This window comes from Rattus norvegicus, chromosome 11 (genome assembly GCF_021556685.1).
Source record: "Rattus norvegicus strain SHRSP/BbbUtx chromosome 11, alternate assembly SHRSP_T2T, whole genome shotgun sequence".
Taxonomy (NCBI): domain Eukaryota; kingdom Metazoa; phylum Chordata; class Mammalia; order Rodentia; family Muridae; genus Rattus; species Rattus norvegicus.
Window position 1 is genome coordinate 87,557,532 of NC_141544.1, and position 72,089 is coordinate 87,629,620.

At 38.4% G+C, this 72,089-nt stretch overlaps 1 protein-coding gene across 1 annotated transcript; it reads left to right on the forward strand.

Moving 5' to 3' along the window:
- The first annotated feature begins 11,954 nt into the window (after nucleotides 1-11,954).
- Gmnc (geminin coiled-coil domain containing) lies at nucleotides 11,955-22,881 on the forward strand. The gene is given in 5 exon segments (NM_001432508.1): nucleotides 11,955-12,363; nucleotides 14,413-14,587; nucleotides 16,209-16,297; nucleotides 17,195-17,311; nucleotides 19,299-22,881. Coding segments are annotated over 5 exon segments (1,008 nt in total). The 5' UTR covers nucleotides 11,955-12,360; the 3' UTR covers nucleotides 19,923-22,881.
- Nucleotides 22,882-72,089: the final 49,208 nt, after the last annotated feature.

The following is a 72,089-nucleotide window of genomic DNA, read 5'->3' on the forward strand; positions in this document are numbered from 1 at the left end:
TAAGGTTAAATGCTATTAATACATCCAGCTTAATTAGTTTTTGATAAATTTTATTACAAATTTAGTGTTATGATAAACATTTTAATTTAACTTACATTTTAATTTCTGAATGATTATGATATGAATTCCAAGTTGAAGAGGGGTAAGTATTTGTTAATTAACATGCAGGTATTTTTATTAACACCATTTTTCAAAAATGACACTAACTTACTCTGTGTGCTCTGTACATTTCTTGATGTTCGCTTTGATCTTAATTTGATTAGTCCTGTGAGCAATGGAATCTCATTTGAATCTGTGATATGGGAAAGCATTGTTCAGAATAGTAATCTACAAGTGAACTTACTAAACTATCCCATCAAGTGTCAGTATACAAATACATCCCAAATTGTGCCCAAGGTAAATCTACTTTATTTTAAAAAATGCCAGCTTCATTTCCCATTATCTGCACAATTTGCACAAAAACTATTTTCCTCTGTGATTATTTTGCTCATCATGTAGGGATGTGAAGGTTGAATTAGATACTATGCGTAATTCTAGACTATTATTAGCTATATTCTACAGATAACCTAGACTATTGATAATTAATAATTGGCAAGCACATAAAATGTACTAAATAATATTAATATTATTTTAGAGGATTATCTGTAGAGATATGTCTTCAGTTTGAATACTAAAAGTAAATAAATAACAGACGGTATGCTGCATGTCAAGTTAACAAGATGATGAATTCTGACTTTTTCAAAAAAGGAAAAATCATAGAAAGGATAAACATGCTACATAAATGTTTAACATGAAATGGACAATGAGGGCAATGAGGAGAAGCAGGGACCAAGGACAGCTTACGACAGTGGAGCTAATGCTGCTGACAGTTTGCCTGTGAACACGTGCCGTTACATCAGCCAAAATCCCGGAAAGGACACCACAAACAGTGTACCTAAATCTGAACCATGGGTCTCCGCTCTCGTAATGTACCAATTTTAACTGGACATTTTAACACATTTATCCCCATTATCGCATGTTGGTTAATGGAGGGAACTGAAGGATGAAAAATTTGCTCATAAAAATTCCAGAATTCCCATTCAACTTTCCTTTAATGTTGAAAAAAGTAAAATAGCACTTACTAATTTCGAAAGTGATGCATTTCTCTGTGGTCCCCACCGTCCATTGATGTAATTTTGTCAGCCATTTAATGTGATAGATTTGCATTAGTTTTTTTAATATGTTAATTGCTACTATGTTACCTGTAGCTTAAAGTATCAACACTTTATAATTTGCTGCTTTAAAGTATATATGTATATATAAATATGATTGTAATAATCTCAAAAAGAATGACAGTTATGTTATTCTCTTGAACTATAAATAATGTCTAACTACAAAGAAAATACAGGCATTGTTTTTTATTTAAGGAAAAGATACATGTTTAAGAAACATACATGTTAAGAAAGATACATGTTCATTTAAGAAAGATACATGTTCATGGATATAAAAATGATTATAATTTTATAAAACAGACACAATTATAAAAAAAGTATAAACTCAAGCCTAAAGTACAATGCCAGATAGTAAACACTCCTAAATTGTAACATTGAGTGAATCATAATCTTCCAAAAGATTTAGGGTCTTTAATTTAATTTGAAAAAATATTTATCTGTGTGCAATTTCTAAGAATCAGAATAAAGAGAAAGCAATGAATACCTAAAAGCAAATGGCATGTAAACCAATCACAGAGGAGATGCAATACTGATGAGCACGGGCAGACCTCGGGGTAGCGAGAATGGTCTGGAAGATAAAGTAGGTTGCTGTCCTTTCATAAATGTGCATTTGTGAAGAGACACGGCCACAGACCTGTGTATAAGAAGCTTTAGTAGATGAGGACAGAGTGGAAACTGCTTACTAATACATAGGCAACTTGATAAAAATGCAATTACAGTAAGAACTTTGCATGTGTTTCATTTGGTCCTTGAGCAAAATAATCATCTCATGAAGAGGAACCCAGCTATCACCATAACATTCATTTTTTTTTTGGTTCTTTTTTTTCGGAGCTGGGGACCGAACCCAGGGCCTTGCGCTTCCTAGGCAAGGGCTCTACCGCTGAGCTAAATCCCCAACCCCCCATAACATTCATGATGTATATTATATGTTAGTATATATATAAAGACACGAGTATAAGTGCTGCTTACAACTGAGGAAAAACACAAAAGACCAATAAATCAGCAGAGCTTTGAAAAACCATGCTTGATGTGAAGATGGCCTCGAAATTCCAATCAAGGACAAAAGAAAGAAAGTAACATCCACAAGCACGAGAAAGAAGCACCAAACGGAGGGCAAAGACAGAAACAGAATGCGTGTTTGTGATGCGTGATTCCTGTCACGGACTTTTGGAAAACAAATGGAGGGTTTTCAGCAAATTATATCATCTCTTCAGTTGAAGTTTATCAGAAAATATGAAATACACACTTTGAAATACAGAGAGATAGGGTTTGCTATCCAGCATCTGAAGAATGGGTGCTTGTGATGCACTGAAGAGATGGGGAAATAGCAGATGATCAAAACCCTGCAGTCAGAAATACCAGAGAGGCAACTGATACAAGACAGAAGCCATTCCTAAGCACGTCAGGTGGAAGAGTGAAGAAAAACTAGACAAACAGTTGGGGGTACACAAATTAAGGAGCACTTAGGGTTACACATCACAGAGGTTTGATGTCAGTTTATCTAAGGTTGGACCTTCGATTGGGAAGCCTGCTGTGGCTGTAAGATTTCAGTGATGGCTGAGAAAGTGAAGGCACCGGGATAAAGAGACAAATTAACAGTAAGGTGGGAAAGAATCGCACTTCTTCCTGCTAGTGAGATGATTCTAGCTAGTTGAAGGGAATCTTTAAACATCAAGTACAGTTCATTTTGGAGTTTTCATTAAAAATATAAGATGCACTTTTAAGACATTAGTAAATTTGTTTGATTGTTTATTGAAATAGAGTCTCATTATGTAGCATTGATGACCTAGGTTTTACTTAGTAAACTGACCTACATTCTTCTTTTCTTTATTCTTTCTTTTCCTCAATTTTTATTATTTTAATTATGTACATTCCAGTTGTTGCCTCCAATCTTGGTCCCTCCCTCCCACAATCCTTCATCCCATTCCTCCTCCTCCTCCTCCTCCTTGTCTCTGAGAGAGGGTGCTCTCCCCTACCAACCCCAGCAGGCCTCCCCAATCCCTGAGCCCTCAAGTCCTTAGAGAATTAAGCACAACTTCTCCCACTAAGGCCTGATCAGGCAGTTCTCTGCTATATTTGTGCCAGAGGCCTCGGACTGGCCTGCGTATGCTCCTGGTGTCTGGGAGCTCCCTGGGGGTTGTGTTAGTTGAGAATGCTGGCCTTCCTATAGGGTTGCTCTCCCCTTTGGCTTCATCAATCCTTCTCCTAATTCAACTATGGGTCCCTGACTTCAGTCCAATGGTTGAATGTTAATATCTGCTTCTGTCTCAATCAGCTGCTGTTAGGGTCTCTCAGAGGGCAGCCATGCCAGGTTGTGCCTACCTCTGCCTGCTAAATCTTTGCATTCTATTTCCCTCCCTCCCTCCCTCCCTCCCTCCCTCCCTCCCTCCCTCCCTCCCTCCCTCCCTTCCTCCCTCCCTTCCTCCCTTTTTCCTTCCTTTCTGCCTACTTTGTATTTGAAATAGGTCTCAAACTCACTCCAGAGCTAAGGATGACTTTAACTCCTCAACCTCTGGTTGTACCCCTGGGGATTGGGATGAGAAGCATGTATATTGTTTATAGAAACAAAGGCACGAGAGAAATCTAAACATATCCATTAAGAGAGAAAAAGTGAATGCATTATGTAATCTCTCTCCAATGTAACAGTTTAGAAATGTATTGGGTTATAACAAATTTGAAAGACTGCATTAAAATTGTTTCAGTTTCCTTGATTCCCACAAGATATTATTGAAAAGTGTGTAAATAAATATTTATAATACCTTAATTTTTTTGTAAAGTACTGGGTAAGTCTTATATTTTATATGTACGTGTACTATATACACATTTGCTTTTGGACATTAAATTTTATGGACATGGATAGATTACCTTGGTCACTTTGGCTAGTTCTGAAATCAGGGAAACGGTGTGCTGAGGTTAACTATGGGATTTACGCTGAGATCGGAGGCTGCCAACTGGAGCAACAGCCCCAGGTAGCCTCTCCATGCCTTTGGGTTTCTTCCTCAGGAGACAAGTTCAATATTTTTGCATACTGGCAACCATTTATTTTTCCTATGTGCATGTTCATGTCTCCTGCATATTTTTGTCATAATTATAGAATTCTTTATTTATAGATGTTAGTTTATTATTTGTTTTCCCCTTAAGAATATAGTGTTTTCTATATACTATTGATTTTATACCAAATGAAACAATATGAGAATTCCCACTATAATTTAATCCAGAATATTAGATAAATGTTTCTTATGGTGCTGAGAATTATCAAAGAAAGATATTACAATCACATTTTAAGGGTCTAAATTATTGTAAAGTAAAGAATGAAATGTCCTCAGGCTTTGGATTTAAAATGGGTACATGCTAGACACTGGGAGACTCTTGCTGTCTCTACGCATTGCTTCCCAGCATTGTTGAACAACCAGGCTGGACAGGAGCTTGCAATAACACATTTAAGGCATTACTATATTAACTGAGGCATTACTGAGAATGTACTTACATACAATTTAACATAATGAACATAGAATTGTTTCCCAGGACTAGCAATCCACACTGTAGACAGTCTAATTCATTGAAAACATTTCTATTATTCCAGCTTTTTAAATGTTATCAAGGGCAAGAGATATGACTCTGCAAGTAATGTATTTGCTGTGTGAGCACACGCGGACCAAGTCTCCCTTAACACTCACATCAAAGCTGCTCAGTGGCCTCCCTGTAATCCCAGTGCATGGCAGGCAGATAAGGAATGATTCAGGGAAGCTGGCTAGAGAGACTGGTCAAATACAGCAGGCTTGGGTATGAGAGCCGGTCTCAATTCAGGAGAGTGAGAAATGAAGCTATCCAGTGTCAAACTCGTACAACTGTACCACTCACACAAAATACCCTCCCCCCAAATGATGATGTGCTCTTCATATTGACATGTGAGCAAAGTCATAAACCAATTGCGTTTAGATTGTTTCTTATTGGTTGGTTTCCTTTGTCTTTACCAGCTTGAAGAGTGTGAATGGTTCTTGATACTTTATTGTGTGTGTCCAAATGTCAAATGGACATATTATTTTCCTCGTGATTTGATTTCGGATGAAGCATTCGATCACTTCATGGCATACAGTAGTACTTACAGCATTCCTCTCTTGACCTATATCACTGATATCTAATATAGATGCAGAAATACGAGTTGCCTTTAGTATCATATATATATATATATATATATATATATAAATGCAGATCAGACCTCTTAATATGCATGGCTGAGGAAGGTAACTGTATTCATATTGTCCTGCGTAACCTGGGTCCAGAAAGACACTCCTTGGGAACAGGCTTCTCTCTAACTTCTTCCCAGAAGTAGAAATTTACTGGTGTACAAACACTGATGTCAGGAAAGGGGAGAAATATTGCTTTCATTTTTTCAGAATCAACAGTTAAACATGTCTAGACTGATTATTGTCTTTTACTGAAAATGTGTAAGTTCAAAATCAGGGCTCATGTTCTCACATCTGAGTGTTCTATTTATCTCCAAGTATTCTGAGCTTTACTGACTGTTCAAGTTATTAATAAATACAAATATGTAAGCAAATGTACACCTAGATGTGTATTCATGAGTACTAGAGAATCCATAGAATGAATGTTTTCACATGATATATTTTATGAAGAAAAAAACATTTTAAGTGCTAAAACTATTCTCTCTCTCTCTCTCTCTCTCTCTCTCTCTCTCTCTCTCTCTCTCTCTCTGATTTTTCAAGAAAGGGTTTCTCTCTTTAAACCTGGATATTCTTGAATCTCTGTGTAGCCCAGGCTGGCCTTGAACTCACAGAGATCCACCTTCCTGTGCATCCCTAGTGCTGAGGTACAAGCTGTGCACCACTATCCCATCGCCTTGCTCTTGCTGCTCTCTTACCCAGATACAAAGCCATTAAAATGTGTATGTCTGTCCAAAGAACCACTGAGGGGAATAAACATACACACATACACAAACACAAGCACACACATGCAAACAAAAACAGCAACACACACGTACACAGACACACATGCAAACAAAGGCAGAGAGAAGAATGGGAAATGGATGATGGGAAGGAGGTAGGAAAAGGGGGAGGGAGGGAAGAAAAGAGGGAGAGAGAGAGAGAGAGAGAGAGAGAGAGAGAGAGAGAGAGAGAGAGAGAGAGAGAGACTGGGATTCTGCACTGTTCTCATTTGTCATTTGCAGTACCCACCTCCATTCAAAGTTTACCAGAGTTGAGTAATGTTACTTTCACAGCAGCAAACACTAGGTATATTATCTTAGACACTTTTAAAGTACATAAGTGCTTCTATTGGTACTAATTAGTATTAGTTTTCATTTTCTAAAAAATGAAATGTCGAAAATAAATTTGACTAGAAACAAATTTGATTGACTTCAATTTCTTTGATGTGGTTGTAACTAAGTTGAATTAATGTGTTATTAAGAAGTAAGGGGATTCTTTTCAGTTTTTGTATACATTTTGTGATATAATTAACATTTTTTTAGTTTCTCATGTAAGGCTGGTATGGTATGAGTCCTGTTGTCTTGACAGAAATAGGCTTTCTGATTTCTATATTTTCAATAAATGTAAATGCTGCAGGCACAGCCAATTTCCCTTCCAAGCTTAATGTTGCACTGGGTTTCTGCCATCTAGTCTGCCGAGCATCCCTGATAGGAAGTCTTGACCAATGTGGGCACGGGAATCTAGTTGGTAAAATATTGATTTTTCATGGGGCAGAATTGCATTTCATATCTAACTGAGACAAGCATACCCCTGACATACATGAATCATCCCAACTATCTTAATCCTTTTTCAGCGCGCTGAGATCAAGTGTGTGGAATAAAGCTCTATTGGCTTATTGACTTGTTTATGTATTTTGTTACCACTGCTGTGCATGGAGTCTGGGGCCTCACAATATAGTCAAGCACTGAATCCCAGAACTTCCCCTTAACCCTGACTCCTCTTTGCTTGGGTTAAAACGCTTCCTCTCCAATGTTTGTGTTAATGTGAGGTACGTTTCCATTTTTCTTAAATGTTCTTCCATAGTCCTATTGACATTTTCTTATTTCACTTTAGAGAGATAGCTCTTCAGAGAGTGGAGCTCCCACCAATGCTCACATAGTAAGTGGCAGAGAGGTAAGGTATTGATTGCCCAGATCCCATTTGGGGCCTGAAGGGAGTAGGGACTCCCACTTCTATCGACTGCCAGGAGAAGCTGCTTCAGCCTACCTAGACTCACATCCTATGTTGAAACGTTAAATTATGACAAAAGTCAGAGAGCAAGGCTACCAGAAACAAAAGAGCACCCCCGAATAATGAATACAGGCCTGTGTCCATTTCCAAGCAATCTCACACATGCACACTAGATGATATTGGAAAGATATGCTCTTATAAAAATAATCTTCTGATTTTTCAATATCTGAATGCTATGTCATTTGCCTTAACAAAAATCCATCAAGTACAACTGAGTAATCAACAATCATTTATGAGACAATAAATAATGGTTGATATAAAGCTATTAAAGAAATTCTGGATGACATGAACACACACACATACACCCACACACATACACACAGACACACACACGCACACACATACACACACAGAAACACACATACTTTTGACACAAAAGCATTCTTTTTGATTTTGTTACACATGACATATTTCACTCGACCTCAGCAAGGCATTTCTTGTTTCTAGCTAATAACCACTATGCTCTTCTCAATTGTGTTTATTTCTGTTCTCAGAATTAAAAGTTGACTGTTTTTCATGCATCCTGTTTCCATAGAAACAATTTTTAATTACTTTAAAATATATAATATATATCACAACCACAAGAATTCTCCAATGACATCAGGTGGCAAGGAAGAGGTAAGTCTCCGTCCATACTACAATGCTGATTTCCACATCTGCTTTTGGATCAGTAAAGTTAAAACTGTATCTCATAAGCCGAATGGGTCATGCCTCTTCAGATACACTAAAGAATAGCAAATGTTAGCTCTTACAATACAAAACTGTCGCATGGAAATTTTTCCACATGTAACATTCTACCTGCAGGAAAAAGGAGAAACATGATCCTTTTATTACTTGGAGACTCAGCTGTCTGTGCTATGGGAAGGAGCTGTGTTTACAAAGAAAAATGATTCTTCTTTATTATATATGGTAGCTACTGAATCCACTAATGGGCAAATAGAAGAAAGCATTCTCCAGGGGTGAAATGAAAGACCATTCCATATGCCCATCTATTTATACCCTTACCCCACCTCTGATCACACTCTACCTTTCGCTGTCTGTAGACTTGGTTCTTGTGCAGGTCAAATTACCTCCCGTTTTGTTATATTTTTACCCTGATTCATCAACTGAACTGTTATTAGCCTCCTCTTCAACACCACCTCTTCTAACACGATACGAAGGCAGCTTTTAACTGATCTCATTGCTTACTTAAGAAGAGTATTTGCATGGGTTTATATGGGACACCAAGAACCATGAGCTTTTATATCATACACGCAGATGTACCTACCAAAGGACTCACATTATTGTTTATTCTCTTCAGTGTTTGTTCTTGTCTTGTTTTTAATATAGAAGTAGTTAAACTCAGGTTTCAGCAATGAATCTTAACAAAATAACAGGCATAGCCAGAGCTCAAGGATTTGAAGTGTTGCCACTGTAGATTTTCTGCTTTTATTTTTGTTTTTTGTTTTTAAATTTCTTATCTTTGGCTTCTGGATTTTGTTTTTGTTTTTGTTTTGTTCTGCTCTGTTTTGTTTTAGGGGTCCTTTTTTCCCTTTGCTTTTTCAAGACAGGGTTTCTCTTTGTGACAGCCCTGCTTATCCTGAATTTCCTTTGTTGACCAGACTGGTCTCTAATTTAGAAACCTGCCTACTTCTGCCTCCCAAGTACTAGGGTTAAGTGTGTGGACGACCACACCCACCTCCACTGTGTTTTAACTTCACCAAGAGTTTATGATCTGATTTATGATCTGATTTGCACTCAACTGAGAATAGCTCTCCAGTGTTCTTGGATTCTATATTACCATGTGCTCGCCCATGTGTACTGTGCTAAAGTAGTTGTTTCCAAAGCATTTATATTCTAAAAATACATTAAAGAATTTTAAGACTTACATCTAACCCTCAAGAAAAAAATACCCAGTTTGCACATCCAGCATGCCCTTCAGAAAATTTAGTAGACCCTGCAGAGCAATAGACATTTATACGTCTTCAAAGCCAGAAGTCTCCCTGTGAGTAATAGTAAAAATGTTACTAGTATTTAATCAGCAAATAGGAAAATTATTGAGCATTAGCAGATATGATTCATATTTGAACTCTCTTGTAGGCATTTTTCTTCTAATCCATCAAATGGATTACTAGAATCGAGAGACCTTGATATAGCAACCTACAGGTTTATTCAGGATTAGGAATCCACAAATATTTTAATGCAAAGCCAATGGCCATTTCTTTTCTTTTTATCATGCTATATTTGCTCACTTACCTGCCTTGTGTCATTCATTGCGAAGGCTTACACTTCTCACACTTCTCATCTGTAACAACTTCCCAAAGCAAGTCTACTCAGTCCTCCCGTCTCTGCCTCTGCTGCTCATTATGAAACTACCAGGCTTTGTTAAAGAGCTTAGGTGTTTGCAGGACTAATGCATGAACAACGCTTTGACTGGAACAAGACCGCTCATTCACAAGATCTAAATGAATTTGGTACTTTGTCCTTTGTACTGTCAGAGCAGAGTGGGAACTGCTTTCTCTTAGAACACATTGGAATGGGCTGGCATTGAGTGATCCAGTTCATCAATTTCCCGTGCAGTGATCTTCACGTGTAGTCTTGTTCATTAAAATTTACAAATAAATATTATCAGAGCAGGAGAAAGAATACCACTGAGTCTGACACATTCTCAACTCCCTCCTCTATACCTTTCTTGATCGTGGGGGTACTGAGCCATTTAGTCACCTCATAGTTTTTCTAAATTCTATTATAGACAGAGGAAGAGAACAAAGAAATGTTAATTTCTTCTCTAAAGAACAAAATATTTAATCTGAACTCAAACTCTGGTTCTCAGTTTCTGTGTCACGTCCATATCAGTTTGCCAGGGCTACCTAGCAGTCATGCTATAGTAGGTCAAGCCTGGCTCTCAGAGAGGTTGGAAGTGCAACATCGAGGTTTCTGCTGGGCACATGTTTTTTCCTGAGCTTTCCCTTCTTGAACCCCAAACAGATGTCTGTAAACTCTGTCCTGCTATGACATTTTGTTTGAGTGCCATCCCAGGTCCCTGGTGTGTCTACCTTCTGATAATACCACCAGGCATAAGGTCTACTCTTATGAACACATTTAAACTTTGTTCTTGAAGTAACCTTTCTCTAAATCTAGTTAACACTGGCACCAGAGCCTCAACCTATGAATTTGAAAGAAGTGCAAATTGGTATCGTAACTGTGCCAATTACGCACACATCTGTGTGTAGCGCGTTGAATGCAATGTTCTTGCGATAGGTAGAATGAAGTTTGGTCGGCTTAGCCTGAAGTCCAAAACCCAAGACTGACACTCACATATTGTGCTAACAGTGTTCACTTTCTTACCCCCAGGGCTTCCCTTTTACACTGAGAGTCCACATGGCTTCTATGTTGACTGTCCACCTCTTTAGCGTTTTTCTAAATTAGCATTTATTCATTGTACAAAATATCGGGCTTCCTAATCGTGCATGTACAGAATGTACTTTGCTAATATTTACACCCATTACTCTCTCTTGTCCCTTCCACACTCTGGTCCTTACACACACACACACACACACACACACACACACACACACATACTCATATACATGCACTTTAAATAGAGACTCTTTTCATAAAAAAGAATATACAAGGTATTTGTTATGGCTCTGGCTTATTTCACTTAGCATTATGGTATCTAAGACTAGCATTTTTTTTATACAAAGGACATAATGTCATTCTTTATAGCTAAATAAGGCTCCCTGGTTTATATATTTTCCTCATGTGTATATTATCTGTTGCTGAGCACTGTCCACTCCTTGGTTCTGTGACTTGAACAGCAACAGACAGTGTTGTGCAGATGCCTGTCAGGGTGCCTTCGAGACCTCTAGGGATATTCCCAGGCTTGTTGGAGCTGGACCCTAGTCATCCACTACTTTACGTCCATTTAAATGGTCAGCACAAGTGAGAGTTGCCTACTGGGGTTTGCCTAAAGGAGGCATTGCTTCTCTGTCATCCCTAGATTGAACATTGTAGAGATACATATAAGGATAAAATAAAAGATAGGGAAATAAAATATGCTATGAAGTATTGACAGACATTATTTTTCTTAATATTAATATTTTTTGTTTTATATAATTGTGCCGTGCATCAGCCCAACTGAGCGAAAACCACTTTAGATTCCTAACTATAAACTCTAATTCACTGTTTGAACAAATTTTATTCAGTACTTTTGCAGGCCATGGTTCATGATAGATGTCTTGGAAAATATATATTCCAGACTTTATACATTTTCCCCTTACATTTAAGCCTTGCAAGAACTGGGTTCTTGCATTAAATATGAAAAAAATAAAATAAAATCTAGTGGCTGCTATTAAGTTACCATCACTTGTTATCCTGTGACCAGGGAATGCACAGAGCGCCACTCACACCAGGGCCCCTTGGATGGGCTTTAGTGCTGTGCAGAGACCAAGGTTTGGCCTTCAGATGCCTCCGGGGGCTGGCTGGCCGCCCTGCCCGGCCCCGCCCTGCCGGCTGCTGGGCGCGTGGCGCAGAGCGAGCAGGGCAGCCAAGACCCCATCGCCGGCTGCCACCGCGCCAGGTAGACTCTGTAGACTCAGCTCACACAGGCACAGGCTTTGACCGGGCGGGCGTGCCTTGGATGCTGCCTCCGCGCCCGCAAGGAGACGCGCAGATCTCACGTCCCAGTGCGGGTGTCTCGGGAGTGGCCGTGGCTTAGGTTGGGCGGCTCCCTAGGCACGCACGTCACCTTGTTTGACAGCCTCCTACTAAATCAGAGAGCAGCGCCGGCCAGGAGCCTCGCGCGCGTCACTGGCAGCTCCGGCGGATTAGAACTCGCCTCCTCGCTCCTCCCTGCAGTCCCGTTTAAAGTTAAGGCTGGCTTTAAGAGAAAGTTGAGTGAGCCTAGTATCTTCAGCGCTTTCTTCTGCGACATGGTAAGTGAGGAGCTGGCCTTAACTGGTCTGCTGCCAGGACCTGGGGGCCCTGGAAGACAGTAAACTGCATTTCAAATATACTCCTCTTTGGGAGATGCCTTTGTACTTTCCAATTAAAATAGGCACCCCTTTTATTCTCTGTTCCCGTTCTTTGCACATTTGCCTCCCTACCCCACCCATTTGCCCTCACCCCGCACAGACTTTCTTTCCCCCCCACCTGTTCCTCCAGCTGATGCCCACATTTGCAAACACTTAGATTGGAACTGCTTAGGAGCCTTTGGGGTTTGTTTTCCTCTCGGGTGTCAATTGCATAATAGCTTAGCTCTGATTCCAATAATAACCTCCGAAAAGAGTCTACAAACATACTTTTAGAAAGAAAAAAAGAACACAGCACTTGATAAACCTTTGGCTGCATTTCTTTAGGCAACGGCTGCCCAAGCTGTACTCTAAAAGTTCACTCGCTGGGAGCAGAGCCCAAGTGTTAGTCTAGAGACTCAATGATAACTTAGTTTTATTTTCTTACTCCTCCTCTTCTTCTTCCTCCTTTCCTTCCTCCTCCTCTTCCTCACCCCTCCTCCTCTCCCTCCTTTCCTCTCCCTCCTTTCTGCTTTCTCTTCTGGTATCTTTATTTATGTTATGTCTAAGAAAGTCTTCAAGGCAGCAACAGACTGACAGTGTTCAAAAAGTTTGTTCAAACCTGTCCTCTGTTGCCACAGATATCTTTTACCTGATTAAACATTGACACATAATTAAGAGTGGGCTGTTGGACAACTTAGGGCAGCCTGCCTGCCCTGCATGGACATTTGGAAAGACCATATCTGAGGTTTGAGGAGTGAGTGGGGCGGGGCAGGAAGGTGTTCAGTGAATCAGAACACAGTGCAGAAAGCATGCCAGGAAGCTACTGGTGGCAAGAGAACTTGGAAAGGGTACCAAGCTTTAGTGATGGTGGAAACTAGAGCACACTGCCTTTATTCTCAACTTTTGACATGGAGCGACAGTAGGACCCAGTGACTGTAGCTGAGGGGAAAATGTATGTAATCACCTCTGTATACATAGATACCTATATATGTATGTCCATCCACGTATCTGTCATCCAACCATCATGTTGAGGTTTGCTTTGTTGCTACGTATTGTGATGCTAAATTCCGTACCAGAACGTCTAGCTCTATGAGTAAATTACAAGCTTTTGTTGTGCAAACTTCGTCCTTAATTTAAAGCTATTGGTTAAATAAAACTGGCCAATTACTAGAAGGATTTGAGTTACCTGGTTGGGACTGGAGAGGCTAGAGGAGAGAGGAGAGCTGAGGAGGAGAAGGAAAAAGAACAGGAGGAGAGGAGGAAGCCATGGTGAGGGGAGATGAGCCATGAGCATGTGGCCAGGAGAAACAGCAAGTATCTGGGGTACACTGCTGGGGAGGTAGCCAGGTCAGCAGTTAGAAAATTACATTAGGTGCTCCCCCCACCTCAGTGATTGTCAAAGCCAAATAAAATAACCACAGTCTGAGTCTCATTCATTTGTTAGCTAGATGGGGATAAGCTTAAATTGGGCTTCCTATGGTATAAGGCACATACCTGGTTCAGATTCCCAGTCTAGGAAGTTAGTTGCTATGATACCATGCAGAAGTGTTCTCTCTCTCAACACATTGCAGTCTGTGATCCTTATCTCCCAAGGCTATTAGAAACACAATCAAGATGTTTCCTACAGAGTTACAAATAGTTCTTCTATTTTTGAATCTTCTTTTTATTTAATTTCTGGGTAGCTTATGGGTTGAACTGAGTACGTATAGTAGGAAATAATCTTCTGATGTTTACTCGCCAGGTCCATCCAATGCTACTTACTCTGGGAAAAGGCCTTAGGAAAGTACTGGGTAATTCAGAGATCCTACTCCCTTTTTCTTGTAATTGTAACCACAACATGTATTGTTGGACCTGTAGTTATCACCTTCATTGTTTGCTTCACCGCTTATCATTTCTCTGTTTCTCCCACTCTCTCCCTCTCCCACCTGCCGTCATGCCATCCCCACATCCCCACCATGCTGAATTTTACAGAACACCATTCTGCCTTGCCAAGATCAGTATTTTGTAGGAGGCCAGAGTTCTAATTGCCCGTATTCCACTGCCACGTCAGAATCTGGTGTTGACGTTTCCAAGGAGACTTGGGTCTCTTTCTGGGCTGCTGGTCTCCTGGACAACTCTGAGCTCCAACAGGCACCACATGTGTTGGGTAAGTTGACTCTTGTGCTTCCCTGTGAGAATGGGCCTCTTCGCAATCCCCATGATAGGGCTGAACTGCTACAGAAAAAGAGATATTGTAGGGAATTCGAGTAAGCCCCCAAACTCCTGCATTTTATGGGATAAATCTGGTTGTTCTGTACTCATCAACTAGGAAAAATGAAAGTCTTCCCTCTTCTGTGTTAGATAACTTGTTATTCCCTACATTGTGTAATTCTTAGGGGTTTCCAACTCATGGATTAACTTTGGGTCTATAACAAAGTTTCATAAACAGCACATATTTGGAGTCAAGGTATCAGGTGGAGCATTTATTTAGTAATTTGGTGAGATCCTTAGGACCTTGAGGGAAAATCAAGAATGAGTAACAATGTTTATTTCATAGCACAGATTCTGAGAACAGTACTACGTACATAGAAACAACCGTTTCCCTTTCACATGTGCACTTCAACTTTAGAATGATGTCCGATGTTGATGGAAATTATACAGAGTACATTGGGCTGGCGCTTATGCATATTAAAGGGATTTCTATATTAATGTGTGGTTTCTGTAAAACTCTCAGGCACTACCAAATCAAAGACCCATGCATTTACTCCGTCCCAAAGTATTTTGGAAACTGAAATGTTTAGGACAAGATGCTGAAGCAAAAACAAACACATAAGGCACGGAAGAAGTTGTTCAGTCTGGTCTTTTTATTTATAAGCAAAAGCAGAAGTAGAATGTCTCAGGATGTGAACCCAAGTTTTATTTTTATTTTCTTGCTCACCATTGTGATTTAATACTAAACGTTTCAGCAATATTATGCTAAAACCAGCCCATGTCACAACTGAGATTGTGCGAGAAACAGTTTTGATTGCTGGGTATAGTTGCTGTAAATTATGAAAAACATAAACCTTTTTGAAAAAATTTAAAATATACAGATATGAACACTTGAAATAGATCATGTATAATTTGGTAGGGAAATCTCCATGAAATTGTTCAGAGAAACAAGAAGCATATCACTGACGTAACTGGCAGTAAGAGCTGGGAATTTGGCTAGGCCATGGAGGACTTCTGCACCATATACAAGGTCCTTGTTTAAGTGTCTAGCATTAATTAATAAATAAGCAGATGCTGGAAAATGTTATCATACCATAGCATAAAATTCTCAACAAATTCTGCCCTTTCACAGGTCACAAGTAGGCAGAGTGAAGTTGAAAGGCAGCTTTACAATGTAGGATTTGATCACAGAATTAAATATCATCAAATGCTAAAACTCAGAAAATATCATAAACACGAGAAAGGATTGGTAGAACCACAATATTGTGCCTAGTGGAAAGCAGGGTCAGTCAATATTCCTATGAGGTACTGAGAGGGAAGACGTAGCCTGTATTCCCTTAGCCAGCAAGCATGTACATCCCACTCTAGGAGCTGAGCTCTCTTGAGAGGGCATCTTTTTGGTCACTTTTGCAGGCAGTCCATAAATATTTCCTCACTTCTTTCTTCCGACATCTTCGAAACGTGTCTTTTCCTGTGTAAGAGAGAAGTAATTAAGTCTATTAAACACTCAAACTCATTCATCGAGTTTTCAATCACACAGTCCTGCATGTGTTCATTCGTTTTCTGTTTTCACATAGAATCGCCCAGTGGCTTCAGTTTCCCTGTTCCTGACTCGTGTTCATGGGAAGAGACTGAGCTCTCATCCCAGCTCTACAGAAATAAACAGGTATGGATAAGTATCCAGAATATTGACACTATCCAACTCCATAAATCCCATTCTTTCCTGAGTCCCCCCCCCCTTTTTTTCATATTGATTTTTAGTTTTATATCATTTCTACTTTTAAAAAAATCACAGTGGCTCAGTGTTGTGTGTCCAAAGAGATAATGGTTAGATGAACAAACTCACAGAAACAGTGGCTCCAAGAAAGCCAGTGACTGACCTCTCAATTCACCATTTTTTTTTAATATTATCTGTGGAATATTTCAGCAGCCCTACTCTCTGGGCTGCTGCCAAGAGCAAAGAAGGAATACAGTAATGTTTCCAACCATAAACATAGCTCATCTTTGAGAGGAGGGATGATGATAAACGTTTTCACTCCAAAGATCACTCCTTCTCCAGGTTTCATTTGTGACTCTTCCTGAGGAGCAGTCTTATTTATTGCACACACAGACAAACCAGTCTGGTGCTGGTGTGTGTGGGGGGGAAGCAAGGTCACAACACCTCTCTCTCTCTCTCTCTCTCTCTCTCTCTCTCTCTCTCTCTCATAAACGTGCAAGGAAGGAGTCCAGTCAAACCTTCTTACTATCCTTCCTATGTTTAAACAGTTCCGTGTGGCTCACTTTCCTCCATACCCACCTAATTCCCTGTGGTTACAGTTTTGAGAGTCATCTGATCTCTCTAAATACTTTGCAATGAATGGAATATTCGGTGCACAAAACTGAACAATCAGGTGGTAGGGAGTGTGGATTTAATTTAGGACTCGGAGGAGTAGGGTTCTTTGAAACTATGTTCATAAAACAAACAAGAACAATCAAGTTTAAGAAGGTTGGGGAGCAGTGAATTATTATTAGGTTACAAAACCAACACCTGGGAGCACCCTTCACCTTTTTGTGCTTCCTGCAGCTCCAGGATACTCTACTACAGAAGGAGGAAGAACTTGCTAGGCTACATGAAGAGAATAATCACCTCAGACAATACCTGAATTCCACTTTGGTTAAACGTCTGGAAGAGAAGGCCAAGGTATGTAATTATCTGTCTTACAAGTTCAAGACAGTGAGTTGACAAGGGAATCATCACGTAATACCCCATGACTAAACACACGACGTTTACTTGAACAAGGTGCCTACATGGAACTTAATAGGATCGTTATCTAGCCTTCATGATATATATGGCTTCAACAGGATTTTTATATATACCATCTCCCAGAAGTTTCTAGTTTCAATTTTTAACTAGATATCATCAAGGAAGTTGTTTCAGGATACAAGTTAGAGGAATTGATGACCCTGGTGTTATTAAATGTGGAATATTGGAGTAGAAATCAAGTGAAAAAAATGTCAATAGTTCAAAGTATGTGTTAGATGTTAGCTAAAGTTCTTCCTTAGGGCCTGTCTTAGTTAGGGTTTTATTGCTATGAAGGGACACGATGACCATGGCAACTTTTATAAGGCAAAGCATTTAACTGGAGTTGCCTTTTACAGTTCAGAGATTTAGGACATCTCCATCTGCATCCCAAGTCAGCAGGAAGAGATTGCCACACACATCCTCCGACGAAGCTACCCCTACTTCTACAGGGCCACACTTCCTAATAGTGCCACTCTCTATAGGCCAACCGTTTAAATTCCTGCGGAGTCTCAGGGGCCATTATTATTCAACCCACTACAGGGCCTTTGTTATCTTAATTTGTAAATGGATGGGCAAAGAGCCCTGGTGGTGGGGGGCGAGGGTGGGCAGGGTGCGGGTTGTAGAGACAGTTAAGTAAGTAAAGCATTTTCAGGCATCTTTGAAGAACTGAATTTAGACCCTGGAGAGTTCCCATTAGAAGTTTTGGTATTCGTCTGCATTCCCGGGAGATTACAGGGAAATTGAGGAGACCCTTGAATCCCACTGGCCAGCCATCCTGGAAGATCTGTGAGGGACTCTGCATAAAAATATAATGTGAAGAGTGATAGAGAATGACACCTACCCAACTCAGCCTCAGGCCTACACACAGGCACACACACACACACACACACACACACACACACACACATACCCTTCCCCCGCCCACCTGTGTCCCCACTGGTGATGAGGGATACACCAGCATTCTATCTTTCTTCCCATTTTTCTTGGACTTCTAAGTGAACTACTTTAACTCAAGGATACATATCTCACCTTTAAGCATTTTTGTTTTTCCTTCTTTTATTTCACATTTCAGTTCGCATTTGCCCTCACTCTCATTAATGTATCGATCATCAGTGATCTCATTTATAGACAAACTATGACATTAATCTAAATTTGATGCTACCACCTGTCTTTTCAGTTCAAAGAGTCACTAAATTTGATTTCTTTGCAATCTATTTAGCTTTGACTAAAACACATTTTTACAGTTGCTACTCTGAAATCCTAACATTGGTTATTAATCCATAAAAAGTATTTTATAAATTTATTAAAGTGATATTATCTTTAACCCTTTTGATATCAGGTCTCTAAATTTAGAATAATGAAACACATCACATAGGATTATTTTGAAAGTTAATATAATAAAAGTAAGAGGTGGTTTATAGTGTTTAAATCTGTGGTTCTGTCTAGATTCAGATGAATGAGATTTAAATCTAGGCTAAGGAGTACTCAGTCAATCACTCTTATGACTATGTCTTACTTTATTTATTAATCACTTTGATAGCATCTGCATCCAACGAGGAAAAACATATAATCAATGGTTTATAAATGATGGTCCTATTTTATTTACTTATAAATAAGTTTTATAAGTGACACCTACTATTAACATCAGCTTTTCCTTCTCTTAGTTGAAATCTTACAGATATCTGCTTCCTTCAACTTTTAAAAACCGAGTAAAGAATGTGAATTAAAGTAGCAATTTATTAAGAATATTTATGCAACAAACAGTAGCTAATTGATTAGTTTTACTTATGCGGAAATCCATAAGACATTCAGCCCTTTTCCCTAAGTAATCGGGAGAACAGTAAGTATCTGCAGGAGGTATAGTTTTCCAATATTGCTTTTCCAGAAATTGCTGTCATCGGATGAGTTTTCCAAAGTGTTTGGAAAACTCAGGAAAGAGAAGAGGAAACCCAAAGAACACAGACACCCCCCTACTGAGATTCCCCAGTCCAAAACTGCCAAGAGAAACCTCTCCACGGAGTTTACTAACTGTGAACAACAACCTGGGCCCCATGTGGACCCCTGGGTTCTTCAAACCCTTGGGTTGAAAGACCTCAACACCATTGATGACACCCTACCAGCTAACTACAGTGCCACCGCTGTCGCCTCTCATCTCAGAACAGTTCCCAGTACATCCTCCCAGTTTGTACACGATGAAGTTGGCTATGCTAATGTCCCCAGAGACCTACACCTTGACTATGTACATCAGAGAACGCATGCCTCACATACAACCTCCACTCACCAGGATGATTGTTTCAGTTTTCCTAGGCTTTCTAATCCTCCAGTAAGGGTGCAAACTCTTCCTTACCACACTGCAGATGTGTCACCCAACAAGACAGAGGTGGCCTTTTCCACTTCTTTGAGCCCTCACTGCAATGTGAAAACGCATTCTTTCCACCAGGGACAAGCCTTTGTGTGTCGAGATGAGGAGGGAGGTTGGAAGTTTACCTGGGTCCCTAAGCAGACCTAGTGACTCCCTTCTTCTATCACAGACTACTGCCAGGATCTCCATCTACGAAGACCTCTTGCATAAGGACTTGACCACTGAGAACACAGCAGCCCTTGCCTGCCTCTTGCCACTGCCAATATTCCTTTAGGTTACACATGTAAACTTGTAGCGTATGGTTGTTCATAAACCACACTAATGGGTCTGCTCTTCCTTTACTCATATTTGACCCATTTACATGTTCATACCTGCTGTTGGCCTTCTCTCATTGTCTGGTGCCTGGGAATATATTTTCTAATTACCGGTGCATTTTTGTTTTTCTGTTTTTGTTTTTTAAGACAAAACTGTTCTTTTCCAATTATGGCCAGTTTAACAGTATATCATATTCAGTCAAAGTGTAAACCTGGCTTCCATTCATCCTCTGCTTGTCTTTATTTCTGAAGGCTACATTTAGAGTGAGTCCCAATTCTCTTTCACATACTTGCCACTGGATGTTTACAGATGGGGGTACTGCCCTTTGGCACTACTGAAGACACAGGGTGGATGTGAGTAACATCATATCCATGGAAGATCAAACAATTAAATGTACCATAGTGAGTGTCTCTTAAACAAAGCTAACCTCACTGATAAGCAATACCAATGACAGATTACAGCAGTCAAAAGAACTGCATCTGCTTTAAAGTGTCACGTGGTATATTAATCTCTATTGGCAGCTAACATTGTTTCTTTGAGCAATACGGTACAAACTTCTTTGAGGGACTTTAATTTTTTTTTTTTTTAAAAAAAGCAAGGTTTCCCAAACTATACAGAGCCTGACAACTGTTTCACTGGAACAGTAAGTTGATGTTGTCTTACCCTTGTTCACCCTTCATTCAGCAATTCCACCAAAATATTTATGGAATACGTAGTATCTGTGTTGGACAAGGTACAGTGACATATGTCCCAAGATCAACAACAGCGCCCCAGTTAACCTTGCAAAAGCTATTTGATTTGTGTGAAGGTTTGACTTTTCTGACTCTAGATTACAGGCAGAAGACTAGGAAACCACTAACATTCTGAATGTTTGTGTGGGTTCCATCAGCTTCAGTCCAAAATAACATCCCAGCCTATTCCCTTTAATTTTGGTAAGTGATGCAGGCATTGCATAGGGTTTATATACAATCAAAACAAGAAAAATGATGATAAGCAATCTATTTGTAGCATCACCAATTCTGTTCTCATATATTTTTCAGCATCAGCCAGTTTTGTGTGTTAGTGAGCCTGGTAGAGAATCATTTGCATCTACCAATAGATACGAATTAATTCTCAGACTGTGCATAGGTTGAATGCAAATCCTAACAGCAAGGATTCATCCTTTTCTAGATTAAAGAAATGTTCCCACGTGTTTGTTTCCTTTCCACCCTGTTCTTGTCAGAATTAATCATACATCATGGACATTCACCTGTACTGTCTGCACACAGTTCATTACTATTTCTTTCTCCATCATCCTCCTCATCCTGTCACTTCACAGAAAGCACGTCTGAAATGTCTACTGACTGTAATTTTTTTGTTAGAAAGATGTGCCTTTGGTTTTTGGTCTTTGTTCTCTGTTTTAGTTTGATCATAAAATTCAAAGAATCTGTGTTATAATTTCTATCGCTAATCAGTTTTGTTTACTGGTACTCACTGGGGTGTTTTCATAACTTATGGAGCGATAGAACTTTTAAAAGCTTCCTTTTCAAAAGAGTTCCTTTTACATTTTAGTATCCACATCCCTGGTGGGTAATGTCAATCTCATTTTAGAATAACAAAGTGAACATTAGAATAGATTGTGTGTTACTCTGCTAGGAATTGTGTAAATAACACAATTACTTTGAAAGTCGAATACACAGAAAATCAAATTGGCAAACAAATATTTATGTTACGTTGTTTAAGCACTGTATTGTGTGATGTATGCCATGAAGAAATACTCAAGTTCAGCACAGTATTTTGGGACACAAAGAACAGCCACATACACATCACAGCTTTGAGATCATTTCACATCAACTTTGTCTCAGCCTAATGTATAGAAGTTACATCCCATTGATAACTTGTTTAGATGTATAATATAAAAGGTGGTAACAGAAGGATTACCACATAGTTTTTGCAATTATATCTTGAAATTTCTCATATTTATTTGAGTTACATATAGACTCTCATTTTGTTGATGTGTAAGAAATTCCAAATTTCATTATGTGAGTACATGTTCTGACTTTTATGGGTTGATCTTTCCTCTCCAGCCATCCACTTAATATTTTACAAGGTAAAGTGACAAATGAAAAACCCTGTCTTTTGCTGAATGGGATGGGCACTTTCACATGGTAGAAATGATTTCCAAAAATAGATATCGCTCCTTCTAGGTTGTAACCATAATCTTCTCTATTTGCACTAATTTTGTAACATGTTTATAGCTGGATTAGTATCGTTGGGACTTAGGGTTACTGATTGTTTCCTTTTTCCAGGTATATAAGTGAGACTTTTGAATAATCTGTGGCCTAAAAGGGATCAAATGCCTAATCAGTGCAACTGTCTTAAACCTACCTTCACAGGAGAATTTGAATCTAATGTTGATTTTAATCATATTAATAATATTATATTAATTATTCAAAATTTTATATAATGTATTTTGATGACTAATATCTCCAACCCCTCCCAGATCCACCTTCTCTACCCTTACAAACCCAATATCTCTGCTTTGACTTATTTATGAATCAACCTGATAGGTTTAGTTCTTATAATATACATTTATGGCATACCTATGTTTTTAAATATGTTTAAATCTTCATTTTCTTAGATGGACATAGACATTTGGTTTTAATTCTTACAAAAATATCTATAAATGTCAAGAACAGTTTACTTCTTGGAGTGTAAATGCTAAGATTTATTTTTGATTGGAACTATTTCTAAGTATATAAGTCAACTTTGTAATCAATCTATGACCAATAAATTACATAACTTATTTTATTGCCCTTTGACTCTTATTTTGGAAATGATTTGCAGTGAGTGGAACAGTGTTCTAAGAAAGAGAATTTTGAACCTATTTCTGCTATATATTTTGCATCATAAAATAGGTTTTCCTTTCCAAATCAGTTTTTTAAAAGCACAATTATTAACAAGGGGGAAACTGCTTACCTGATATGACGTATGACAGGCTTTGATGACGATATTAGGATACAACATATTAGCTGCAAATGGGAAGCATCACTTGAACATGTTTCATCAAAGGCAAGGAAACTGCTGGCTCTCAAGGAGGGCCATCTGCTCCCGTGGGAGCTAATCCATGTCCAAGGTTTGGTCACGGCAATCTTTCCTGAGAGAGGCTATGCTTGGGAGCAGATTCTTAAATGGAAATAAAGAGGTGCTTGCACAAACAAACACGAAAGAACACAGGCTGTGACAAGTTCTGTGAATGTAAAAGGCAAGCTTCATCTCATAAAACACTTTTCTGATCTTCTCACCTATAATTGTCCCAAATGATAGAAGGAAGGTGGGCTTGGCCAAGTGGAATAATCAGCTGACTAGAATTACTGCACACAGAAACTGAGCAGTGTCCCAAGCTTGTGATCTATTCTAGACCATCATTCACAAGGAAAGTATTAATATTTATCTGGCAGGAATACACAGAGATTTTTTCAGTGTCAGGATTTTATTTTATTTTTGTAGCATCATTTGATTTTGGGGGGGGGTTGTCTTGGAGAAAACTGACTGAATTTCTCTCTGAATGAAACTTAAACAAGAATATAATGAATGCAGCAGAACAGTAAATACTTCGATTATGGTGGGTGCTTGTTAGGGGAATAGCAGGATATAAATGACATGAAGGGAAAATGGGATAAACAGACTCCCTGAACAATATAGACAACTGCTGCTTTTCCTTTTGGTTGATGGAGAGAATCTTTTGATGAAGAGGCCATGCACTTCTGATACAGAACTCAAGGATCCATGCTGACCTAACCTGAAAGCCTTTCTTGGGAACTAGCTTTCATTGGAGTGAAGGTGCGTGCAAGCTTCCCAGGCAGGAATGCAACTACTAGTCCTACCCAGCTGTAACACCGATGAACCCCAACAATGGCCTCACAGCACCATATTCCCAAGTGCAACAACATAACGTTATACCTTGGTGGTAGCCATCAGGTCTCTCGTTGGACTAAGAACTGCTCAACAAAAGGGAAACCATGCCTGTTATTGGAAACTTTTTCAACTTTCAGGGGCTAGTGATGTCATGGATCTGAAGGAGAACCTTCTAGCACTAATTAACTGATCCATAACTCAAACAACTCCTAACTAGATTCTAAATATTTATTTTTATACCTACAGATTGTTGCACCTCTTTCCCTTCATCAAAGAAGCTTCTCTTGCAGCAGAGATGAACATTACATTGGCAATTACATTACACTGGACAAAGTACAAAGAAAAGCTGATCATGGGTTGTTCTGAAGCAATGGCTATAACCATAACATGACTCCTACACTTTAGTGTCAAGGAACATCAAGAAAAAAGGGATGGAAGCAAATGGCAGGGAAACTACACTCATTATACTTCAGTACTTTCATTTTCTAAATGGGACTTCAACAATAAGAGCGATGATAGACCTGCTTTATAGAAAGAGGTAAATCTCTTAGAGTCCTGTCCCCAGAAAAAGAATTACAGGAAGCAGATGGATAATGAGAAAGAGGGAAATTTAGCTTTTTCAGGGTTGAACCCCATAATTGCTTTTCTAATACCAAGTGGTCAGTCCTAAAATTATATACATATAAACAACACCAAGCAGGCTATATTTACGTAGCTATGCACTTGTACCTATATATGATAATAACAATTAAAGAAAAGGACATATATTGGAGAAAGGGCAGGGCTTAGGGAGCACATGGAAGAGGTGCAACTGGAAAGGGAAATGGGCAAAATCATCCAAATATCTATATGAGAACTATTAGGAAACTTAGGTCCAGTTTTCTGGTCAATCACGAAAACTAACTGAAGCCCTATAATAAATATATAATGCTTATTTTATGGGAGTCCAATGAATATATGGCACCATGGCTATAGAAGAATATACGAGGCCTTTGATACAAAGGCTCTCAAAGCAGGCAGCTCTCTTAGTCCTTTATCTTCCTGTTACCACTGGTCTAGTTGGAGACTCAAAATTTCATCATGTACAACAGAGATCTTTTTCAAATTTCACAAGTTTAATATGAGGATGAAATGGTAGCAAACTATCAAGAAGGGACTAACCCTTGAAAATAGTAATGGGCCTCTTCCCAAAGAAGGGCAGAGATGTTAAAGGGAAAATTAATTTATTTCCCAATGACATCTGTTCATGTGAAAACCTAAAGCAGAAATGTACAAGTATTTCACATGAAAGTCTACTGGATAATGGGCAAGGGGTCGCTAAATAAAGTGCTTTCCAAGAAAACAAGGGAAGTAAAAGGAACTAAATCCCAGGATCCATTTAAAACAGCAGATGGACTAGCTAGACTGGATGAAATTTGAGGTCTCTGGGTTCAGGAAGAAATCTTGCCCAAATAAGTAAAGTAGAGAAAAGTTCAAGAAGAAACCTCTCATATCATCTGGTCTCTGCATCTACATAACACTTGTCTGGCATACATGTAAATATCTATGCAAATAAGGTACCACACCTGCACACGCATAAGACACAAAAGGCTTTCAGAAAGGTATTGGTTTTCTTTGAGGTATTGGTGTTATTTATTCTCTTTTGTGTGTGACCATTTTACTTAATCATGGAAGGCTATTAAGATAGTGGTTGAAGACACATACAATGAAGAATCCATACATCCGTAGACCCCAGGTGCTTTCTGTCCTCTCTCTTTGGAAATGGACGATCAAATATTCTTTTACAGGGAAATAATAGCTGTATTTGGCTTTGACATTCGTCTTTATGCCAGGTTGATAATTTGAAATATAAAGGGATGGATGTCCCGCTGGGTTGAGCCTCAGTATCTCAGGTTGTGGAGGGAGTGGTCCCTCAAGATCCGCCTTTGCAGGGAATCTGACAGCCGGAGCCTCAGATTAATGAGGATGCTGGGAGAAGTCAAAACCCCTCCTTACATTCAGGCAAAAGGCCAAAACACACCCTCCATTCATGTCAGCCTCTTGGGATTTGTTACCTTATAGAGTCCGTAGAATCCCCCTTCCCCCATCCCTGCGAGCAGGGTGTGGCTCCAGGTGGAATCTGGAAGTGTCGCCTGCACAGGTGCTCCCCTGGGCCCAACTGCCTGGCACCACACAGCCTCCATCGGGAGTAGGAACACCATCTTGCCAAAGACTGCCTTTTCTCCTTTGGTGTGTAAGAATCATGACTAACCCACTTGGCCCTCTTACTGTGCTTACCAAACATTTGTATCAACGTTTTAGTCAACAGACTTTTGAAATGATAGAGGCCTAGAGGCCGAATCAAGTTTGTTAGCAACAGTGGGGACAAAATGGTCTAGGATTCTAAACTAGCCCACTGAGGGACTCAAGAAGCACTCTTTTGCAGTGCATTAGTACACAGACTGATTAATATCAGCAGCAATTACAAGGGTATGTTTATGTCAGCAAATCAAAGCACAATATGCTCAAATATCCCTTCCTTTTACAGCCGTGAGAGTGTGAACAAAGAAAGGATTTTACTGTTAAAACTATGTGGCTACTGGGAAGAGAGGGCCAGGAGAATGAACAGAAATCGGGGGGTTGCAGGAACAACACTGAGACAGATGGACAGAGGGACACCTCTCCCTTCTCAGAGGTGAAGGTGGAGGGGGAGGGACCATGTTAGAAGGAGGACTGGTAGAAGAGAGGAGCTGTAAAGTCGGGAATGGATGTAAAGTGAATAAATGCAGTAATTAATAGAAAAAGAACGTGGCTCTTCTGCTCGAAGCATCCTTAGTAATAAACTCTTCTTCTCCATGTCAATGTTTTGATCTAGGAGTGGTGATACATTTTTTAAAAGGATGATGTATAGCTTCCAAGTCTACTTTTATACCCAATACACGGAGCTGAAATATCCCTCTTTAAATTGTCAAAGGAAAAGTCTTCATACTTCCTAAAACAGGTCATTTTAAATAAGTAATACACATTTAATTATTTAAATATATATATTTCAAAATATAATCTTGTTTCCTAGGGACTATGGTACATGTCCCAAAAGCTTTTGAATACAGGAAAATCAGAAAAGTGTTTGCTGAAAGCATGGTGTCAGGGTCATTCAGGGGGTCCAAAGTTGTCATTATAAACAGTATAGGTATGTGTGGGAAGGATAACAGAAGACAGACAAGACAAGGTGTGAGATTACTCAGGAATGGGAACCAGCTTGTTGGTTACTTGATTTTTTTTTCATAAAGGACACCTATGTCCCTAGAACCCAGCAGAAGTTTCTCCATATACAGAATTTCTATGTATTGTAGAAACCTAGTAATGGGCACTGAATCCACAGGAGTGAGGCAATGGTTTGGATGTTTCATTTCTATCATTTCCAGCAGGGGTTACACTTCACGTCGGTTTACACTGGCCTTAAAACAATAAAACTCTTTTAGGTTTTCTTTCAAAATATTTAGAATGCCATAAGATTGAATCAAATATCCCTCAAGGGGAAAAAAAACAAAATAGTTTTCAAACTCCTCATTTTAATATTTTCCTATTAATAATTTACATTTTTCTTGAAAATCTTACATAGCCTGAGCATGTAGCCTGAGCTCTAAGCATGTGCTGTCATCTATCTGAGAAGAAAGTACTATAAACCAGGATCATGTCTACAATATATTGGAAAGCCCACCATTTGGATTTTAGCCACATAAAGTACTTCTATAGCCAGTGATGCTATCCTGAAAAAAGCTGCCATAATAACTCAGAAATAATTGTTAGACTATGTTTTCTGTGTTCTCCTCTATTAAAATAATACTTATGGAGTGTCTGTTAGGTGTGGAAAATCTCACCTGCTGATTTGGAAGATGAAGTTAATAAAGTTACTAAGACCAACAGAGCTTATAGATTTTTTGATGTGCATTGATGTTTTGCCTAGATGTGTATTTGTGTAAGGGTGTCAGATTCTGTACTGGTAGAGTTGCAGATGACGGTGAGCTGCCATATGGGTGCTGGGAATTGAACCAAGGTCTCTGAAAGACAGTGCTCTTGATTACTGAGTTGGCTCTGAGGCCCCAGTACTAATATTTTAATTGTCTTACTAAAGTTGTCTGGAATTTCAAACTTCTAATTCTGTCAATTGATAACGCTCATGAATTTTGAGACATAAGAGTCTAATTTTTATAAATAATCCATATAAATTTCTCATTCTAGGTATAATTCAAGTTCATTTTATTCATTAATCATATTTTATACAATAACATGAAAAATGGGAATCTTACTAGGCAATGACTTTCCTTATTAAGTGTATTAAGTGTATATGGCATACATGAATATTATAAGTGCATTGCTGTAACTTTAATCTTTAGATATTCAGAAAGTCAATGCTGATCTAGAAATGTAATGCAGTGAAAATTATTTACTGATGTTGTAACACAAAGCCTTTTGTTTCTCTTCTAGTAAAAGATTCAGGCTGTCAGAAGGTTGTTCAATGCAAAATATTAATAATACATTTAATTTTATTGAATCATCTTCTCATCACAGTTGTATAAAGGATTCTATAATGTGTCTTTTACTTGTCTGGGTATGAATTAAGAAAATTAATGTTTTGAATTATATGTATACATAAATCAATCAGAAAGCATGTGTTAAATTGAAACAAAAAAAGCTAGTGGTTCTATCTCTATAGAAAAGTAATAATGTATGTGCAAATTATAAAAATAACTGAATAACAATAAACTGTGGATGTGGAGAGCAGTAGAAAAGAGTTAGGGTGATCTCTCCCCTCTCATATGCATTTTTGCTGATGCTGAAACCAAAGAAGCTACATAAAACATAACTGAGTAGAGGCCTGGATGATGAACAGGTGGTAGATTTCCATCGTCCCAAATCAAGGAAGAGCAAGCGGTGTCCAGGGAAGAGATAAGTGGTGGTGTGACCGAGTGAGATATTTCAACAACAAATTCTCAAGTCATTTTACTTCTTGGTGGAATGGTGATATTTCTACTTTGGAAAGTCAACAGAGCCTGATCCCTAATTTCTTAGGTTATAGCTGTGCAAGTGTCCTCTTAATTCTTAAACTACCTTTAGTTACATCATCATTCTTATGTTTTCAATTGAAATACTGTGTTATGTGTAGGCAAAAAATCAAAAGTGATGATGCGAGCAACTGACTTTCAATACATTTATAGAAAGGCCTATTATTATGAATGATTATAGGAAATGTAATTACGCACTATAAAATATGTAAGACAGGAACAGCTAGGGGATATAGTCCATGTGATCTCCAAAATCTTGGACTGCAGAAGAACGTGTGTGAAATCCTGAGTTCAGATCCCTAGAACCCACATAAAAACTGGGTGTGGTAATACAAGTCTGCGATCCTAGTATTCCTCCATTAGGACGAAAACAGAAACAGGAGAATTCCCTTCAAGTTTACAGAGCAGCTACGCTAGACACAGCTCCGTGGTCTCAAAGTGGCATTTGAAGACCAACACAGGTTGACCTGTGAATTCCGCAGCCTGTTATTTCCTCAGGATGTGTTGAGGCGCCTGTGTTCCCATATGTATATGCGCGTGTACACATATATACATACGCACAAGACACACACATACCATTACCACCACCATCTTCACAATTAAATTTTGCAAGCCATGTGTGCATGAAATATTGTGGGGATGTAAATGAGAAACAATATTTTGTAAGGCCGCCACCTTCATGACATCAACAGCAGTGCAGTGGTCTTCCCAGCTAGTTAAGAAGCAACAAGAAAATATTTAAATAAAATACAATCTGATTAAAAAAAAAAGAAAGAAAGTCTCAAGGTCTCTTTTGGGTGAAATACAGTTGCCCCTAGAATTTCGGAAGGAAGTTAAATAAAATATTTGTGCTTCCTGTCCTTGCTCTTCATTGTGATCTTCTCTGGCTGCTTGTAGTTGTTAAGACTTTAACCAAAGTAGGAGCAACGCATATCTGGCCATTGTTCTAAACATATCCCAAACATAAAAATTAAGCCTTCATGAAAACTCCATGAAATGCAACAAGTATCAATGGTTCTTGCTATATAGTAACTACTACTGCTATGACTAATATTTTGAGTATTTTCAGAACAATGTATTATTATAGTTCACTCATTATTATATTATGCATACTAATGAGTAAATATTCTGCAATTACCAGGCGTTTATTCTTTCTAAGAAAAATGATCAACATGTAACTGTCTATGAAGATTGTCCCACGTACTACAAAACTGCTTTCTTTTGTGCACAGCATTGGTTTGTTTTATAAAAAAAAATCAATTATGCAAAATTTACAAGATTTTTAAATGTATTAATCCAGCATAAGTAAGTTTTCTATTGATTATGACTGCATGGCATAACATTTCATTTCCTCCTGTATTTTTAAAAGTCATTCCAAGAAACAAAATTAAGCAGATACACAAAAGAAGAAAGTGACTTGGCCCACAGTATTCACTTTGTATGTTCCTATGGCTGTCATTTTTCAACAGGTCTCGTCCCTGTTATACTCCGAGTGCTAAAAGTAAGGGAAAGAAAGTGTGTGTGGGTCGAGAGGAAGAGATTAATTGTATCTGTTTGGAAGGTATCACTTTAACATGTAACACTCTAAATCCCTCTGAACAGTTTGATTCATCGATGAGGAAACCAGAGTCAGCATTATAGTGTGTAGTCTTAGGAGGTAATTTACGACCTCATTCTTCTGGTACTAACCAAGATGATTTCAATAGGGTTAGGGTCTCTGGAAGCACTTTGATTCTTTCATTGAATGTATAACCAATTATTATTGGATATTATTTTCAAACTTCACTCCACATGTGCACCATTCAAATGAAGAGATGCCAGTTATTGTGCTAACCAGTGACCATAAACAAATATACTTTCCAACACTTTCATAAACTAGTAATGCAAAACAAAAGGAGAGATGTTAGTCATTATACTAATCAATTGTCATAAATTACACGCTTTTGTGACACTTTTAAAAATAGTAATAAACATACAGTAGTAAAACCTGTATCATAAAATTCCCACTTTCATTGCATAAGTAAACATCTTAAATTTACATTTTGATATTAGTCATTTCATTTTATATAGAAAGATGGATGTGCAAAGTTGTTATTTTAATTTTTAATTAAACCAGAAATCCTGTCTTTTTGTATGTGCAATTTTTATGTTAATAAGGAGAACTGTACTTTATGGATAAATTCTCAACAGGAAACAGTCACAAAAGTCATCATCCATAATGTGAGAAGGATCTGGATTCTATGTTCTTTAATGATTAACTCAGCTTCCAAGCCCTCTGATTGGTTTTATTAATATTAAGTATGATGATAAAAGTTAACGTTTCTGGCACCTTTCATAAAGGTTACTTGCAGGATGATTAGCTGCCTGCAGCATCTTTTTATCAATCACCTTTAGACAAAGACTTATTGCTGTGTAGAAACGTTATGGACCTATGGAATAAAATATACAAATGTTAATCCCATTGCTCTAGCCAAGGTGCTGAAATCAGCCTCAAATTCCCTTCCAAATGCACAGCCAAATATAGAAGCTATGATAGTCCTCTGTTGCATTTCCAATTATATCCAACAGTTTCATAGTGTTAAAAGTTATTTCAGTGTGTGTTGTGTACAACATTTATGTGCAAGAACATAAATAAAAATTAGAACAGACAATGACAATTAAAATTATATAACTATATATATATATATATATATAATTTTAAGTGCTTGAAAGCCAAGCAAATTTAAAGTATATATGCAAGAGACCTTAAACCAAATACAGACGTATAATAGGAATAGGTCATTTCAGAATATCAAATTATCCAGACTAGACTCTTGAAGACATGTAGCAGTACGTCTAAAATACCTACACAGTTAGCACAACTAGATGACATTTGAATAAGGTTAAGATTTATTTCCTCAAGTCAGCACAGGCCAAGACACACAGGACACAGTGTTCAGTTCTTACAGCAAAAAGAGGCACAAGCAGGCATCAGATTCTCTGGCCCTGTGAGATTTCAGGAAGACAAGTCTGTAGTAGAGGTTTAATCCACCAACATGGCTGCTCTAGCAAGTGAACACATCCAAATTCCTTCTATGTCTATGTGATCAGGCTGAATGCAGTCATGCCCTGGATTAGAGTATGATCTGACTGGAATAAACAAGTCTTTAGTTTACATACCTTTAATACCAGATAATGAAAGTAAGGTTAGTTTATAGAAGGAAGCAGCAGGGTTTGAACGTGAGTCTAAATGCAATGCAGACCAAGTGATGACTCAGAGAAAGATTTGACAGAATGAGTCAAAGATAGGATAAGCTCCAAGCTTACAAGAACAGACAGGAAAGAGAGAGGGCAATTTAGTCAGTTTAATTGGTGAGTTGGAAGTCAGTGCAGTGAGAGCAGTCCAGTGGAGTTGAGTTAGTTCGTGAGTTCAGGCAGGTCGGTACAGATCAGCAGAGGCAGGTGAAGCCAGAGAAAAAGGACTCAGAATATTAGAACAAGTTTCCAGAGTGAGTTTAAGACCAAGCAGAGCAATTCAGTAAAAAGTTGACAAAAGCCTGATTGCATCAGTCAGCCTCGAGAGGAACTTGAGCCTGAACAGCTGAGTTGAACCAGCCAGTCAGAGTTCAGAAAGAACTAGAAAGAGTGAGTTTATTCAGCAGTAAGTCTCTAAGACAACTATATCAGGCAGTTAAAAGTGACATTTACATTACTCTATCCTCACTTCACGGGAGCACTAAGAAAAATGCAGTGGTTTAATTCTTTATTCAGCACAGAATGTGATCAATGCAAAGACTTTGATACCAAAGCACAAATGCAAGCCTAACTCACAGCTCACCTGTAAAGGAGATCTGGTAGCCTTACAATTTATGGTGAGAAACACAATATAGATTGAGCTTTTAGACGACCTGATCTTCATTCCATGCCAATTCGAAAATTCCTGTTCGTGCAAGGAGAATCTCAACTTTGTAGATTTCAGAGCATCAAATGGGTTCTAATGTCAATATCGGGGAAAGCAAAGAATAGCCACAGATATCCAAAGGTTCAAACAATGATGATGCCAGGAGGGAAACTCCTGTCCACGTATTTATTTTGAGGTTTGTCTGGATTCTTCTTGTTTGATCTAAAAGAGCATATATAGCTTAACTCACTCAGACATGTACCCCATTTCTTTACTCATACAGACAAAAATTCGTACACTACACATTTCTAAGCAGCATGGATATCCTTTGCATTTGTCCTCATAGTGACTCATTTTACCTGAACTCTATAGCCAGCTTACATGCCTGTCTAACTGCAGAACCCACGTAGCAGTACAACATATTTATATAGTAACTTCATGGCCTATACAAAGCCATGATGTAATTGAGCTAACAGCTGCTTCTGATAGCAAACCACTGGAATACTCTCATTGGTTGTCAAAGCTCAAATATTAGGTCCATCAGATACGGGTGAAATGCAACAGAAAACTAGAGAACTCACTTTTTTTGTCTGCCTAGGTCATCACTGAGTGGCACCTCCAGAATCATAGGCTGGAGTGAATTTAAGTTTTCTTGCCATCCTAGAAGAGCTATAAATGCAAGAGGATCATCTCCTCCTCTGCACAGATAACAATGCAGTGATATTAAATGATCAAAAACTGATGATACTTTAAAAGAGGCTAACCAAGGTCTAATTAAAGATAGAATGAAAAATAGAAGAGAATTTTTAAATAATGTGAAAAATTAAGACTAGTACTCAGAAAGAATTACTAGTATACACTGACATAAAATTTAGTGACATTTGGAAAATAATACATAAAAACAGAAAATAAAAACAAAATCAAAGGAGAGTCTTGGCTTAACCAACTCACTCTGTTTCACGCACATAGCTGGAAGAGCATAATGAAATAACGTGTTACCCTGCTTAAACTGGCTGTTACACAAATGATAGGAAGTCTGGGCATGGGTATTAGGAGCTGTAGATTCTAACATACTGTGGTAGAGACGTGAATTTATATAATCACTGTGGAAACAATATAGAGATTCATCAATATTAAAAACAGGTCAGTCATATGATTCTTTAGTCTCAGTCTTGGTTATAATTCCAAAAGCAATGAAATCAGTCTGGATGTGAGTAATCAGTAGTCCCACACTTTTTTTTTGCAGAAACATTCATAATAACACAATTACTGAATCAATCTCAAGGTCCATCATTGTACAATCCATTAATGCTATGATTGTGTATATATATGATACATATACATAAAATGAATATATAATTGTGTATATGTATTGCTATAAAATTATATAAAATGGTGTCTTTTATCCCCACTGGATCTGGCACCACAGTGACCCAAGATATCTGGTAGATATCTTGCCAGAACACACATCCCAACGCATGGCAGCTTAGTGTCTCTAGCTGCCACACACTCTCTTAAACTTAAATTGCTACATGAAAGAACACACAACACAACAACTTTTAATCCAGTTGATAAGATATAATTGCCCACCTAAGCATACAAAGCCCTGTACACATCCATCCCTTAAGAACGTTCATAACAACCTGTAAATACACAGAGTGGAATCTTAACGTCAGTCTCCATGTTCTCTCCACTGCTTCTCTTGCAGTCTCCACCAGTCCCCTGTCCCCCTCCATTCCAGTCTCCTCCTCTTACCTCAAACTTTTCTCCCACCCATCCTTCCTTCTTGTCCAATAACAGGCCTCATTCTATCTTGTACCTGCCTTCACCTGTATGACGATTCTACAAATATGAATATTATTCAAGTATTATAGCAACAGAATTCTATAATTTGCAACAATGGCAATGAACCTGGAGTAAGCTAGGCACAGAAATAGAGACAGTATGTAGTGTCAGTCACGAACAGACTCTAAAAAAATGTAATTCAAATAAGCAAAATCTAAAATAAGTAAAACTTATTGCTAAAGGTTATGATGGAGCTGGGGATTGGTCAACAGGTACATAGCAGAATCACTTACTGGTGTTTTGTGATCATCAATGCTGAGTTTAGATTTTTAAAGCAATGAAAAGAATTTAAATATTCTAATGACAGGGAAAAGATCAATTTTGTTGTATCATCTAAATTAGCAGTGAGGACTGAACAGTCAGTCAAATTTATACTTTGTCCTCTCCATTTCAACTGTTTGACCCCACAATCTAACAAACCCATGTAAGTTTCTTCCAATAATCATATATTGTCATTTGAACAATAAACCTAAAGCCAGTGTTTTAAATTCTGGGATGTCTATAAGTATAGCACAACGAATATTAGCTTGATTGGGGGCTGACCTAATTTACTAAAAAGTCCTTATATGTGGTCATTTTAATAAAATTTTGACAATAATTTAGAACCTCAGTTACTTATACATCTTGATCTTGGATTTTTATAATCCTTAAGATCTAAGAGTTTTATTTTAATTTTAAAGCATATATTTAACTGATCAAATGGCAAGCCATAAAATCTTTTGTGATATTAAGATAATAACAACATTCCAGCGCTGTCAAGTCTGTAAGTCACTCCTCAAAAGAGCTCTGACTCTCAAACATAACACATTTAAAGCCTTTGAAATGGCTTCCATTGGAAATGAAAGCTAAAGTTGGTATACGATAATACGGTAGATACTCACAGTCTGTTATCCAGATGTTTCTTTTCCAAATGCTTTGTCTTTAAATCAGATCTTCAGCCTTTGGGATTAACAGTGACATCTTCAAGCATCACTGAAGTCTCTCCCATTCTGTTGTCATCTGGCTTCCCCCTCTGTCTTAGAGACTCACATATGCTCACCTCATTTCCCTTTGTAAATCCTACTACTAGGTACTAGTAGCTACTACTCTAGCTGATATGGACATGTAGTAGCTACTACTGCTCTGATATGAACATGTCCTTATCCCCAAAAGGTGAAGTGAAAGGCTTAGTCCTCAGCCTGTGATGCCCTGAAATAGTGATGGAAACTTTAAGGTGGGAGGTGAAGTTGTAAGGCTTCCATTCATATGAAAGGATACAACTGAAGGCCATATTGATATTCCTGCTCCCATCTTTTCTCAGTTTGTTTATTTTTCACCAGGAGTTCAGCAGCTTCCTTTATAAAACACTCATGACGTACGTTTTACTACAGGATGACATAGGACAATCAATGAAATGTAACATGCTAAATTGAGTCAAAATAACCTTTCTCTCTAGTAAGTTGATTATGTCAGGTGTTTTGTTATAATAACACATAATTAAGTAATATGCCTTCCATCCATAGGGTACAGAAAACGTGCCCTTCTTTATGCTTCCCATGTTGCTGAGTTTTCTCTTTTCAGAACATTATTCATCATTATGATCAACAGAGTTCTGGGCCTGGTTTATTTTTTTACACTGTACTTTTTGCCTCGCTTAATACATCCACTCCAATCTAATGACTTCTGAAAACATCCCTTCACCTTGCATATTTCATATTTCATTTGATATGAACTTTAATTCTTTTCTTATATCTCAACAAATAATTTAACAGTATACCATATCAATTTTCAGGGATTTTCTTAAAGTATATCATAAATAACTTATTATCAATATATTTGACCCAACATTTTTAGGCTAAATTTTACTATGTGTGCCCAGAATATACCTGTATAAGCATTTAAGAACCAAGACATTTAAGGTATGGAAAAAGATTACATGTTACAATTATTTGTCTTAACAAATAATTGTATGGACAGTAGTTGGCATGCTAGGGCAAACTGAGGTCTTCCATTTGCATGTGTCTTGGTGGGATAAAATGTGGAAATAAAAACTTGGTTCCATTTTGAAAGTAGTTTATAACTGCCAGTGCATACAACCTGTACCAGGAATACACTCAAATACCCAGAAGAAAACATACTGAGACTCACGTATCCTCTTGCTGGATCATGAAAGAATGGTAGATTTAATTGATGTCAAACTTAGAGGAAATGTTTAATCCCTTAAAATTTAAGTGACCCTTGTTATGCATGAATAAAAAGAGTGTACTCATCTTGCCAAGTAGGTTGCAGTACTCTGAGAGGTCAGCATAGTCAGGTCACGGGCTGCCTTATCAGCTGGTTCACTGACTTTCATTTCAGTTCATGAATGTTAGTCATTATAACAAACCTGGGCTATTGCATTAAAGAGTCCTGACAAACATAAGGTGAGCGGAAGAAGGGAGATTGCTAATTCAGCATTGGAATTTTTTCTTAGGTCAAGTTAAAGCCTAACTTTCTCATTGCAGAAAATCAATAATTAGTTTAAAGATGATAAATATTTGAAATGTTAAATATGAAGTAAAGAAAATCAACTGTGACCAGATGATACAAAGATACAAAGAATAGAACAAAACAACAGGCTAGACCTTGTGGCCTTTTTCTGTCATATCAACATCCAGTGGATAGAATATGGAGGATCAGAAGTTCAAGGCCAACTTGCTCTATATAGCAAGTTTCAGAATACATGGGCTGCATGTGACAGAGTCAAACTAAACAAAGATTTAACAAAAAAGACAAACCACCTTGTGCTAGAGAAAGGAGTGAGCGATTAAGAACATACTCTGCTCTTGTAGAGGAAACGGGTTCAGTTCCCAGTGCCCACATCACACAGCTCACAACTGACAAGACACACATGGTATATGTAACTCACACAGGCACACACACATACATACATATATAAAAAGCCAATCATTTTAAAGTGGAACAAACTTAACAAGCACAACTAATTCAAAACAAACCCTACTGATTTATAATTGGTTCTATGAAACTGTTTATATTATCTTTGATGATGTAGGAAAAACACAAATTTCAATTCAAACAACCACTATCATTTAACATCTTGTCTATCATGTTTAATGATATGAGATTCAACCTGTGTCTTTCCCTGTCCCTACACTTTTGAAAAATATATGTCATTGACTGCCCATAATTTTTGCCCCCAGATTTTGACTGCATATTTTTCTAGAATCATCATTCTTTATGAAAGTTTAGAAAGGATCCTTGAAATTGCAGGAAAATGGATTTTCTTTAAATAAAGAAAAGAAAACAGCAGAGTACATTTCAAACCTCTCTAATTTTATTTAAAATGACTCCATTAGAACAAAAAGTTTTCATGAAAGATGTCACGGTTGGCATTCCCAACAGCAGAACTATCTATTCAGCTGAACTATACTAAATTTCCATTTCTATCAAAGTTATATAGCTTAATATGGATTTGGCAATTTCATATCATTCGGTTGCCTGAATCGATGTGTGTGATGCATTTGAATAAAAAAGGCATCCGTGGAACTGTTTGACTTATTCGATGGATAAACACTGTATTACAGGAGAGTTCAACCTGGTCACTCTGCAATTGAAACAAATTGAAGTGGATGTTTCTTTTTGAGAGTAAGGGCATTCATTATAAATAACCCTATTTAATTTCAAAATGTAGAGCTAATTCATAACCTTTAGCTACATTTAGCTCAAGTGTGAGAATTGTAATCACAGGAAAAGCAACTAACTTTCCAACAGCATTTCCTTCTCAGCTAGCCTAACTAACAGTATACTGGCTGCTCTCAATACTTGGGCACAGATTTCACTCCCAGAAGTGTTCACTTCCAGAACAGTCACACAGAAATCCTCAAAGGGCTCTGTGTTTCTTCAAATGAGTCGGTGCATTAGCTGATAATCACTTGCTGCCCTGAGTAACAAAGGAACGCCTCCAGCACAGTGTTAAAATTTCTTTAAATCATTGCTGACATTTCAGAAACAAAGTTTGAAAGTGGTATAAATAATTGTTGTGTGCCTTGATAAAGCTCATTTCAAAAATATGTCCTTTATATGTATGTCTGAATAGATTGGTGCACACTAGCACACAGTGATATACCTTTATACAAATTGGTGACATTACTGTAGCAGTGATTAAGCAGGTGCCTGATAATAGTCACTTATAGTATCTAAAATTCTATTAACTATTTTAGTTCCTTGACAAGTGTGTCTGGATAAATATAATGCACCCCTGTTTTTTCACCCACTGTTTCATGCCTCTCTCTCATCCCTATCAACTTCTCTCTTTCCTATTTATTAGTCTCTTTCTCGGATTCACTACTTTTGGGTTGATTTTGTGGCCAAGTTAGTTTAACCAGTTTCACATGTGCGTGCGACTGTTGGATTGGAACTGTCCATGGAATGCTGGTAGGGTCATCAAAACTGAAGCCAATGGCATCCTACATTCTGAATTTGTCCATAATAAATGGTTAGCAAGGAAGATTAGGGTTCTCTGAGTGTCATGAATGCCTATTAGTAGCCAGGTACCGGTTCAGTGAAGGCATCTAAAACTGTTGTGAGCTTCTGACTGTGATGGTCATCTTTTACAGAGAATATGATATCTCATTACCCTTCTCCATGTCTTCTGATGTCACATTCTTTCTGACACCACTTTGGCAATGTTCCCTGAAGCTTATTGGAGACAGTATGAGTGTCTGTCTTTCTTAGGACTAAGCACTCACTCATCATATATTCTCAGCTCCTTGCACAATGAAGAATCTCATATCACCATGATTCACTAGAAAGAGATGTCTATGATTAAGGCTGAAAACACTGGGTTTCAATACACATTTTTTACATATTATATTACCAAAACAATGGTATCAAATACTCTCCCCTCCTCTGTAGACCTTAGAATCTCCCCTGATGTTGGCCTTCGGACTTTGACCAGATTTACAGTCCAAGCATGAATTCCTTCTTGTTGAGAGTGAGAGGTTGTTTACTGCCATAATACTAGTACCATAATACTAGTGTCATAATAATATTGAACACATGCACACAACTTGTTTTGGTGGTTCTTCTCCTAGCTCCTAGAGTTTGTAATAACTCTGTTAATGCCTTTTCCTGCCATCCCAGTATCCTGCATCGTCTCTTCCAGGCCTATGAGTGCTTGCCAAAAGATGGATACTTCTAGCTCAGTTCTGGCTTGATTTCTCTATATTATGCAAACAACATCTATGATGTTTTAAGCAATAAGGACGTATCATCTTGTTCTGTCAGACAACTAAAAGGAACAGCGAAAGCCTATCCTATTTTGTAGGATTCTTGGATGTCCCTGGCTGAAAACTCATGACAGGATTCTCACCCTAGGCATTTGAGTTTTTAAATAATCTGTGGCTTCCAAAAGTATGCTTTTCCAGCCCTGCAAGTATCTCCCATGTAATTTACGTGTAAAATGTTTATATTGGTTACAACCTAGTTCATCCCATAAGGCTTTTTAATGCCCCTTCACTTTGAGTAACACTCCCTTCTTTTCCTCTTGTCTCCCTTATACATACATTTTTACCCTGCTTTACCTTTGTGCTATACTATAGAATTCCACTCTCAACTTTCGTATTGCCTGTGTTCCATCATACTTCTTTCTTGAGGCATTCTCTTCCCAATGGCTGATTTCCATTTTCTTGGCTTCTGTAGAAATTGCAAACTGATCAAACCAAATTAGAGTTTATAATAGCATGTTGCATTTTTTCTATGCTTAAATAAATTGATTCAGTGCATTTTCTTCGGTTTAACTAATTACCAACAAGTCCATAACTGGGGTAACCATAACTGGGTCAACTAAATACTCTATCCTACATTCTCAATGTTACAGATATTGTTGAGGAGCACAACAAACAGGATCAGTGTCTCTGGTCATTGAAAAGAGTGAACCTTAACCATCAAACACGGTAGCTTTCATCTCACTTCATTTGCGCAGTGCCTTGGTTACAGTGCCGTGGTAATTCGTCATGACAATATCAGTCGTCCGATTGCCTTATTTTATTAACAGGTTGGACAGGATAAATTCTTTACCATGGAGAATGTCTTTCTCTAACTTTGCTTGTTTTTCGTTTTTTGTTTTTGTTTTGTTTTGTGTTGTTGTTTTCTCCAATGGAACATGAGCATTTCCTACACAGTGAGTTTCTTTCCAATCGTCAATTTATTTCATATCAGATCCTTTTTGCTGGACTATGAGTTCTTTGAGGGCAAATAAGTTCTCAGCATTACCCTTACCCAGCCCCAAGTTCTATGATAATAACTAGAATAAAATATTGTTTAATTATGGTCAGTGAAATAAGTAAGATATTGGAGCACTAATAATAAATGTTATCACTCATGAGAAAACTAAAAGTTTTCTTCATTTAATTTCATTTTTTAAAGAAAGGTAGAATAGTGGTTGCTTAAGTCTATAAACAGTAAGGAGAATGAGGAGAAAGGTTTTAGTAGCAGGCAGTTGCCTACAGTTAGATAGGAGGGTACATGATAGTGTTCTACAATAGGAAATTATAGTCTTCCCCAGAAATATGTTATTCATTTTATAAAATACTAAAGAAATGGAGCTCAGTGGCTCACAATCAACAAAATTATAAGTGTTATTTTTAATGTATAAATGCATGATGGTAAAATCCTGGTAAACAATACTAGTGACTTTTCTCAGCATTGTAATCAAGTCACTGAAGGAAAAAGTTATGAGAAGAAGTAATATTTTGGCTCAAGGTTTGCAAATTTTATTGTCGGGAAAGCATGGAGATACCTCAATGAGGGAGCATGTTGCAACATGTGGCCTGGAGGTTGGGCATGCCTGGAAGTTTAGAATAGAGAGCTTTGCAGAAAAGTTGGGTCATTGTGCTTGGGCCTAAGATTTTATAGCTTGGCCCCATTTTCTGATTCCAGTCTGTGTCTTGACTGTGAAGGAAATGTGATGTACATTGCTCCCTAAAAAGCTAGCATACTGTCCTTCCTGTGTATGTGTGTATGCACTACATATGAATATGTCCCAATTAAGATGTTTTACAAGTTGTGTGTCTTAATGGTTTCTCATTAACATTCTTTACATATTCATCATAGAAAGGACTTGGAGAACCATGTGGTATTTTAGACAAGAAAAATATAAACCTTGCTTTGAGCTCATAGGAGAGTAAGGTACCTAATAAAAAATTATAATTTTTTTCAGCAAAAGCACAAAGCAAATGTCAAAGCCTCTGAGACTAAACAAACTCCTGTTCCTTCCATTTAATGTTTCCTTGCACATTTCTTATTCAATGCAGCAGTCATCGCAGACTGATTTCACACCAGGCTGAGCTCTCACTAAACCTACTCAGACATATGGCATGCTGCTTTCTCTGTGGTACTGCTGGCAGAAACTTCAAAGACTGCGAAGTCTTGTCCCATCAGGAGGACAGCTGTGATGCTTTTTGTGAGGGCGAATTCTAACGGGGCCACTTGAGAATGCCATCTTAGAACATGGAACATTTTGAATTTGAATCGTTTTGGATTCTAGTGTATACTTGGGTTTCAATGTAGAAATATCAAAGTCAGTAGTCTAGAGGATTACGCTCCTTCCTTCTTTCTTCTTTTCTTGGCTGAGCTTTTGTGGAACTCTCTGGAATGTGCTGTTCATTTTAACATGCTGGTACTCAGTGGCTGAGCCTGCCGGGATGCTTTGCTTTATCAGCGAGGTTGGGCTTGTCAGCTTTTGTTGATAAGTAATGGGAGGTCATGCATGGTGTCAAGAAATTTTGGCGTGGTTAGAGAAAAAAGGATTGTATTAGTTGCAATGAATTCAGACCTACTTACAGTGAGATTCATTAAATCCTTATCTGGCACTCTCCATAGCTCAATGGAGCTTACAAGTTAGTAGAGTTCAGACTCTAGAGATTCACATAAAGACCCTGGCACTTGGCCTGCTTCTTCAAGATGGACTTTTTCACAATAAATGGAAACTGAGTATAGACCTTTTAAATGAGGGAAGAGTAAGACACGAGGGAGAGACAGAGAAAGAGAGGAGTAAATAAAGAATAACATAAACTCCATTCTCTGCTAAGCTGAATAAATATTAACAGTTATTGGCTGTTATTGTAGGTGCCTCATGGCTTTATAAACTTTATGATTGTATGCAATGTTACAGCCACACAAGTCACTACTTATACCATTCTTTTATAGATGAGAATAGGTACACAGATGACAGAAATGGCCTTTACTATTTATGAGGAAAGAGGTGATCCTAGATTGGGACTCAAAAATAATCTGACTATAGTTTATGTTCCTAAATGATACCATAACTGCATTTCCAATGAATGTTGTGGAGGAACTCTTCTGTAAAGAATCTTAGAAACATGGAATGATAACGTTGTGGTGGGAGGTTGTGGTGTAAGAACTGATAAGTCTGTTTTGCCATGGTGTATTGATTTTTCTCACTTTTTTTCTCAACCTAAAAACTCTCTATTTCATCTTTACTATTATGAAGCTGTGTTAGAATTATATAATTTGGGGGTTGGGGATTTAGCTCAGTGGTAGAGCTCTTGCCTAGCAAGCACAAGGCCCTGGGTTCGGTCCCCAGCTCTGAAAAAGAAAAAAAAAAAAGAAAAAAAAAGAATTATATAATTTGGGCCAGTTTGTCCACCCAACTTAATAAACACTTAAACAGATGTAGGTAAAAATGTTTTCTTTAAAATGAAGGGGGCACCAGCCCTAGGTAAATTTGTCATCACTGAAATTGTTTTTCTAATTTGCTTTTTATCTTTGTTTTCATTGATTAGAACAGCACGAATAATCCTCCAGTAAATAGGTACTAAACATTTGATTACTAGGATTTGGCCAGGATTTATTCATAGTACAGCTAGAATCTCAGTTCAACTAGTGGTAACAAAAACTTCTGTGATAATGTGTCTTCCTTCTGCTCTGTTACCTACTTCTAAAGAGAAGAATGGGGCCACAAACGAAGGTCCTAGGATTAAAGACTCCATCCTTCTAACTCTCAGGAGGGTATTTTCTGCATGCAACATATAAGACTGGGGGCATAAAAGGTTATCAAGAAATGATAAAAAAAATAGGGAGCAATATTTAGAGAAGGCTTACAGACAAATGGATACTAGTCTTGTGCCTTTGGTATACTGTGATAATTATAAAACACTTTAAGTAATCTTATTTCATGACTAAGTCACTGGGGAACGTGATTATTTCTTTTCCCCTTTCTTGCTGTTCTTAGAATTTCTATAACTCCAGAGGAATTAGTGTTAATTTCTGGTCATTATGATTGTGAAAGTATCTGGTACAGATTTGTTTCTTCATGCAACTTTGATTCCCTTTCTCAAGCAGTGGTTGGTGGTTAATATAGAAACCCACAACTTGTCAAAGAGCAGCAAGTTACTACAGTCCTACATCACGTTCTCTCAGAGTGCAACAAGGATCTCACAGATGAACTGGATGTCAGTTGGCCCTGGAAGGTTTGTTTTTACATTTCCGTCCATTAAATACTGTGGTTAAAAACATGAAAAGGGTGTTTCCCATGTCTGACTTGAGTCTTAGCAATGTCACTTTAAAAACCAAAATTTTTGTTCTTCATTTGTACAGATACTGTTTATGAATATATCCTGGATAGATGAAAATTTGGGGTTGAAATACAGTTTTAAATTTAGATGAACTTAAAGATGTTAAGTTTTTGTAGGAGGTTATTGTGTATTATGTATAAAATAAGTTACTATTTTTAAGTGCTAGAGGCTGGAAGGCTGGTTCTTCAATTTGATTATAAAGTAATTTCCACAAAGAATAATACATAAGCTCATTTTAGTGTTAAAATTCAGTAGATGAATGTGGATCTCCAGCTCCTGTGTTTAAAAGGCATCAGAATGGTGTTAATAGAAGAAAGTTAATAACATATTTAAATACTATATTGGATAAAAATTAAATGTACAAAAATACATAATAACATTTAGATTCTATGAACGTATTTCTGGAACCACGACACTAGTTGGTGGGTTATACTATTCTTTTTTAGTGACTTTCTATGTATGTATTCATTTTCTTTTATTTTTATTAAATAGTGTTTTTATTCTTTGAGAATTTCATGTTGGAATAATCTACGTTGCTCATATATGTTCACTACATCCTCCCTCTAATTTTCTAACTACTCAATGTTACCTCCCTCACACCTTTCTACCTTCCTCATAGTTATCATTAATAATCCAATAATCACTTGCTCAATTAGAACTCCCATACTCACACATTGAAGAGCATTTTCTTTTTTTTTTTTTTTATTAACTTGAGTATTTATTATTTACATTTCGAATGTTATTCCCTTTCCCGGTTTCCAGGCCAACATCCCCCTAACCATTCCCCCTCCCCTTCTTTATGGCTGTTCCCCTCCCCATCCTCCCCCCATTACCGCCCTCCCCTCAACAATCACATTCACTGGGAGTTCAGTCTTGGCAGGACCCAGGGCTTCCCCTTCCACTGGTGCTCTTACTAGGATATTCATTGCTACCTATGAGGTCAGAGTCCAGGGTCAGTCCATGTATAGTCTTTAGGTAGTGGCTTAGTCCATGGAAGCTCTGGTTACTTGGCATTGTTGTACATATGGGGTCTCGAGCCCCTTCAAGCTCTTTTAGTTCTTTCTCTGATTCCTTCAACGGGGGTCCTATTCTCAGTTCAGTGGTTTGCTGCTGGCATTCGCCTCTGTGTTTGCTGTATTCTGGCTGTGTCTCTTAGGAGCGATCTACATCTGGTTCCTGTCAGCCTGCACTTCTTTGCTTCATCCATCTTGTCTAATTGGGTGGCTGTATATGTATGGGCCACATGTGGGGCAGGCTCTGAATGGGTGTTCCTTCAGTCTCTGTTTTAATCTTTGCCTCTCTCTTCCCTGCTAAGGGTATTCTTGTTCCCCTTTTAAAGAAGGCGTGAAGCATTCACATTTTGATCATCCGTCTTGAGTTTCATTTGTTCTAGGCATCTAGGGTAATTCAAGCATTTGGGCTAATAGCCACTTATCAATGAGTGCATACCATGTATGTCTTTCTGTGATTGGGTTAGCTCACTCAGGATGATATTTTCCAGTTCCAACCATTTGCCCACGAATTTCATAAAGTCGTTGTTTTTGATAGCTGAGTAATATTCCATTGTGTAGATGTACCACATTTTCTGTATCCATTCCTCTGTTGAAGGGCATCTGGGTTCTTTCCAGCTTCTGGCTATTATAAATAAGCACAGCCCGTCTTTTGATAACATCAGTGTTTCTCTTTTTCTGAAAACAGAACTCGAGTACCTCTTTCCTACCTGTGAATAGCAGTTTTAGTGCTCTGGCCCCATCTAATAATATGGAATCATCTCCAATCAGCTGATTAGCAACTTTAGTTCCCTTGCATCAGGAAGCATAGGCATATATGTTTGGGTATGATTAATATGCCTACTGAACTCCACAAATATTGATTAATTAAAACTATGTTAAGGTGCTAAAAAGATGGCTGGGTTAAGACCATTTATGGCACTTGGGAAGCAGCAGGGCTTGCTTCCTGCCCTCACATGGGAGCACATTAACTCCAGTTCCAGAGTACCTGATGCCATCTGGCCTGCAAGACCAAGGACCCATATGTGCTGCACATGAACCCATGTAAAATATGGATATACACATTAAAAAACTAAATTGGTATTCCAGTTAAAATTAAGCATTAATGTTATTTGTGCTTAGTAGAAAGTCCCTTTGCTTCCTTTGTAGCCATTACAAGCTACAATTGTAGCTATGATTTTGTCTATTTTACTCTTTTCTTCTGCTAGTATATATTATTCAAAAATTGATCATTTTATCTCTACAAAACTTTCTTCCGTAGTTCTGATAGCAGTCTGCAATGGCTTGAAATGCACCCTTCAAAATTCATGTTGAAATTTAATTGCTTTGCAGCTGTATTAAGAAGATGGAGAATTTCAGGGATAATTGAACTATGAGGGCTCTACTTTTGGACTTTATGGACTTGTTACTGGAGTGGGTTCATTATCACAGAAAGGGGTTGCAAGTCAGAAGCACACATACACAGCCAGCCTTTGCCTCTCTGCGTTATGCTCACTCGTTCTTCGCTGTGTTAAAATGCAGCAGAGAGGCCCATTTTCAAATGCTCTTATACTTCATAGCCCATAAAATTCTGGGAAGCAGAAATATAAGTATGGGTTGTATAATCTGATTTTGGATATCATAGTGCAGAAAAAGAGAAAATCAAGGAAGAAAATTGGTGCTTAGAGCAAAGTTCTTTTCATAACAAATGTGCAAATGGCTTTCAAACTAGATAGAAAGTAGAGTCTGTAAGAGTTTGGAGGAGTGGGCAAGGGAAAATCTAGGTTCCCATAAATGTACCACTGGGAGGACTCTTCAGAGAACAGGGAAGAATGAGCTAACTCCAGGGAAACTCTACATTGTCTAACAATTACTAACGTGAACATGGATCAGATGTTGGTAGAACAGTTGGAAATCATGCTGAATATGATAAGATCTTTGAGGGAACTGCACAAAAAGGCATCAGAAGCAGAATAAAGAGCACATGAGTATGTAGCTGTCATGAACTTGGACAATGTGAGTCTATGTCCTAAGGATTTTAGATAATGCATAATTTATGAGTGATGAACTCGCTTTGGCACACAGCAGAAAAAACACATCTTCAAAGCAATGTGTTTAAGCTGCTGTGTAGGCACTTTTAACAGCTCAGAGTGTAACGAGAAAGAAATAACAAAGATGGCATTTCTAGTTCTAAAGGAAACAGAATGGAATGATTCAGATCATTCACAAGCTACGTAAGGCAGGTCTGGGAGGCAACACTAGGAAGAGCAATCTGTCACTTGGTGGAATTTATTGTGGGGAGGAGGCGGCAAATTTGGGGTGAAGATTTGGAACCATTTCAGGTGTCATGGCTTCCCCACTCATTTCTGTAGACCCTCAGGAGGGTGATGTCGATTCCCGAAGGTGGGCCCTTCACATCTATTTTCCAGGAAAAGCTTACAAACTTGGGTTCACAGCTCTTTCAAAAAGAGCTGGGTTCAAGTGACCTACAAGGAGCTTAGCTTTTGCCCTAGAGGAGACAAGTTGTAAGCCTTGGTGAGTCTATATGACACGAAATCCTCCCACCAACAGAGGTCAAAAGTTGAGCAATGTGACTGGATTTCAAGTGATATGGCAGAGAATGTGGGGTGTCAACAAAGAACTTGTAGGGGTAGAGCCACCATAGTAGAGCAATATTTCTAGGCGTTGCAGTGAAGCCAAGAACTCTAGACTCACTAGCATGCAATCCCAGCTGGAGATTCCTGAAGGTAAAGAGCTCAGCTAGGAGAGCTTCCGCCTTTCCTGAGGGAGAGGGAGCAAACTTATGTGTATGTGCGAGACTTTTTCAAATTGGCAGAATGTCCAGCAAATGACATATTAGTACTACTGTTCCATAAATACAGGGTTCTTTCTATCATCAGTTAGTTCCTTCCATTTCATTCTCCAGTATTTCAGAAATTTTTATCATGTTAAGTGTTTCACTTGCTTGGTTAGAGTTACTCCAGCATATATTTTATTATTCGAGGCTCTATCGTTTCCCTGATTTCTTTCTCAGGCCATTTGTCATTGGCACAGAGGAAGGCTGTGAAATTTAGTGAAGCAATTTTGTAACCAGCTACTTTGCTGAAAGTGTTTATCAGCTGTAGGAGTTTCCTGATGGAATTTTGGAGACACTAATATATACTATCATATCATCCACAAATAAAGATATATTGAGTTCCTTTTTAAAAATTTGCATCCTCTTGGTTTCTTCATTTGTCTTATTCCTATAATGGAGTCTTCAAGAACTTTAATGAATGGGTATAGGAAACGTGAACAACCTTGTCTGGTTCCTTATTTTAGTGGAATTGTTATAAGTTTCTCTCTATTGATGCTGATGTTGGTTACGGAATTGCTTAAACTGTTTGTATTATGTCTTTCCACCTCTAATTTTGTTATTTTGCATCTCTTACAGTTAATTTGGTTTTTCAGTCATATGAATTATCTCAAACAACTTTGTTTCATTGATTTTTGTATTTTTTCTTCCATTATGTTGATTTCAGCCCTGAATTTGATATTTTCTTTCCATTTAGTTTTTTGGGCGTGATTTCTTTTTTTTTGTTCTAGAACTTTTAGGTGTGATATTAAGTTATTAATGTGCCATCTCTCTTATATTTTTTATATATTATCCTCTCATATATTATATCCTGACTGTAATTTCCACTCCTCTCCACTCTTCCCAACCTTCTCAATCATCTCTGTCCCCACCATGAACATACACACACACACACACACACACACACACACACACACACACACACACACACACCTGTCCTCTTTCTCCCAGATCTATTTCTTCTCTGTTTCACTTCATAAAAAGGGCGGGCTTCCCAGGGTCATTATTGCAGGTACTTTGTGGCATGAATATCCTTTCAGAACTGTCTTCACGGTGTCCCTCAAGTTTCTGTATGTTGTATATTCATTTTCATTCAATTCTAGAAAGTCCTTAATCTCTTAATTTCTATCTGTACTCATTTTTCATTCAGTAATAAGTTGTTCAGATTCTGTGCATTTGTAAGCGTTTCACTGTTGTTGATATCCAGCTTTAGTATGTGGAAATCCAATAGGACAGAGGGCATTTCATTTTCTTTTTTAATCTGTTGAGACCTGCTTTGTATCTGAGTATGTGGCCAGGTTTATAGACAGTTCCATGAGGTGCTGAGAAGAACCTCTATTCTTTTGTGTTTGGGTGTGAGGTATAAGTATTTGTTCAATACATTAGGTTTATAATGGCTGCTGGATTCAGCATTTCGGTTTAGTGGCTTGGTTTGTTTATTTTTGTTTTTGTTTTGTCTGGATGACATGTCTATTGGTGAGAATGGCATATTGAAGTCTCCCACTAGTCGTTTCTCGTTAGTTTGTTGTTGTTTCTCCAACAAACGCTCTATGTTTGATTCTATGAATTACAATGTCTCTTCCACAAGACTCCCTGAGCTCCAACTGATGTTTGTCTGGGTGTCTCTGCATCTGTTCCCATTGGCTGCTGGGTAGAGCTTCTCAGAGGGTAGTTTAAGCTCCTGTCTGCCAGAAAAATAGAGTATCATTAATAGTTTAAGGAATCGGTTCCTGCCAATGGGATGGGTCTCAAATCCAGCCAATCATCGGTTGCCCAGTCCCTCTGTCTCTGCTACATCCTTGTCCCTGCACTTCTTGTTAGTAGGACAAATTTTTTTGTTGAAGGTTTTGTGGGTGGGTTGCTGTCTTTGTCTCTCCTGTGGGAATTCTGCCTGGCTACAGGAGGTGAACACTTCAGACTCCATAGCCCCCACTCCTCAGAGTCTCAGCTAGTGTTGACTCTATAAATCCATAAACTCCTGGGGCCTCCCTGACCAACCCCAAGCCCCTACTTTCACATCCCAGGTCTCTGGTATGTCCTAAAGATGCCCTCCCCACTAAACATTACCAATTTCTGTCCTCTCTCTCTCTCTTGTTTTCCTTACTCCTGATACCCCTGCCCTGTTCTCCTCCCTATCTTCTCTCCCACCCAGGGCCCTCCCTCCATCTACCTCTGATATCTATTTTATTTCCCCTTCTGAGTAAGAGTCGAGCATCCTCCCTTGGGCCCTCCTTGTTATTTGGCTTCTTTGGGACTGTGAATTGTAGCATGGCTATCCTGTACCTATAAGTGAGTACATACCATGCATGTCCTTTTGAGTCTGGATTACCTCACCCAAGATTTGTCTGCAAATAATATTGAGAAACCCAAAAGGGTTAGATACTCTACAAGAAGACCAACAGAGTCAACTAGCCTGAACCCTGGAAGGCTCCCACAGATGGATCCATCAAAGAACAGGCATGGTTGTACCTAGGCTCCTCCTACACAAGTAGATGTGTATCTCGGTTTTCCAGCAGGTTCTGTAACAACTGAAGTGGGTCTGTTCCTGTGTCTGTCGCCTGCCTATAGATCCTGTTCACTTAGTTAGGCTGCCTTGTCTGGCCTCTGTGGAAGAGGAAGCACCTAGTTCTGCAATACTAGGATTGGATGATATCCAAGTGGTGTGGTATGCCCCCTACAGAGAAGAGGAAAGAAGAGGGGGAGGACCATGATTGGGATGTAAAGTTAATAAATAAATGAATGAAAATTTAAAACACAATGCAGTGTCAACTTGTTAAATTTTTCCTTTGAGTATGTAGTGTCTTTCCCTATCTTTTCTGATTACTTTTGTTCTGAAGTCTATTTTGTCATATATTAAAATGGCTCTACCAGGTTGCTTTTAGGTCCATATATTTGAACTATCTTTTTCATCCCTTTACCCTAAGGTGATGTTTACAGTTGATATTAAGGTGTGCTTCTTGGATGTAGCAGACAAATTGATCCTGTTTTCACATCCCTTCTGTTACTCTATGTTTTGTCTTGATGAATTGAGACCATTGATATTAAGAGTTATCAATGAACAATGCTTGTTGATCTTGCTGTTTTGTTTTTGTGGGGTGTGTGTGTGTGTGTGTGTGTGTGTGTGTGTGTGTGTGTGTGTACATGTGTGTTGGTTGAATTACAGTGAAATGTGAAGTCCTAGCTTTATCTACTGTCTGATGTCCTTAAGCCAACAGGCTAAGAAAGGAATAATGGTATTAAGAAGGGTAATTGATCCATATTGCCAAAGGGAAATTGAATTGTTTCTTTATAATGGAGTTAAGAAAGATTATTTCTGGAGGGCAGGAGATCCTTTAGGGCATCCATTGGTACTACCGTGTCTTGTGATTAGAGTCAAAGGGAAACTATAACAACTAATTTAGGCAGGATGACAAAGGGTATAGAACCATCAAGAATGAAGGTATGTGGGGTTGGGGATTTAGCTCAGTGGAGCAAGCGCAAGGCCCTGGTTCGGTCCCCAGCTCCGAAGGAAAAAAAAAGAATGAAGGTATGTGTCACTCCTCCAGGAATAGAACCAATACATGCTTAGGTGATTAAAGTGGGTGGAAGAAATAGAAAATAGGCAGCAGAGGAAAGTAGTTATAAAAATACTAGTTAAGCCCATGTAAGGAGTTGCAAACCTAAGGAATATAATTTATATAGATGCTTTTGTCATATTTTGTTAAAAGTGTAATTGTACAGATATTTATATTTATTTCCTCAACTCTTAAAATTATGTAATACGACATCAGTTAAGAGAATATCAGTGGTTATCTATATTTGTTTGAGATACTAAAATAATATCTCTCAAGGAATATTTCTACATACTCTAAACTTTTCTAATGCAGTTATTGCTGTAGTAGGGATAGCTATATCACGATAGGCACAGTAATGACATAGTTAAACATACAATGAATTTGTCGTGGTACACTGGATATTTATATCATGTTAAGCATAATTGTGACCTAGTCATTGTTTTCATTTAGTAATTTAATATGGCATAATAAGATACGATTTTTCTTCCAGTTGACAAGGAGTGGATTTGTGATGACTATTCTTGGTTGTCAACCTGACTATACCTAGAATTAACCAAACTCCAATTATCTGTGTACACACGTGAGAAATACTTTCCTTAATCGATGATGATGATGATGATAAATTTAGATAATTTAAAGTCAGAAGGCATACTTTTAATCTGAATCTTTTGAAATAAGATTCTTTTAGAATCTTTATATGAGTGGACAGTTCTGGTTTAAGGCAAAATAAGTTTCTGGATATGAGAGAATGCTAGTTCTGAATGGGCAAGTGTTGAGGGATGTTGGGAATGTGGGTCCGTAGGAGGGAGGAAAGCATAGTATTCCATCAGGGTCTGCTTAGACCCCTGGAAGTGGGAAAGAGAGTGAGGGAAGGACACAGCAAATGTCTTCTACAAAGACTGGGAGAGAATCTGGAGGAGAGGAGGGTGAGAGAAAATCTGAAGCTTCCCTGCCTGCTTTGCTCCCCCACTTATTTCTCAGGCAGGCTTAGTTGACAGGGTCTCAGGGAATGTCTGCTGCAGTTGAGGGCAGGGATAAGATGACTGGAGAGGAAGGTTGGAAGGGAACATGTGAATGATCCTCAGGGCAGGGCTGGAGGGAAGGCTAAACAGGAGGCCTGCTACAGAGGTGTGGATGAGACTGGAGAGTTAGATTTGGAGGAGAGGAGGGGGAGGTGAGGATCTGAAGTTAACCTAGATGATTCCTGGCTGAATGGAATGGCCTGCTCGTACCCTACCTTTTTAATTTTAAGTAAACTAACTCTGTGTCTGGCTTGGAGCTTTTCTTCTTGCTGAGGTTGGTGGCCCAGTGAGTGTAGAGACACAGAGGTCCTTGCGCTTACAGATAAGCACTAGGAAGACCAAGTGTGTTCCGTATGTAGGGCTGTCCTTCCAAAGGAGGACATATATAACTTGATTTATGCCCAGAAAGCTTGGCGACCTTTGTGCTATTTATATAACCAAGACTATGCAAGGCTCTTCCCCATACCCTTACATCTCACATGTAGTCAGTCTATAGAACCCATGTTTATGGAAGATATATCATGTACTTTACAAAGAGTTTCAATGTAGTCCCATCTTAAGCTTTGTGGTATGCACAGGACTGACTTAACTATCACCAACAACCTTTTTTTTTTAAATTGTACCATACTTACATATGCCTAAAGCAAAGTGCCCAGTCAGGCTTTTAGAGTTTCACCAACACTGGCTACTGAGTTGTGTTGAACCAGACTTCTTACTTTACTCATATTGATCTGCATTCTGATGGCCATTGTGGCCACAGAGATTCCCAAATAAGCTCCAGGGATTGTCCCGTAAAACTGTTACCATGGGATTTTCTATGCCCATCTCATATTCCAAACAACGACACAGAGACTATATTTATATGTTTTTTTTGGTCTTTTTGTTGCTGTAAATTATTTTAAAAAAATGCTTTCCTTTTACCCACAGTAGATCTGGCACCATAGTGCCCCAAGGTATCTGGTAGACATAATCATCTCAGTCAGCAAAGCGTCTCACCCGCACTGCTCCATCCCACGTCACACTGCTGATGGCTTCTCTCTGAGCCTGGCAACAATCTCTCTACCCATCTAGTTCCCAAGGCAGGTTTGCCCCATGCCAGAAGTATACATCCCAATTCTATGGTGGCCTAGTGTCTCTGGCCACCACATATTCTCTTAAACTTAAATCACCACATGAAAGAACACACACATAATAATCTCTCATCCAATTGATAAGATATAATTTCCCACCTAGACATACAAAGCCTTGTACACATCCATCCCTTAAGAATATTCATAACAACCTGTAAATGTGCAGAGAGGAATCTTAGCATCAGCCTCCATGTTCTCTCTGCTGCTTCTTCCGCCTTTTCCAATCTCCTCCTCTCTAAATCTTTTCTCCTGCCCATCCTTCCTTCTCGTCCAATGACAGGCCTCATTGTATCTTGTACCTACATACACCTGCATGGCATCATCCTACACCTTTTAACTAGGCAGTGTTTTCCACAAGCTCATAACTCAATTATCCCATTTATACTAATCTAAGTTCTGCCACACGGCTGGTTGGTTGCCTCTCCTTTCTTCTGGGCTGGCTTCTTCCTTTGTGTCCATCTGGCTGAATCCCTTGCACCAGACTCCTTCCTAGAGCTCCTCTCTTTCTCTCCTCCTCCCCTCTCTCTGGATGTCCCACCTTACTATTAAGCTTTTTGCTAGTCTCTGGATCAGTTCTCTGCTGGTTCAGAAATCAACGTTTGAATAATATAAGGATAATTTTTACACAGAGCACAAAAACATGACTTCAACATCTAACTCTCTAGTGAAGGGTTTACAAAAGCATACTACTAAGCCTGAAGAGATTTTTTACATTGGTTCGGGCATCAGACTCATGTCTTCACACATGCAGTGTGAGCACATCTCTGACAGAACTATACCCTCAGGCCTGTACCTCAATGTTACAAATAAATAGCTCATCTTTCACTTTTTCCCAATTTCTTTCCAAGTCTGCCCTTTCTCTTTTCTTTTCCATGGAGATTGACATAATAAAATCTCCTTGGTCTATCCCATGGCCATCACTCTAATTTATTCCTGTTTCTCAGTTATTCCAACATCGAACTATTTACAGAGGTCTATCATTTCACTCTGCACAGTGATGTCATCTATTCCAAAAGTTAATCCCTCAAGCCATAATGAACTCTCAGTGGAGCAATCCCTCTGGGAAGACTAATTAGTCGCTGTACCACTAAACACACAGTCTTCATATGTCCTTTCAATAATTATTTTGGAAAGAGAAAGAAAGAAAGGCATCTGGAAAGTCCAGATTTCCTCTCTGTTGCTTGCTTAGCCAGTTCCTCTCTGTCTCCAAACTTGCAAATATAATATTTATTATCATCAAATGCCCTGCTGCTTTCCGGATGGGGTAACTTGAGCTTTCTTGGTGGCATCCTGCATCAACCCAAGATAAAACCTGATAGTTTTGGTTTAAAATGCACTGTATCTTCCCAAGAAAGAACTTTAAAAATTGTCAATGTCTCCATTAACTTACATTTCCAGTTACATTTCTTCAAGGCAGTGATATTTCATTTAACTTATGAGTCAGACATCTCCCATAAGGTGTCTTGCTGGTCGTCCTTGATGCTTAGGTCTCCATACTGTCCGAGTAGCAGCAGGTACTTAATTTCACACTTGCAATTTGTCAGTGGGCTTCTATCTGCCTTCAGCTTTCAGTACTGCAACATGTTATCCCTGTTGACCCCAAGACAAATGCGATTTGCTTTTTACACTTTGGCCAGAATAATTTTTGTTTTGAAAATGGGTGAATGAGTGTGGAGAAACCTCACTCTAATGTGTGTCACGAATTAACCAGTCAATAAACCTGTATTGAGCACAAAGCCAAGTATGAGCAGTATTGACACAGACTAAATGGATTCCTGTTGTGAAAAGGGCTCTCACTATGTAACCCTGCCTGACCTGGAACTCCACACACAGACCAGGAAGACACAGAGTTCTGCCTGTCTCTGCTCCCTGAAGGTTGGGATAAAAGGAGTGAGCCACCATGCTCATTATAAGAACTGAAGTCTTTTTATTGTTCCACAAGTGTCAAGAGAAAAATATTTAAAATATAAAGTGGCTGAGATTGTCAGAATACATACAATTCATAGGCATGTGCTTTTTGAGGAGGGCTTGTGAAGAACTGAGTGTGAGAACTCGTGCTTAATTGGAACACAGAAAGCAGCACCCAGGTTGGAACTAACTGGACATCCATGTAACACTTGCCAAACTAGGTAAATGTCAAGACGATGCAGACGTTTTCCTATATGAACTCCCTGCTCATTGGACTACATAGAATTTGCTAGATTTCTCTCACCAAAATTATTCCAACAGACATAACTAAGGTGTTTTTCAGTGCCTTATGAAAAAACAAATAATTTTACATTCCAAATCACACTGGTGTGCCTTTTTACTGCATCATCTATTCACTATTTCTCCCTGCTGTAATGCTATCTTCTTTCCATTTACTCAGGGAATGGCTCCCTGGAGAACGGGCCGGTCTAGGACAGGATGTTTGCTAATGCACAGCACCATCTACTGGTATGTTTTGCAATCAATGGTGGAATTGCTGAAAAATTATTGTCATTCATTTTCTGGGAAAAATGCACAGAACCTTTCTCCTGCTTCTTTTAATTATTTTAATTAACCAAGTTGTCTGCTTTTCCAGTCACATCGGTTCTCCTTGATTAATTACTGAATAATACAATAATCCACAGGGTGATCACCTCTGAACTTCATAACAAACTTCTTCTTTCCCCCCATTTCTTCTCAAGCAAAAAAAAAATGTGTTCAGTGTCAACAATGACACTACAGAGAGAGCTTTGTAGATAGACTTTTTCTGACTAAATGGTATTAGGAAATTTTGATGAAAGTCAGTAAGAAACCATCTCTTCATAAGAGATGAAGTCCAGTACTTTCTACTGGATGAATGAACCTATGTGATGACGTAAGGGTTATGCTATGGACTTGCACTTGGTTACAAATCAACACCGTACATGTGCACCGATAGCAGTCTGACATCAACTATAGCCTAACTGTCCATATTTGAGGTCAAGCACTCATGAAGAATAGGAGAAATTTGACTTTGAGCTGTGTGGATTTGGGTAGACATTTGTGATTTCACTGAGTCTCAGATTACTCACCAGTTAAATGATGTTATCACTTTTTCCTTCCTTGGTGTAAAATTATAAGGGAAAAAATGAAGCAGATCATGCACGAATACCCATAGACATGACTGGATACTGAATTAGATACTGTTTGCCAACATGTAATTAAATTTGAGCTGAGAGTATCTCAGAAAGCATTATGAAAGCATGAGTTGTTGAGACAAAGAGCACTCAAGAACTGTACACAAATCTTGTAATCCTGGAGACAAACCCTGGGCAGTAAACTCTAGGAGAGCTTCAGAAAATAATTCAGAGAGGTCACTGGATTTTATCTTTGGGGAAACAAGACGTGTCTGTAGCTGTCCCTTAAATCTCTGTTGCAAAACATGAGCCAGAGAAGGTTTCCATACCCAAAGTCCCATCACCTCTGTCTCAGACAAAGCCTGCCCAGGTCTGTGACAGACAGTCACTATGCAGTGTTAACTAACAACACTGGATGTTCACTTGGGGCCCAATAACTGATGCCATGCATCAGACAGCAAGTCAGAGATGGTAACGTGCATCTTACCAACAAAAGGTCTGAAATGATCAACATTCCTCCACTTTAGCTGGTCACCTTGGAGACTTTCATGTAACATTTAGTGGGGACAGCTCGAGTTGATTATTTTCAGACTGGTTATTCATGCAGATTTTTAAAGTAGCCACCGTGTTTCCTCTTTGTGAACCCTGTGGGGTAAATGTTCCTGGTCAGTGACCTGGAGGCAGTCTAGACTGTCTCAGAAGAGGAGGCTTCTGTTTAAGAGCGTTACTAGGTTTCTTAGAAACTTTGATTCCTCTCTCAACTGACACTGAAATGAAGTTTTTCTGACATATTTCGTAAGAATAATTCTCAAAGAAAATGAATGGTTTAAACTAAGCCCTGACTCTGAACTCTATTATATTCAGCACTATTTATGCAAACTGATTCCTGTGATTGGCTATAAGGATGCACAACAGAGATCATCCATGTGATATGCTCCAGCACAGCACTGCATACATGTCAACTAGTGTGTGTGCTAGAGGACAGGAAGATAGCAACTGCTTAAATCGAAATTTGTTAAAATTCAAATAGCAAAAATGATAAAAATCACTACCAATGTGTCTGGCTGTGATGATGATGGTTATAATTGAAATGTCTAATGATTTTTTACTGATGAGATTATTAATATGCTGGCATTTGTGTAGATTGTGTTCTCTAGTACACTGTGTATGAACAAGACAGCTGTTTCTGACAGATATGGTGTATGATACTAAGACATTAGGACATTAAGGTAAGGTTTTTACTCTGTTGAGCCGCAAACAAGCTTTCTTGGCTTGAGTGATTCTTTTATTTTGCATTATTGCCATTTATAAATGCAAAAATACTAAAAGTAAAAGTTATAGACTATGCCCTATTAACTTCCTTAATCTTTTTGTTCATATTTTCATATAGTAAAGGCTAATAGACTTAAATGTACTAATGTTGTTCAAGTTACACAATCAAGCAGAATTCTTACATATATTTTAATGAATAGTCATTTACAGGTAGCTATGAATACAAGCACACACATGTCAGCGTGTGCTGCACACATAAATTCTTGGAGGTGCTAGTGACAGATAGGCTGACAATGATACATCCAAACCCTGGCAGAGTCAAGGACGAGGGAAGCCAAATCCCTTTGATCTTTTAAGTTGTCAGTAAAAAATTGATGAGCTGCCTGCCCAGGCTCTAGGCTAAGGTCAGCGTACCCTTGAAGAGACACAAAAAGGAGAAGTGATTTACAGATAAGACTGGCAGCCTTGGCACCAAGAGCTTTTGTTTTCTTAGCTGTGGGCCCTGGGAGAGGAGTATGCCTCACCAGGCACAAAGTGTTCCCCAGACAATGTCAGACACACGCCAAACGGGAGCCCTGCCAGCATACAGCTACCAGGGGAATTCTTGCCTGCTGCCCTCAGGCACGCACAAAAGGCAGACCCAGGTTACTGCCGCCTCCCAGGTAAGGACCAAACCAGGTATTTATCACCATTAAGCGAACGGGCTTTTCTTCCTTCTCCTGACTGCCAGTTCGTAACACAGAAGCTGACCCAGAAAAATAAATTGAGCCAAGGAACCAAGTTCTGAGCATAGACAAACATAAATGCCCTTGCCTCAACTTCCCCTGTATTAAGAAGCATTGCCAAGTCCTACCATCGATTCTCCATGCTGTCTCGAACAATGACCTTGTACTCATTCTCTATATGTGAAAGTAATATTTATCTGTCAGATAATTTAGGAATCTAAGAGAAAACATTAAGGAGCCATCAAGATCCAAAGTCAGAGGTAGGGACAATGTGCATTGTACCCTTTGCAGTGACATTTGTGTGAGTTTACGTGCATGTGTATGTACTCTTAGACTGAGTAGGGTGCACACTCAGATGAGTAGGTGTGGAAAATCACTCTTTTCCACACTTGGTATCATTTTTACATACTATTTTGTATTATTTTATTCAGCATTCATATCACGGAGATTTTCTGCAGTTATTCCCTCTTGAGGGAAAATATAAAAGTGATAGATTATAGGTGGTATTTCATAAAATAGATGAAGGTAAAATCTTCTGCAAGGCAAGTAGTGATATAATAAAAATAAATTTTATAATATACAATTATATTGATTATAGCACTATTGTTATGATTATTTAGAATCTGATCATTCCGAAATTACTTTTCTGTTTACAATATTTAAAAAAATATTCAGTGGACATGCATGTGGTGCTCAAGGAGAGGAACCCTGCTGATTGTGACCGGAAGAACAGTGAACTTGAACTTGTAGATGTTTCCCCCTGTGCCTTCCCAAGAATGGAGTAATTCAGACTAGAGAGAGAGCACAGGAAACATTATTAGATTGCTTTCCTTTTCTGTTTTCTTTCTCCATCCCCTTCCATGTATCTCCTTACTCTTGCTCCCTTTCAAATTATGGTCTATTTTTCTTTACTTGTAACTGATACACACATACATAAATATCTAAGTATATAACTACAACCTGTTCAGTCTGTTTAGTGTGTCATATGTGTGTGTGTGTGTGTGTGTGTGTGTGTGTGTCTGTGTGTGTGTGTGTCTGTGTGGGTACATATATATATATGTATATATGTGTATGATAGATGTATATATAAATGTATGTATACATGTGTGTATGTGTATATGATGTATGCATATATGTATAGATACAAGAATATTTGTGTGTGTATATACATGATTGCATACATATACATGGGCAAAAACATACACATATACATATATATGATTGCGGGGCTGACTATTGATATTGGATAACCAATTATGGGCTCATCCCAATGGAGGACTATTTCTTCATTGTCTTTAGTTCTCTGTTCTTGTGTGGAATCACATATTTCCCCTTCCATGTTAACATGCCTGTTGGTGTTGTAGTTGTTCAAGACCTATTTAGCTTGCTATTATTGGAGTATAATGGATGAAGCTTTTCTGTTATTTTTAGGAGACAGAATCTCAGCAGATTTCTTGAAGCTCTGGCTCTTATACCCTTTCTGGTTCCTCTGGTCCCTCTGGCTTGACAATGTTTCCTGAACCTTAGGTACCAGAGTTGTGTTGTAGCTTGGGGTGGGAATCCCCACAATCACTTGCTCTCTGTATTTGGCCAATTGTGGTTTCTGTAATGGTCTCTGTCTGTTGCGATGAGGTTTCTTTGATGAAAGGTGAAGAGCTCATTTATCTGTGGGAATAAAGACAAGTGCTTAGGAATTATGCTGCCATGGTAAGGTGGCGGTTGAAAGTTCCCCTGACCACCCTACCTAGGTATCTGGATGGGTTTCTAGCAAGAAACCAGTTGAAGAGCTGTTGGTTGCTGGAGATGTGCCTCCTGTCCAAAGCCTGTGGGTTGTGGGAATAATGAGATGATACTATGCCTGGGTATTGAGTGTGGAACCTGGAGGTAGATCTTGGGATTGGAAGTAGTACATGCCGAGGACATTTTGGGGAGTGTCTTCTGGCTGGGGCCAAGATGTCAAAGTTGCATTCTTAAAGTGTGGATGCACTTATTAATAATACCTTACAAAGCATATGTCAGATAATTTATTTCATAGGATTAAAAGAGTAAGGTATTTAAAAGCCCATGATTGTATCAATGTAAATGATGACTAAGAGTATAAGCACACAAGTCATGAAAAATGTAGGATTATCAGTCTCTCCTCTAACCCACGAAAGGTCTGAGTGGAAAAATAAGGTCATCCCTTTCCAGTTTCTTGTTCTGTTACTATTATTAACTTATAATTATTGGATGAGTGTCAATACTTTCAATTAGAGCAAGCCTTCCTTTTTTTTTTTTGCTTCCTGCTTGTTTCTTTTGACTTTCTTCTTTCCTCTGTCCCTCCCCTTTTCACTTTCTCGCTGTCTTTCTGTCTTCGTCTCTCTCACACACAGTGTTTCTCACACTCTTTCATTCTTTGTTTCTCTCTCACATACCCTTTTGCTTTCTGGCTTTCTTTCTTGTCTTCTCTCATTCTTGCCCCGCCATGTTGCAGTATATTTAATAAAGCTGCATGACCTGGTTCCCGTGAGTTCCCAGTCCACGTGGGATCCTCGTGCTCTAGCTGTTTCTCTGCTGCTGCTTTCACACACTGTCCCCTTCGTGACTGTTACCACGCCTGAGACTCACATCGAGTTCCGCAGGCTATGGTAGGGTGGCCCCCATGCCACGCCTCCTGTCACAGACTCTGTTCACACTCCCAACAACCCAGTGAAATCATGACTCAGCAAACTGGAACCCAGCAACCAGATTAGTGTGTGAAATGCTCAATGTACAGTACAGCCACACAATTCACTTACAACAAATTGATAAACTGCCCACCTAGATAAAATATAGCTTGCTCATCCAGACACACAAAATCTGCTACACATGCATCCCTTAAGAATATTCATTACACCCTGGATCTATGTAGAGTTGCACGGCGAGGACCGTTTACGTCTGCCTTCATGCTGCTTCTCCTGCTGCTTGCCTCTAACTCCGGTCTCCTCCTTTCTAAACCTTTTCTCCCGCCCATCTTTACTTCTCATTCAGTGACAGGCCTCATTCCATCCTGGCCTGCCTTCACCTTCATAATGACATCAACCTCCACATACTTCTTTTTTTATCTCTAGAAGAGAATTTCACAATATAGTTCAGTATGACCTCACATTTACTACATAGCCCAAGCTGCCTTCAAATTTGCAAGCCTTCTACTTCGGCTTCCCTCTTCCAAGCAGCCATCAAATGCCAACAATTTCTCAGTTAGTGGCTACACTTCATGTACAATCCTTCTCATCCTCATACCGGGAGTTTGTTCAGCTTGAACTTGAGCATGCTTTCACAGTCACTGTAATTCATATGTGCAACTACTGTTTTGTGTTGATAAAATACTGTTTGCTTGAAGTCAATCACCACCTCTCACTCTTAGAACCTTTCATCCAATCAGTTGAGCACATTTTCTCCTCTCCTCTGAAATAACTAGCTTGTGTCTAGTTGACAATCAGTCATCAGTAACAACAACAACAACAACAACAATATCAAAAACCCAGCAACTAACCTTCTCTCTCAGTGTGTGTGTGTGTGTGTGTGTGTGTGTGTGTGTGTGTGTGTGTGTGTGTGTGTGTGTGTGTTCAGGTGTCTTTTAAAAATAGCTTCATCTTTGCCAGGTGGTTTACTCCCTAACTTCTGTTTTAACAACTTAATCTTGAGGAAACATATGCCTATGGCTGAAACAAATACCATAAGCAGTTGGAGTAGGATTAAGTTTAGAGCACATTTGTTTGTGCCAGATAGCTGTGCATAAGAACTATGTTCTTTAAGTCTTAGTTACTACTTTTGGATGGACTAAAGCAAGAAACTTCCCTTGTTGGTTTCACACTAGCTCTCCCTTTGAAGCCTAAGTTGGTTACTTATACAGCTCGCCTCCCAGAAAGAGATTTCAAACAGAGATATAGCTTGTCATACCAGCTTATTGGAGAGACCAGAGCCTGATCAAGGATGACTCAATGGTGGGAGAGACGACACCTTGACCAGGACTCTTTAGATATGGATAATCCTGGATGGATTTAGGTGGGTGTATTGGCTCTCTTTACACCTCTTCCCAATGTGGCCACACTAAATATATCCCCACATTATAGCTTTTTATTATTACTTTTACAGCTTTGATTGACTTTTTTTTTTTAAAGAACTGTGGCAAAACCTGGCTGCTTGAAGTATAGAATATGACCACACATTTGCTAACAATATGGCAAACACAAAGTGATTAAAAAACACAATTTAATGGATATATCGTCAGCAGGAAACTGGTTTTGGATGGGAAAAAAGATGGATGCAGCAACAAAGTAAAAGTAAAAACATCTACTTCCGGGCTGTTTCTCCTCTTTCCAATTCCAGTAGCATCAGCAGCTTTTTAAAAATTCTCTTTGGTGAAGAAGAAAAATGAGCATTTTAATGGAGAGAAATGGATTCTTGAGAACACGGAGTCTTTGTTAAGTTTATTATCTATGTATGAGTTTTTATGTTTGCTTCGCTTTCCTGTTTGCTGTTTTAACTCTTTTGAGACATTTTCTGACGGACTTCGTCTTTGTTGAACTAATGTGGGACAGGCTTTGTCAGATTGGAAACTCAAGATATTTTGGGATCCACTATATGACAGGAAAGGCTCTCGGACTCTATTGAGCCACTCGCTCTGCAGAGCAATTCTTACTAGAGAAACCCGTGGAGAGTTACAGTTGACTAATCTCTAAAGCACTTAAGAGAAAGCTAGGCAAAACCAAACTCTGCCTTTGGATTATGAAAGCAGTGAGCAATAAATGTCTAACCACGTTAGTCTTGTATTTTTATCTTTTGAATTTATTGTTCACTGAAAAGTAAGATTATGAGAAATATGCAGAAATGTGTGAATGAACACATATGCTTTTGTTAAGGATGTTACTTTTGCATTTGATTTATTCTTCCATTAAAAATAAAATCCACAAAAATGGAGTGTATGTGAGAGGGCAGTAAAGAACTGAAATGGCTATGGCCACCCCATGGTTAATGGGAGATGCTTTTATGATATGATATGAGAGAGAGAGAGAGAGAGAGAGAGAGAGAGAGAGAGAGAGAGAGAGAGAAAGAGAGAAACATCCAGTGTTAACTGGAGTCCAGAGCTGAAAGAAAAGTAAGATATTGAACATGGCCAGGGCTAAGGAAGTAAGAATATTAGAGACTAGTAAGTGAGACTAGTGGAGATAGCAAGAAAAGGAGCAGTAGAAAAGAGCAGGGTAGGGCAAGAAGGGGCAGGGTTAGAGGGAGAGCCACAAACCTTGCCTTTATAAACAGGCCAAAATCTGAGGTAAAGGGTAAGGGTGCTAGTGTGTGTGCTTTGAAGTGTATGGTGGCTGCTTGTGAATAGGGGCTGAAAGAATCCGGAGGCCAATATGGACTTCAGTACAGAACCATGGGTATTTGTTAATGGAGAGCCACATTTCCCATCTGCCAGAGGTAAGGAAAGTGATTCCTTTTCTGGAGTAGGAACCAGTTTCATAAGTTTCTCAGGAATGTTGGCTTTCATCTAATAGCCAGAAATTCTATACTCCAGTTTGACCTGGGCCAAGACTACCAGTTCTAGACATCTGCACTTCCAATCATGGAGAATCTGAAACCAAAAGAAAAATGGATTTTACACAGGTTCCTTACACTAGCTCATAAAATAAACTCTTATTCTACCAGGAAATGAGAGAACTCATCTTTCCTTTCTTAAAAGTATTCTAGGTCAAATGACATCATTTTACATAGACGCATAGACAAACACGGAAACAATTCATGTGAAGGTTGAGATAGAGAACGAATTAACACCAAGAATTGGTTGAAGCTCCTAAAATTAGGATGCAAACACATACACGACTCTTTCTGAAGTTTTGCTATGAACTAACACTGAAAATGTCTTAATTCTGCATTCCGGGGCTCCAAAGCTACAGCAGAATGAGTATTTATCAACTGGTCTTTAAAGTCATCAGGTTTGTGATAACTTGTTGTGATAACAGACATGCATTTTCAGAACATGGTCCAAGAATGACATCAGGAATTCTGTGTGATTGTGGGAAAACTCCAAGAAAACAAGACCACAGTCTTGAGACTTTGGTTTCTCCAAAACCATTTTCTTTGAATGTGTTTTTATCTCCTCCCAGGCATAGTAGATAAGAATGAGTTGACTTCAGATTATTCATCACAACTTATTATCATTATTTGTTCATATGTCTTTATGGAGAAGTGTGGTTTTGCCTCATGTAACTTGTTCCTGTGATTGTGTATGGCTTGAACTCACGAGAACATTACTCAGGTGACTGATCTTTACCCTCCAAGTACTAATTGTCTAATACTCTGAATACAGTTGCATTCATGTATAGAGGATTTTCTCTGAACACCAGAGATGTACATATGACACATAAGCTCTTTGATATTTTAAAGCTTAGGCTACTTAGCTCGGCAGTTTCCCAGCCAACTATCTACTTTAACCCAACTATCCCTGGCTTTATGCACCACCATGTGGTGCCTCTGTTCTCCTCTGGTCTGTCAGTTCACTTCTGTGTCTCTGGTGAATCTCCCCTGTCTCATTTCTTCTCCTGGCATTGCTTTTTCTCTCAGAAGTTCTGCCCTTAACTTCCTGCCTAGCTACTGGCTGTCAGCTCTTCATTACAGCTAATCTGATACAAAGCTAGATTGATTCTAGGCTAGTGAGGAAAGATGAATATTTACAAAAGGTGAGACTGGTGATGGTCCATAGAAATAACAATACCAAGATCCTACCAGCATTTAGCTCTCTGCTGGTGCAAACTTAACCAAGGAATAGCTAAAGATATACCTTCACTCAATATAACCCAACAGCATGAGACTTTAATCTGTCTCATTTATTAGCACCATGCTCCCAGCTCCCACTGCATCTAGAGCAGTGACAGTTCACCACTAAGTGTGCTACTTCACTGACCCAAAAATACATTTCAGGACAGTTTTCATGGTGTTATCAGTAAGAAGAAAAAACCAGGGTGAATTGTCGACTTCTAAAATAGTATAATGAGAAACTTAGGAGTTAACAATAGCAACCTTTCCTAGATATCAATTTTTATCATTTGCAAATAACATTGAGTTCATCTTTGTGCTCCAGTATCATAATTCATTCTATAAAATTATGGAGATAATGACAACATATCTTCATCAAGATGCTGCTATATTATATTGATACATATAGTAAATGACATATGCTGTGCAGAGCAGCAAAGTCACAAGGGAGACACTTTACAGATACCAGAATTAAAACTAAACATTTACACCTATTTTAAATGTCTCACCTTTCAAAATTATATCCATATAATTATCGTGCATATGAGAATCAGTGTAACTAAGTGGCTTCAAAATAATTAAGTAGCTACCTAATATTTGAAAGGATTAAGGTTTAAACTTGTGTTATTTCATTAAAACTATTTAAAGGCTGGGTGAAAATGGTTCTGTAAGAATACTTGATTTGCAATCATGAGGTTTTAAGTTCAAATTTACAGTATTGGTGGAAGAAGACTAGGTATGGCTGTGAGTGCTATTACCCCAGCATTGGAGACAAGAATCTGGTGGATCCCAAGAGCGTTCTGACCAGTTAGCCTAGAAAAATGTGAGCTTTGGGCTCACTGAGAAACTTTGTCTCAAGAATTTGTCTTCAGAAGATAGTGAATGAGAGAGAAGACCACTTGATACCCTGATCTGGCCTCTGTATGAGTACTAATGGGGGTCCATATTCTAACATGCATAAATATGCATCCATATTCTAACATGCATCGATATGCATCCATATTCTAACATGCATAGATATTCATCCATATTGTAACATGCATAGATATGCATCCATATTGTAACATGCATAGATATGCATCCATATTGTAACATGCATAGATATGCATCCATATCCATATCCTCACCCGCATACAGTGCACATGGGACACACACACACACACACACACACACACACACACACACACAGAGAGAGAGAGAGAGAGAGAGAGAGAGAGAGAGAGTTCTGGCACTTACTCGATCATGCCAGACTGCCAGGGAATTCCATATAGTAAGCAATTTTCACCTTGCTATTCTGCATTTCACATTAAAGCTGCATCTTTCTACTCTGAATGTAATCAGTAATCATACTTTATTTAAAATTGCAGTGTTCTGTTGGTTTTCCTCCCCTGTGGCAGGATTACTCAAGGTTACCTTGCCTTTATTTACTGTTTCTATGCTTCCCCAAGTCTTTTCTTCCTTGAGTGACCTTAGCAGTTTTGAAGAATGCGAGGTATTTATTTTGTGAAATGGTTCTCGGCTTAGGTTTGAGCAATGCTTACTCAGATTAGACTCATGTAACATGCTCGGCAGATACACCATAGCCATCTTTCTAAAAATACCGAACAGTATTGCACCTGTCATCACACAGATCTTGGATACTAAGCCCTTTTGTCCCATAAAGGGGCCAGGAACCACCAGAGAAAGCCTAGCTCTATGGCGGAGATGGTAAGTAGTCAAAGAAGCCTGGAAAAACTTTTTATACTTCAATGTAAACAAATCCCTAAACAAGAATGATTACAATGAAAACAGTGCACAGCCAAAAGCTAAGGAGTTTTTCCACACGGAGGAACTTCTTAGCAGTAGCCATCACTACATGAGTAATTGGTAAATCAACAAAGCAGCGAGAAATAAGATTATTATATTTAAACAGCATATGTTGAAGAACCATACTTTTAAAGGTAAACATATGCTGCTGGGGAGATGGCTCAGTGCTTAAGGTCTTGTGTAACGACTGAGGTGGGATCCTTAAAAACCCAAATAGATGCTGGGTTGGCTAAGGCACTCACCGGTAATCCTATTCTCAGAAGGGAATCTCTCAAGTTCAATTGGAAGATTCTGTCTCAGTGAATCAAGGATGAGTTTCAACAGCGATCCCAGGTTTCCAAATGTGCACATGTGTATCTGTGCCCATACATGTGTGCACCTATACGTATCCATATACTCATGAGTACCATACACACATGAAAAAATGGAAAAGGAAATTAAAGTTATGAAGTTCAGTATTTTGTACTGCCTATGCACCATGTTATCCATACAAAATACGACAATCAATTGTAAGTATTCAAAATTTAACTCTCAAATAAATAACAGCATATATGGATAATTGTCCCTGTGACTTTTTCGAAAATAGTGAAACTTGATACAAATCCTTTTTCCTTTTTGGGCAACAATTACTCATACACAAAAATAAAGGTTGATGATAATTGTGTGAAATTAGAAGTCTAGGCCAAATAGTTTCAACATATTCTTTGTGACTTTCTGGGGCTAAATAATCCAGTTTTGGATCCTTCTTGAAGGTAGGCTGTGGTATGAGAACAGGTTTCCTGGACCTTTTTGCCATTCAATGAGCTACTCAAAGCATAAATTAATATTGAGCAATTTGTCTCACAATATTTATTTAGGTCTCGTTGAGGTGCACCTGGTTCTATGGTTCATTGTTACATTTTTTTTGTTACACTAGAAACCTGCTTAGTACTTTACGCTAGTTAACTTATAATTCATACAAGCCAACACCAGGTTTTATATTTCATTATGTTCTTCATTTTAAAAAGCCTTCCATAATTAAAGTCATTTACAATGAAAGGCAGGATTACAGGAAGCTGAGCAAAGGGTAACATTGAAAAAGTAATAAGTTACTCTGCTGCTATCTCACTGCAAGCCTTTGAAAACCACAGTTTATTTTAACAAAAAATCTTATCATAAATGTCGCACAGTTAGCAAGTAGGAGATGAGGCATTTAGGTTACCATGAAAGGAAAAGAAATGAATTAGAATTTCCAGGGTAACAATGAAAATTAAGGTAGGAGGTAATTGAGGTAGGTCAGGATTAGTAATGAGAAATCATGAAAATGAAAAGCCTCCAAAATATCTAATGTAATTTAACACGAAATCATTTTTGTAAAGATAAATATTTCATGGAAATGAGGGAAAGGAATGTAGATGTTTGTCTGGTCTTAGGAAGTGAATTCAAGAAATCTGACACTATAAGAAAAAATATTTTTCTAAATATAGATACATATGGCACACGGTTTATAGTTCTGACCCTGGGGAGACAGAGAGCTAGATCTCTGTGAGTTCAAGGCCATCTGGTCTACATAGAGAGTTCCAGGCCAGGGGAATATAGTGACCCTTTATTTCAAAAGAACAGTTTACCTTGTGAATTATTTCTTCATTCTTCCTGGTACAAAGGAGACAACTTTAGAGCTCTAGATAATAAACAATAGTTTATTTATTTATGTGAGAAAGAAAAGAGCGGGTGTAGTAGAACCAATTTAAGTTTATTCTCGACCAGCTTATAAATAAACGAGACTCAGACTATGACTATTTTATTTGGCTTTGTCACTTATTAAGGTAACCTTTATCTACTTTTTTAACTTCTGGCCTGATTACCTCCCCAGTGCTGATCACAAAACTTGCCATTTGTCCTGTCCATTCACTCATGGTCCTTCTCCCCTCATGGTGGCATCTTCCTCTCCTCCTCTTTGTTCTCCTTATCCTGTTTTCTCTTTTCTCCTCTTTCTTCTCCAAACCCAACCAGTTAACTCAAAACCCACCTACCTTTAATCCCTCCCAAATTGGCTGTAAAAATTTTTATTTAACTCATAGTTTTAAATCAAGGAACAAGGTTTGTACAATAAAAGCTTGTAAATGTGAGAATTCACTTGCAGGACTAGACCTTCCAGGTATAGTATTTTGCATTACAATACATAGCAATATGGCAAACCTCAAAAATTCCCCTTTTTGTCTAAATAAAAAGCTGCTTTCTTTTATAATAGTTCACAGTATACCTTAGGGACAATTGTGAAATTTTGTGAAAGTTATTATGTAAGAATTACATTTAAAAAGTTGAGTCTGGGACCTCTGGGAGCTCCCAAAGACGAAGCCACCAATCAAATAGTATGCAAAAGCTGGTCTGAGGCTCCCAGCACATGTGAAGCAGATGACTCCCTTATCTGGCCTCAGTGAAAAAGGATATGCCTAATTCTATAAAGACTTATGCCTCAGGAAGCATGGGTGTGGCACTCTCTCTGAGGTGAACAGGAAGGGGAAGGAAGAACTCTGAGAGGAAGTAAGTAACATTTGAGATGTAAATAAATAAAATAATTAATAGAAAAAGTTCAGACTGTTCATATTTGGCAACTCATGAAAAAATATTCTGTATCCTATCCTATCCTGGCGAGTTCAGAGTTTTGTATCTAAAGCAACTTCTCTCATAAGTTGTATTATTGTTCTAAAATTGCCTTCTTAGACCTAGAACATTTTTTAAAATCCTAAACAACTTAAACTTGTAGTAATATGACTATGATTATCTATTGTTCAACCCCGTCAGGTCCTGAGAAGGAAATAAATATTACTTGAGTATGTAGGAAGCACAAGAACACAGCTTCTAAACGTTATAGAAATGAGGTTCAGCTGACCACCTGGAGAATCCCCAATATTCTCTATAACATTGAAGCATATGTCTAGCCTTCTAGCCCAAAATACCTACTGGAACTTTTGTGAAGCAGGAATTGTGAAGGACTTGCTTATCCTGCTGTGGCAGAGCTCAGAAGTTGACTTCCCTGTATTCTTCTGTCCTTTCTGGACAGCATTCTGTCTGTGGATATAGCTTGCCACAATTGAAGCAACCACATAGGGAGGTCTGACGATGCTCATCAGCTTCTTTCTAATTGAATGGGGTGCTGCCAGGAGCTGACATGTAAAGAAAACCTTAAAGTAATAAAAATACCTTTAAATGCCATAGGCTGTGATTCTCTGAGATTTTTGAAGACCTCTATCTAGTCATAGCACATCTGAACAAATGAACATTGCCTGTCTCCAGCTATCTATTATCTGTATAGCCCAGGATGTATTTTTGTCAGACTAGTATATGATAAGACCATGAATTTGATTGACTGTTAATTTGTATTACTTAATTATTCTAAAGAATTTGTAATAGCACCTACTAAAAAGACAAGGACTAGACTTTGTATATTTAAATGTATTGCATAGGCACAATGCCTATCTAAAAATTGAAAAATACCTATATTATTAAAATATTCTTATATTTTATATCTATATACAAATTTTATGCCAATGAAAACATTAAACCTGTATCAATATACAAAATTCTGTATCAATGTATCAAAATTAATTTCAATTTTACATCAAAATATAAAGATTTCTATCAATGTAATATTGTGGCTATAAAATGCTTTTGTTTAAGAGTACATTCAATAATGCAACCCTATTTGTCTAATTTCTTATATTACCAAATTGCACCCTTTTCTTTTTAACCTCCCTTTCTTTGCCTAAGAAGCAAAGACAAAGAGATAATCAAGAAGGGCTGGGTCTTCAATAGCTCAGCTCCTTTGATCTACTTTCCTCCCATGAGGTCTTATGTATTAAAGGTTAGAGCACCATTGGGGATGGAAAGAGAAAAGAAAGTGAAAATTATGTAAATATAGTTTAATTAATGTGTTAAATTTAAAAAATAAAAATTAAAAAGTGATCACATCTGCCAGTAGACCACATAGCAATAAGCTTTTAACATAGGAATCTCTGGGAAGATGTTTGCAAACCAAAATGTACTATTTCCCTAAAATATAACAAAGTCTTCTCAGGAAAGAACAAATTTGAGAAAAAACCTTTAAAATAGGAAATATTATATCAAGCATCCTTATGGTTTTCATTAATTAATTAATTAATTAACTCACTTTACATCCTGATTGCAGTTCCTCCTCTCCTTGCAGTCCCTCCCCTCACACAACACCCTTTCCCCCTATTTTCCATTTCCCTTCTCCTCTGAGAAGGTGGATGTCTCTGCTGGGTACTAACCAAGCACCTCAATTCACTGCAGGACTAGTTACAACCTTTCTTACTGAGGCCAGACAAGACAGCCCAGTTTGGGGAATGTATTCCATAGACAGGCAACAGACAGGGTCAGAGTAAGGACCCGGTCAAATTGTTGAGGGATCTTCATGAAGTCCAAGTTGCACGTATACTATGTATGTGTGTGTGGGGGATGCTAGGTCCAGCCCTTGTATGCTTTTTTCTTGGTGGTTCCATCTCTATGAGCCCCAAGGGTCAAGGTTAGTTGACTCTGTTAGTC